Source organism: Epinephelus fuscoguttatus, linkage group LG9 (assembly GCF_011397635.1).
Source record: "Epinephelus fuscoguttatus linkage group LG9, E.fuscoguttatus.final_Chr_v1".
Classification (NCBI taxonomy): Eukaryota; Metazoa; Chordata; class Actinopteri; order Perciformes; family Serranidae; genus Epinephelus; species Epinephelus fuscoguttatus.
In genome coordinates this window covers 22549051-22610830 of record NC_064760.1, presented here as the reverse complement: position 1 = coordinate 22610830, position 61780 = coordinate 22549051, and the positions used below count along the sequence as shown (strand labels likewise).

At 40.8% G+C, this 61780-nt stretch overlaps 6 protein-coding genes across 9 annotated transcripts; 4 read left to right on the top strand and 2 right to left on the bottom strand.

Moving 5' to 3' along the window:
- Positions 1-8746: 8746 nt before the first annotated feature.
- On the top strand, positions 8747-23232 carry p2rx3a (purinergic receptor P2X, ligand-gated ion channel, 3a). The gene is made up of 12 exons (XM_049585807.1): positions 8747-8967; positions 11031-11166; positions 11465-11536; positions 13641-13710; positions 16328-16424; positions 16541-16618; positions 16781-16922; positions 19143-19279; positions 19365-19458; positions 21066-21131; positions 21228-21305; positions 21419-23232. The coding sequence occupies exons 1-12, from the start codon at positions 8834-8836 to the stop codon at positions 21560-21562; spliced, it is 1248 nt and encodes a 415-aa protein (XP_049441764.1). The 5' UTR covers positions 8747-8833; the 3' UTR covers positions 21563-23232.
- Positions 23233-24230: 998 nt separating this feature from the next.
- Positions 24231-33922, bottom strand: zgc:113229 (uncharacterized protein LOC550612 homolog). 2 transcript variants are annotated; one of them, XM_049585602.1, is made up of 8 exons: positions 33799-33922; positions 31812-32134; positions 30654-31511; positions 30422-30567; positions 27432-27831; positions 27156-27270; positions 26819-27033; positions 24231-25132 (listed from the first exon to the last, which is right to left on the bottom strand). In XM_049585602.1, exons 3-8 carry the CDS (start codon positions 31509-31511, stop codon positions 24881-24883), a joined length of 1986 nt encoding a protein of 661 aa, XP_049441559.1. In that variant the 5' UTR covers positions 31812-32134; positions 33799-33922; the 3' UTR covers positions 24231-24880. The 2 variants fall into 2 exon arrangements, with proteins under 2 accessions (XP_049441559.1, XP_049441558.1); XM_049585601.1 differs by having other exon boundaries at positions 30654-32134.
- On the top strand, positions 33356-39721 carry rad9a (RAD9 checkpoint clamp component A). The gene is made up of 12 exons (XM_049585603.1): positions 33356-33689; positions 33806-33876; positions 34006-34079; positions 34200-34248; positions 35562-35676; positions 35857-35956; positions 36348-36451; positions 37027-37133; positions 37381-37445; positions 37539-37637; positions 38460-38715; positions 39254-39721. Exons 1-12 carry the CDS (start codon positions 33656-33658, stop codon positions 39362-39364), a joined length of 1185 nt encoding a protein of 394 aa, XP_049441560.1. The 5' UTR covers positions 33356-33655; the 3' UTR covers positions 39365-39721.
- Positions 39722-39742: 21 nt separating this feature from the next.
- Positions 39743-49768, bottom strand: tbc1d10c (TBC1 domain family, member 10C). Of its 2 annotated transcripts, none has more exons than XM_049585598.1 (10): positions 49612-49768; positions 49129-49269; positions 46243-46342; positions 45770-45877; positions 44625-44731; positions 44205-44319; positions 43850-43915; positions 43376-43565; positions 42930-43087; positions 39743-42592 (listed from the first exon to the last, which is right to left on the bottom strand). In XM_049585598.1, the coding sequence occupies exons 2-10, from the start codon at positions 49263-49265 to the stop codon at positions 39908-39910; spliced, it is 3666 nt and encodes a 1221-aa protein (XP_049441555.1). In that variant the 5' UTR covers positions 49266-49269; positions 49612-49768; the 3' UTR covers positions 39743-39907. The 2 variants fall into 2 exon arrangements, with proteins under 2 accessions (XP_049441555.1, XP_049441556.1); XM_049585599.1 differs by having other exon boundaries at positions 49129-49265; positions 49612-49652.
- Positions 49769-50105: 337 nt separating this feature from the next.
- ndufs8b (NADH:ubiquinone oxidoreductase core subunit S8b) lies at positions 50106-56515 on the top strand. The gene is made up of 7 exons (XM_049586645.1): positions 50106-50226; positions 51237-51285; positions 51984-52043; positions 52154-52243; positions 54450-54622; positions 55156-55284; positions 56024-56515. The coding sequence occupies exons 1-7, from the start codon at positions 50194-50196 to the stop codon at positions 56153-56155; spliced, it is 666 nt and encodes a 221-aa protein (XP_049442602.1). The 5' UTR covers positions 50106-50193; the 3' UTR covers positions 56156-56515.
- A 1268-nt stretch (positions 56516-57783) lies between these two features.
- On the top strand, positions 57784-61302 carry ran (RAN, member RAS oncogene family). Of its 2 annotated transcripts, none has more exons than XM_049586252.1 (7): positions 57784-57875; positions 58823-58880; positions 59038-59122; positions 60069-60194; positions 60310-60497; positions 60625-60795; positions 60912-61302. In XM_049586252.1, the coding sequence occupies exons 2-7, from the start codon at positions 58848-58850 to the stop codon at positions 60954-60956; spliced, it is 648 nt and encodes a 215-aa protein (XP_049442209.1). In that variant the 5' UTR covers positions 57784-57875; positions 58823-58847; the 3' UTR covers positions 60957-61302. The 2 variants fall into 2 exon arrangements, with proteins under 2 accessions (XP_049442209.1, XP_049442210.1); XM_049586253.1 differs by lacking the exon at positions 57784-57875 and adding an exon at positions 58438-58703.
- Positions 61303-61780: the final 478 nt, after the last annotated feature.

Below are 61780 nucleotides of genomic sequence, written 5' to 3'. Positions count from 1 at the left end.
TCTGTGCGCAATAAAGCAGATGCAATCAAATAGCAGTGAAAGAAAAAGACATGGCTATATCAGTTAACCTTTTGAAACCTGGATCAACATCACTTTTTTGTGCTGCATTCAGGCGCCTTTACCCAGAATTTAAACCTTTGAAACGTCAACAAATTGGTTTTAATGTCTTTCGAAAACATGGGGTAAAAAGCAATGAGCAACTTGGCAAGAAATGTTCTTCAAATTGTGATAAATTATAGTATAGAAAAATCATTTCGAAAATGAAAAAAGCAAGGGAAAATCGCTAGAAAATTATTCATGATTAACATAATTAAATATTTAAAATTATGTCACAGAATTGTTATAATTTTTTAAGCACTTTTTTCTAGCCTTTACCCTGTTTCTTTTTGTTTTATTTTTTAAATTGTTGATTTTTTAAGTAATTTTCTTGTTCATTTTACCGATCTCTTGCTAATTTTGGTGTCATTTCTTCCTAAGTTGCTTATGGCCTTTTCCATGTTTTGAAATAAATAAGTAAAGCCTATTTACTCAGGTTTTAAAGGGTTAAATACAGGAAATTAAAAGTAGTGACGGTTACAATCAATTAGATTAGCAATTAAACCACTGAATCATCTCAGTGGATTTAATAAGATCAACTTAAAGTTCTGTTTAAGTATGCTACAACAACTTTTTTCATGGTGGTCTGGTCTAAGGGCTACTTTCATCACTTCAGTGCATGCGTGTTATGGAAACATTTGCGTGAAGAAATAAGAGCCAATTTTGGCCATCTAATAAAAAAGAATATTCCAGAATGATCACATAGCACAGACGGCCCCAAACAATAAACTTTGAACTTCAACTATTCAGTCAACATGAAGAAGAAGACCTTAAATTGCTCAGGAAAAAGTGGAAACTTTTTTGGTTTCTTTGTCATTTGTTAATGTCAAGGTCAAGAACGGACTTTGAACCTCACCTCAGGCCCTTGGGTTGGCCATATTTCTAATCATGCCATGTTAAAACACTTCTTGTGAATAAAATGAGCACGCAGGACAAAAATCTTGGCCGTTCTCTATATTCTTCTGAACGCACTGCACAAGCACTCATTTATACATTTTACTGTTATTTTTCACAACATGAAAACATCCACCCTTCATCTATAGGAATGATGCTGCGGTTCAGAGAGATCTCAGCTCTTACTGCACTCTTACTCAGGAAATCCCATGGAGATGTCTTTTCTCTGTGGTGTTGTTCATCAGTCCCATTTAACCAGGCAGGGCGGTTTGGGAGTGTGTGTTACCATGGGGAGTTAGATGGCGACCAAGTGAACGTTGGAGAGACAGTGGTTTCAAACGGGAGGCCGAGGTCTAAGTACACAGCGGTTTGTAAAAGGGCGGCTAAATTAGGGTCGAAGTTGGTGGTTTTTAAGAGGCAAACACTCCCGGATGTGTGGTTCACTTTAACTTGGACAGTGTTGGATTAATGATAAGATACTCTTCCTGCACATCCTGCTGCACTAACACTGACTGGATGTCCTCGGAATGACCCCTCGTGTTTGTTGTCAGTTACATGTTGGGGCATTTTCTACATTAATTCCTCATACACTGATTTTTGCTTAAAGATCTCCATGTATTTTCAGTTTGAACCACTTCAGGCAGCCCCCTGGGGAGTGTGTTGGGCTTTTAAGCCAATTTCTATGGTGTTCTAACACTGGAATTGAAACTTCCAAGCCCATCATGTGATGCCATCGGGCTCCAAAAGACTTCTTCCTATAAACTTAACATTATGAAAGACATCACCCCTGTCCTTCAGAACCTCCACTGGCTCCCTGTCCCACAACGCATCCAATTCAAAGTCCTTCTCCTCACTCATAACCATAGGCGTTTCTAGCCCATTTTTGGGGGTGCTGAAGCATCCCTAAATTGAATCCCAGCACCCCTAAAATTTGAGAGATTTTTATTTATTTATTTTTTTTACTGTATGTACCTTTTAACAAGCTTGAACAGTGTCAAAACCATACAGTACTTGGCTGAAACGTAATATTTTAACAACAAAAATACAGCCCCCCCTTCCCTCAAAAATGGTTTGATCCACCCCATCCCTCCCACCTTTCCCCGACTCGGGCTCTGAGCGCTCTATCTGCACAGAGCAATGCGCTGCCTTCCAGAGTGGGTGATATGCAGTAGTGGTTTAAGTACCTGGCTGAAACCAGGATATGTGGCACATTTCTTAACTTCTACCACTCAATACCAACACATTATTATCATTACCAGTCCTCATTTTTGCTGCATTTAATCGTAGGCCACTGTTTATGTTGTTAGGTAGGAGTTAGCTGACGTTTTTTCTAGCTAGGAAATGTTACAGGTGGTCAGTACCACTGTCCTCTGAATTGGAATGAGAGAAGCAAGCTGTTGTGTCATGTGCATGTGTTAATATTAAAGCCAAGGTGCTACTGACTAGCTAACTGACTGGATGTCCATTAACATTATAACTCCTGTTGTGTGTAGGCTATTTATTATTATTATTTTGTAGATTTCAAGCACTTTTCTTTTTTGAAGTGTATTTTTATTTATGTATTTGTATTATATAATACAGACAAGAAGGAAAAAGGCAGAGACAAACATTGAAAAAGTCAGTTACTGTTAATGTGTTAATGTTACATGTTGTGCATTGCATTTCAAATAAAAGTCCAAAAATAAGTCCAAGGTCCATTTTTGGTATTTTGGTACTCACAATAGGGGGCTCGTTTTCTCCAGAAACATACATACTGTGAATGTGTGTGTTGAGGAGCTGCTGTATCAAAATGAGTTATCCTCCCCCAGAAATTAGGGTTACGATATGTTTCGTTTATGATTCCAATCCATTCCTCTTTTGCTGTGGCTCAGCAATTAAATAACCTTTATCAGATTTGATGGTTTAGTCACAGACTTTCCCAAAAAGTGTTTTCTTTTTTCTTTTTTTTTTTCTTTCACAAATGTGGGAATGAAATTGAGTTAAAATGTACAAAACAGTCAAATTTATCTTGCCTGGCCGGGCAGCTCTCTGGGTGCTCAGCACCCCTAAACCTCTGATCCTAGAACCGCCCCTGCTCATAACTAGGTCCCCTCCTACCTCACTGACCCGCTCCACCGCCACATTCCTTCCCGCAATCTCCGCTCCTCTGTTGCCAACCTCCATGCTCCACCACTCAGGACCAAGCATTGGACAGCTTTTAATGTGTGAATGATGTTGTGTTTATTTTACTGTAGTCTATTTTATGATAATTTTTAACTAATCTAAAGCGTCTCTGAGTACCATGAAATGCACTCTGTAAATACAATTTATTATTAATACTATTAATAAGAGACGTCTATAAATAATTAGATACATTTTCCATTTAGTTTGGTAACATTTGGAAAGTCTAAGTCATTGTGGCCCAATGATGTGGAAGCAGTGCCAATCATTAGGGTAATTTCATATGCAGCAGGTGAACTTTTGTTTTTTTGACTCCCATTTTAACACAAAAAATATACACATAAAGTCAGGGAGTAGATGTAATGATGCTACAACACAATGAGATACAACGAAGAACAATAAAGGTAAAACTAATACTGAAAATCAAGAGAGAAAAGGCATTTTTAAATGAGCAGGCAGCAAAAACAAGAAGAAACAATCAGGTAAATAAAAAAAAGAGCACAGTTGAACTATTTTGCATCAGTTCGGCAGTTCTGGCTCTGGAGCATTCTCACAGGCCGTATCCTCTTATTGTCTTTGGTATTTTTTGTTATCTACAGATATGCAATGATGATGCTGGGTAATATGAATGTTGATGTGATCCAATGTCAAGTCTCTGATCATGTGACGAGACAATATGTGCACGATAGCGTGCACTGGGGCCCATCATAACTCCCTCACGCCACTGCATTTCTCCAGCTGTATACTCTGACTCGACTAAATACGGCTGAATATCCAAGTCAGCCAAAACAAATGTATCCTGGTCTGTTACATCCTCTGTACTCATATTTTGGGATGCAATTTTTTTACTGTTCTGTTTTTAGGGGCTTCTATAGTGCGTCCCCTGGCTACCCAATCCAAGCTGAAGTAGCCTGTAGGTCTTCGGCCTCCAGATACATCGCTGTCACGTCACATGACGGTGCTGGATGCAGGAAGAGCAACAGATATTTGCAGTTGCAAAATCAGTTTTCTTCGTCAGTATAGCATGCACTGAGGAATTTATTACTTCAGTTGATTACAATTACCTTCAACACTGATGAGATATCCATATAAAAGGTGGCAAACCTTCCCTTGAATTTACCGTCAGCATGCTAACACTTGCTAATTAGCCTGAGTCTGATGTCAGTGGCATGATTTTGCAGGTATTTGATTTAAGAGAAAGAAGTATTGGACAAATGAAAATGTTGACCTGATTACGGTGCTCAATGAAAAGTCAGTGGATAAGCAAAGTGAGTGAGACTGATCCTCTGGGGAACATGAATATTTGTACAAAGTTTCATGGTTGTTGAGATATTTTGGAGCAAACTAGTGGAGTCATTGCCATCCCAGAGCCAGAAATAAGTCATGTCACAGTTTATGTGTGAGATTACGTTCATGTGATGTCGGGATGTGTGTGTGCCGGCATGTTGTAAATGTAGTGGTCAAAGATAGATCGAATGAGAATGTGTTTACATACATCCCTTCCTGCTGAGGGATGATCACTTTTACAGTGGTTTCCCCTTTCATGAAGACATCCATCCAACAATCCTCCACTCCCGCCTCATGTGTGCCCGCAACTACAAATGGTGTCTCGTATTTGTAGATGTATATGTTTCACAGTATCATTCCCTGTTACAGGAATGCTCACAGCCTTATTGATGAACGTCGCAGTCGCATGAGCCTGAAAGCTTGTGCATGTGTGTTTATCCTATCCTATATTAGGTTACCATTAATTGACCACAAACATAATGGACCCACTTAAGAAATGACAGAGTCTCTCGGCACATACATCTACACACACACACACACACGCACACACACAGACACGTGCACACACACACTGTCATTGCATCATTACATTATCTTCCTGACGTGAGAGCCAGTAATGCTGTTGGTGCTCGTGAGTGTATTGAGAAGTGGTCGTATCATGTGTCGCAATTATTGCACAGTTGTCAATAACGCCAAAGTCTGTGATTTATAACAGTGCGTCAGGCCTCCTATAGGACCCTGTAAGTATAGAATCAGATTTCTGTTTTCTATACTGTTGATGTTCAGAGAGGAACAAAATGACATGTAATGCAGACATATTGAACATTTGGATCGGTCTGAGTGGTTACATTGAAAGTTGTGACATTTTTAGATTTTTTCACAGCTGCTTTTAAGAATGAGTCTCAGATGACCTTCGTCCTGATTGGCTAACAACCTGTCCTGTTTGTAGTGTTTAAAACAGTAAAATAGATATTTAAATGTATTTGTCATGAGCCAGAATAAACATGTATGAATCATATATGGATAAATATGGAAACACAACCAGTCGGCAATGCACAGAGACATTTTCTCATCCCGGATGACACAGAAGTTTTTAGGGCGACACCTGTGACATATCTGTGACACATATTCTTTTTTTTTAATGCAGCAAAGTTTTTGATAAGAGTGCCTCGAACTGTGACATATATGCACTAAGTGGGACATTTTACAGTTTACATTAACTTGTCAGCACTTCCTGGTGGTCAGACTATGTAATTAAGACACCACATCTACATTTTTAATAATATTTAATCATCATGGTTCCCATGGGTCTTTGAAATTCTTGAAAGTTTGTAAATTTGGGGGGGAAGATCGAGGATTTTAAAGTTTTTGAAGGTAGACGAGGGTTATTTAAGGTGTTTGATTACATTTATATACATGTTTGTACACACTTTGTGCATTAGAATAGAAACTGAAATTCTGTTGATTATTTTATTTAACGTTAATAGGCTCTGTTTAGTTGTCTGTGAACCTCTGTAAAGCCTGCTGGTTGTTGTAACGGTAATTAACCCTGATTAATGTCTCAAACTATGCTGTGTTTGGTCCTTGAATTTGTGGGAATTTGGCCTTAAAAGTTCTGTTAAAGTCCTTGAATTTGATGTTTTAGAAGTCATATTTGATATTATGATTTTATGTCACTTATCAGTTGTCTTTTACAGAGTTACCAATATGACAATAATGCACAACTATTGGGGCGGCACGGTGGTATAGTGGTTAGCACTGTCACCTCATAGCACCATGTCAGCGTGGGTTTTCTAGAGGAACTGGTTTCCTCCCACAGTCCAAAGACATGCAGGTTAATTGGTGACTCTAAATTGTCTGTAGGTGTGAGTGTGAATATTTGTCTGTCTCTATGTGTCAGCCCTGTGATAGTCTGGTGAACTGTCCAGGATGTACCCCGCCTCTCACCCAATGTTATGCTGGGATAGGCTCCAGCCCGCCTGCAACCCCCAAGAGGATAAGCGGTTACAGAAATGAATGAATGAACTAATATTGGCTGATCTACAGGGTATTGGCTCGGCTGATTTTTTTGTCAGGCTATAATCTGATCTGTTTATATGTGCAGGCCTTCTGACGTGTCACAGCTTAACTGTAGAATAGATATATGATATATCTAGAGCAGACTTAAAGAGCAGCCATTTTGGGTATTTTGAAACTGATGAAAATAAAATGGCCATTAAGGCAAAACTGTACAAAAATAATACTATTTAAAATAATCAAAAATACAACTCCGTTCTGGAATCCTGCCTCTGCATCTTGAGACAGGACGTTATCGGGGGGTCTCAGAAGAAGAGAGGTTTTGTTCATATTGTGATATTAATGATATTGAAAATGAGTTCCATTTTGTTTTTTATTGTCCTCTGTATCATGAGTTGCGTAGCTTGGGATAAACGAAGAACAGTAACATATATGTGAAAATATCTATTTTGGTTTTGTTGTGGAGAAAGAACTATTATTTACTTTTATTTGATTTATTTATTTGTTTTTTTGTTTTTGTTTTGTTTTTCTGGTATAAATTGTATAGCCCCCAAATTAAGTGAATGTGATTTTGTAAACTGATGATTTTCTTTTCCTGGTGTCTTATAATCCTGTAAGGGATGGGTCTTTGGACATGACACGAAAATAAAACTCATTCATTCATTCATTCATTCATACAATTTCACTTATTTGTTAAAAAATAGCGCAGATTTTTTAAAGACTTTAACATTCATTTATTCATCTTCTAACCGCTTCATCCTCTTGAGGGTCGCGGGGGGGCTGGAGCCTATCCCAGCTGACATTGGGCGAGAGGCAGGGTACTATCGCAGGGCTGACACATAGAGACAAACAACCATTCACGCCTACAGACAATTTAGAGTTATCAAGTCTAGTCCCCCTAGTCCCCAATCTGCATGTCTTTGGACTGTGGGGGGAAGCCGGAGTGCCCGGAGAGAACCCACGCTGACACGGGGAGAACATGCAAACTCCGCACAGAAGGGCTCCCACGCCCGGGATCGAACCGGCAACTCTCTTGCTGTGAGGCGAGAGTGCTAACCACCACACCACCGTGCCAACAACATCATGAACCATTAAACAGCTTGAAATATGAAATTTCATGTGTAGCAGATATGTTAAAACTTCCCATTTCGTTATGTTTCAGTTTTCAGTTTTATGTTGTGACAGTGCTGTGATTAATATGGTTAGCAAACCAGTCAGTAACATCCTGTTTTAGCTTAAAATATCCAGTTTGGTTGCTACAAACATGACTGGACATGCTGCTGGTCCTTATCAGTGGTCTGTAGCTTAGCAGCCGTTTCACCTCGGTGTCATGCTATCCATCATCCCCTCCTTCTACTGATGAGAAACTCAGATTATACACGTGATCTGAATTGTGTCACTTTAGAGTTGTTGATATGATACGAATGAAACGTACAAATGTGATGTATTCATGTTTTTTTTAAACGTATATTGCCAACATTCTGGTGACTTGGCTGAAAATTTCAAGTGGTTCTTCTTCTTTGTATTATTATTATTATTATTATTGTTATCATTATTATCATTATTATTATTATTATTATTATTATTACAATAGTAGTAGTTGTAGTATTAGGGAGTCTGCATAACATTTGACCAGAGTGAAGAAACGAACCTTTTGATTGACTCTGCCCATTTATAGTAGCACCTGTTAAAGAGCCTCGTTGTGAAATAAACTAATTAATTAGTTAATGCATTACACAAACCATTATTATTAATTTTACAGCTTGTTGTTATTAAACAGCTTTAGATGTTGAGTGAAATGTGCAGGTCTGAGGGTTCGATTCCCTCTGAGTCACTTCCTAACACTGAAACATGAATGAAGTGATGGTAGTGTACTTCAGATGAAGGCATCCAAGAAACATTAAAACCCTCTGAAAGGATGTCAGAAATGTGTCTGGAGTACATGAGAATGGATATATGGAATATTGATTAGTGTCCCTGAATACTGCGTGTGTGTGTGGTGAGTTGGTGAGAGAGAAGAGGCATGGGAGATGGGGATTTGTGGTGAAGGAAGAAGGAGAAGGAGGGAGGGACAAAAGAACATTTTCACATTTTCCTCGCGCTGATTTGAGTAAACGAAGGGGAGGTCCAGTTGGAGTCATAAACCAATGAAACAAAGAGGAGAGACAATGAGGTTTAACCATCAAATATGCAATGTAGCAGATGAGCACAGGCCACACCAAGTGAGTGAGAGACAGGAGGATTAAGACCTAACAGTGAGTTGCCGTTTTACCCCCTTCTCTTCTCTGAAGGCACCTGTTGAGGCTGAGCAGGAGCTGCACTTTTCTCTCAGACTCAGGAGGACCCGACCCCGTCGTCCGTCACTCTCTGACAAGCAGCCATGGGTTCCATGGTGTGGGGCTGCGTCACTGACTTCTTCACCTACGAGACCACCAAGTCTGTGGTGGTCAAGAGCTGGTCTGTGGGCATCATCAACCGGATTGTACAGCTGCTCATCATCTCATATTTTGTCGGGTCAGTGATGTTTTCTTGCATCTTGTAATTGTCATTTGTTATCTGTCCATCCCAGGCTAGAATCTTTGTGGCATTAAAAGCTTTAAGATTCCTTTTTTTTCACCTTCAGAGGAAATAGTTATGCAATAAACAACTACACACCATCTGCATTTGGTCTTAAAATATGTCCCTTTGTTGCTTTAATTTTAAACTAAAGAAAAAGTGAAGTGAAGGTGAAACTGAGAAACACCACCACAACTTCCCCTTTATTAAACTTTCAAACAACAGAACCATGACAATTGAAAACTGTACTTAACTAATGGAAAGGCGGCATTATCAGCAAAATGTTATTAAAGTATCGAAAGTAAAAGTACTCATTGTGCAGCAGAACGACCCCTGTTAGTGTTACATTATCATATATCTAATTATTTGAGTATAATTGCTGATGCATTAACATGTAAGAAACATTTTATTGTTTTGTTTACTGGCATAGAGTGAGACCATTTTAACTGATTTATACATTTGGGTAGTTTCAGAGTAACTTTTGCCTGTAGTAGAGTAATAAGTATATACAGTATATAAAAAATGTAGTGGTGTAGAAGTATGAAGTACAGATACCTCAGAATTGTATAGTAAAGTACATACATGAGTAAATGTACTTAGTATTTTAAGTGCTCAGTTTATCTATAGTAGAAATAGACAGGAAACACAGCTGATATCGAACTGGGAATGTTTTAATGAAATTATATTAAACCAAGGACCAATCGGCAACAGGCATTCCCCAAATTTAATTTCAAAGTGATAAAAATCCGCAGGTAGGATCAGACTTTTTTGTGCTTACTTACATTGCAAATAAATTTACTACTGAACTTACTTTTAGCCCCAGTTGCACCTCTCATGTATAGTAATCACATTAAACTTGCATATTAAAATATGAAATACAAAAAAGTGATGTGTTTAACAAGACTGCTGCTCTGAAAGTAGTTCAAGATTCCATAAAGATTTTTTGTTAACAATCTGGATGAAATAAGTGATCAGTTCGCGGCAGGATGAAAATAAGTATACAGTATATTGTCAATGCTTTGATTCTGCTATCAATACTTTTTTACTTATTTTACTTTACTTTACTTTACTTTACTTTACTTTACTGGCATCCTGAATATATTTTCCACCGAGATGGTTAAAAGAAATTTTTGATACATTCAGAGCTGCAGTAAGTGTTGTTAAACAACCCCGCTTGGATTTACAAAGAGTGCTAGGTATTTATTTATTTTAATTCTTTTTGGAAACTGGGATATTAGCTCTGTCACTTGAATGTAATACATGAGAGGCACAAAATGGGGCTACTTTATTGTTGAACGAAAAAAAAAGGTAAAGATATTATTTTATTTGATTTTTCCCTTATTTTTTATCTAGCTTGTCTACGCATATTATCTTCTGTCCTGCTGCCTACTGGTTGAGCATAAAGTATTAAGCTCATACTGAACTAAAATAACAAAACATTAAATGTTATTTTAGATTGAAGGTTAAAACCTTTTTTTATCAAAATAAAATTTGAAGGAGCTGCATATGACATTCAGCGCATATCTATGATTCAGAGTCTCATTCGGTTGTCTGTACATGGTTCCTAACAGTGTGTGAAACCACTAATAACGGCAACAGTGCTGACACAGCTAACAATGTTAACCGGGGGGGGAGAATCAAAGGGCGACGGTACAGGATGTTGTTTCCAGTCATAACTGCTGTATTAGTGCATTGCAGAGCAGCAGCAAATGCATGCAGTTTACAGTGGGATACAGTGGGGTGTAAATACAGGGACTCACATGTACACGCCGGCAGACCATCTACATGAACAACAGAGAAGCTTGAGATCAGAGCGCTGTTACTCCACTATGTCTTTACATAGCAAACAGTTGTTTGCCGCTATACTAGTGTTCTGAATGTCATATGGAGCTGCTTCAAGGCTGAATTTGATATATTCAAAATAAAAAAAAAATGGATAATTGTCTCCACAAACAAGACTCTTAATGTTCTCCACTTGAACTGAACTCTTAACCTGCTGTTAACTCTTTTGTGTCTTATAGCTGGGTCTTCATCCACGAGAAGGCTTATCAGTCGATCGACACCGGCATTGAGTCCTCTGTGATGACCAAAGTAAAAGGCTTTGGTTACCATCACAACCAAGTGATGGATGTGGCCGACTATGTCTTCCCCCAACAGGTGTGTGACCCTGATAACCTCTGACCTTTGACTGCTTTCAAATATCTATCTTGTACTTTGTCTGAAGTTCCCATCAGACAGACTACACACATTTTTAAGGTGCAATGAAAGGTTTGGTGGTGGTTTGGGTGCATGTTAAGCATGTGAGAGTTGATAATGCCATTGTTGGTGGAGATCAGTTTCATGATGAACAAGCTGTGTCTCAGTTTATGAGCTGATCCATTTATCTATGTGCAGCACATTTTGTGAGACAATACACAAACATACAGTATACCACAAATGTTCTGCTGTGTTTCAGGGCGCAGGTGTCTTCTGCATCATGACCAAAGTCATCATCACACAAAATCAGTTTCAAGGAAAATGTCCAGAGGTGAGGACACATTCAAATCCATTTCACTGCTTTGTAACACTTCCCTTTATCTACATTAATGACCAAATGTGGCTTTTGTAGCCAGGACGCTCCATGAAGATGTAAGGCCTGGCAACTCAGGACCGTATTTATAATTTTCTTTTTTTGCGAGGCTTTTCCTGATTTTTATTTTTCCAGTTCATGTTTTAACTTTTATGATTATTTTATTCTTCTATATGTATTGTATTTTATTGGTGCACCTGATTTTAGTTGTCTAACGTCAAAGAACTCCAATGCAACCAAGACTGACATAACAGCAAACTGCATCTAACAGTCACCTGGCCGACGTTTACAGTTGACAAGGGCAGGTGTTTTAAATCAGGGCAATCGTAGAAATAAGGCTCTTTTCATTTCTCTGTTTTTGCCTCCTCGTCTCCTCCTTCCTCGATCCTCAATCTCAGCACCCGTTCTTGAAGGATGTCTCACTTAACCAATCCTAAGTCCTGCCTCCCTCAGTTACTGTTGCTAAGTCGGACAAGCTTGACAAAAAGAAACATGGTGATGGCGATTCCGTTTAGCTGGGTGCTGCAGTGTTTATTAGGCGCCAGGCAGTATAGCTTCAAGAAGCAGTCAGCAAGGACTCATAATGTGGTATATTCACAATGTAAACTTTTATAAAGAAGGCATAACGACACAAAGTGTGGCGTCTGGTCTCAACAATAAAGAGAAGGTTAAACTGAGGATGACGAGTAAACATTGCCTATGCACTGTTGGGTATGTGTCCCCTTTTCCCCATCTTGGCATCAGTAATGTGTTCTATGTATTTATCACAGACCATGGTGCTAACTTAATGTTAGTTTCTGTTTACTGTAGAAAGTTACGTTACTTTGGGGCGGCACATATCTGTTATGTTATTGTAAAAATATGCCAGCAACCAACCTGTCTGTCATTTTCCAAATCTCATTAACGTTACCACAGAAAAAAGGAGGAAGCAAACATACGCTGGTTATCTGATAAAGTGGCTTTCTAATAAGTCACTACATTGTTGCATGTCAATGAGACCTGATTTACACGTACAGAAGGCAACAACTTTTCAGTTCATTCATTAACTCCACACATTTCTCTGGATTTTCTTTCTTTCATTACTTACATTCAATACAGCTTGTATCGAGAGACCACCAAGCAGAGTTGGGTAGCTTAATTGCATTGGTTATCGTTTCACTATCTTCTTCCCTGATGCCATGACCAACGTCAAAAATAGTGTGCTTCCCAGGCACGCAACACACCTGGCTGCATTTCCCTGCCGATCTAAATGAGGCCCTGTTTCTATGCGACTGAGGCACGTTAGCTATCTAGTTAGCTAGCGTTTTGCCAACATTAGCTTAAGATGTGACTAAATATATAACGTCCCAGTCCCCCACAAGCCTAGCACGAAGGACATCGAAGTGTAACAGAAAAGGGGAAAGTTGACCGAGCGTCTGCCGAGTTCAAACTTGCTCAACTGTTACTGGAGCACAGAGTGAAAAGGGGCGGGACTTCGGATAGGCTAGTTCCTAAAATGCGTCTCAATGAGAGAGGCGTGACGAGTGAGTTTTGAGGACAGAGGAGGCTTGCCAGAGCGAGGAGGCACAGGTGTATCCTTTGCGGAAATCTCTTCGGCGCCAGATGATGCAGCTTTGCCTGGCATCATGTTTAAGTGATGTTGCTTTAAAATGGCGGCTCTGAAGCACGGATGTCTCATTTTGTTTAACGCCTGTTGCCTCGACTCTTCTCTTCTCGTGTCTCTTCCTTGCCTCTCCCCCTTGCACACGGGAGAGACTTAGACGCGACGAGAAACTGAGAAATGAAAAGAGGGAATAAGTTCTTAGAAAGGCCAGTTCAAGGAAGTTTGTGCAACCAAAACATGGTCACATATGATATTTTATAACTTATTTGCTTCTTCATCTCATTACTATCATGTGTGCTATTGAGATGTTTAATCATTTTGTCGAAAAAAGCTGCACACTTAATCCACATTTACTGAACCAGTAAAAAGGGAGAGTTTAAATAAGGGTTAAGTGTATGTATGAGGTCACACTTTAAGTTTCTGTGTGTGTGTGTGCGTGTGTGTGTGTGTGTATTTCAGAATGGACACAGGTTTAATTGTACCATAGATGAAGATTGCCACAGTCATTTTGGCAGCATCCAATCCAACGGTGAGTCAAACTCCTTACAATGAATGTATGAATGACTTAATTTTAAGCAAAATAAAAACTATAGAAAGACTATAGAATGAAACTTACACATAATTTTTAAAAGATGTTAAGATGTTACCCAAACATGTAGATGCAAACTGTTTTCAGGTACACTTAATATCATCCTCCTCCAAACACGAAAAGACTGCAGAGTGTTTGATTAGTTAAACATGCAGAATACCCTCAGAACTCCTCAAGAGTTTGATCATGCCAATAAAACTTTAAAGTTAATAATTGTAGGGATTTGCTAGCGTGGGATTTTGTTCGTAAAAGAATGAGGTGATCCCGGTGAACATTTTTGTAATTCTCAAATCCTATACATAGTGGCTGAAAAAATAACAAAACCAATGAGTTTTGTTCTGTTTTAAACCAAAGATAATCCACTGGAGCAGGATTTATACTTATGCGTCAAATCGACGCCATAGCTACGGCGTGGCCTGACGTGCACCTTCCCAGTAATGTAATTACACGTCGGCGACATAGTCCTGACTATTTTTGTAAGCTGAAACCATTTCCCTCAGTGGAAATGAAGCCGTTATTTACTTTAATTTCACAGATAAGTAAAGTCATACGGATCATTGTTGATTCTAATGACCAGTATGAGTTTGTTGGGTCAGTCAGTGGTGGTGAAGGTGGGTGGGAATATGAGCTAAAAACCACATTCACACACTCTGCAAGTGGTGCACAAAGGACTGATATTTTTTATGGCTGCCACTGTTACTGACCCACCAAAGAAAAAAAGAAGACTGTGTCTAGACTTGGGGGTATCTATCTTTTCATACCTTAATACCCTCCTGACATTTTATATGGTATATGATGGTATTATTTTGTGGCGCAACCCCTCCCCCACTCCTACGTTCCACAGGCCCTATAAGCTTATTCAGTCTAATAAATAAATGATACAAACTCATAAAATGTCAAGAACAGTTTTATTTGTTACAACTATACACCTTCTGAATTCAAGATTCTAGTCTAGCCTAATTGCCTTGTTAACTCAATGTAAAACACTGCTTTATTTAGACATGACAGAAACAAAATATAACTGACCAGATCATCTTGGTTAGTCTTGTTAGTCATCTAGATAGTTGGGCCACTGTTCCAACAATCACCAACTCGCAATTAATCCGTAGTTCACAGAGTTAAGCGAGATTTATATGTGTGCAGCAGAGCCTACGCCGTTGTGAGCATTTATATTTGTGCAGTGGTGTGTCTGTGTCACCACCTCCAAAAAACTAGTCAGCGGCGGGGTTTCTGTGAAGTGCTGTAAAGTGTAGTTGATTCAAAAGGCACCCAAAATACACATTAAACATGGCTTAATAGAGACAATTTTAAACACAAGTACACATATGAAACCAGGATAAATCACACACAAGACTTAAAATGCTATTTTCAATTTTCAATCAATCAACCAATTTTATTTATAAAGCCCAATATCACAAATTACAATTTGCCTCAGGGGGATTTAGAGCATACTGGTAACGCCACCCAAGTTGGTTTATTAAATTTACCAAAAGGACATTTGTGAGTGCTGGCTTCTTTTCTTTTTTCGGCTTTAGAGCATACGACATCCCTCTGTCCTTGTCCAAAGGACAGAGGGATAAGGAAAAACTCCCCCCAAAAAAACCCTTTAACAGGGAAAACGGTAGAAACCTCAGGAAGAGCAACTGAGGAGGGATCCCTCTTCCAGGACGACAGACGTGCAATAGTTCGTACAGAACAGATCAACATGATAAATTAACAGTAATCTGTATGACACAATGAGACAGAAAGAGAGACAGAGAGAGAGAGATGCAGGACAGACGGTATTGACAGTAGCTTACAACAATAATCATATGTGTATAATAACAGTAGAAGTATGACTAATGATCACAGCAGCATCAGGAGGCATCTGGCAGGACCACGGCAGCAGCACAACCACACACGTCACACTATCCAGGCACTGCTGCAATAGAAGTTAACCTGCGAGACAGTGGAGCACAAAGGCTCTGGAGAAGAAGCTGAGTTAGTGACATGCGATACAGTAGGGACTTTATTGTCTCCACAATTTATTGTTTCTTACCTGTGAAATTAAAGTAAATAAAAGCTTCATTTCCACTAAGGGAAATGGTTTCAGCTTACAAAAATAGACAGGAAGTCTGCATTGCCGCAACATGTAGTTACCTTTCTGGGGAGGTGCACATTAGGTTACGCTGTACGTTATGGCGTAAGTTCTACGTCGACGCAGAGCCTACGCTGTAGCTGCGGTGTCGATTCAATGCAGAAGTATAAATTCCACCTTAGATGTGAAAATATACTGTTTTCCCTTACGGTCTCTCTGCCGTTGTTGGCTGGCTGTTTACAATCCTGTAACGTTATCCCCACCACCTGCAGCCGTTTCTCAGCTGCCTGTTCCTGTGCTGTGCACTACGTCCAATACAGCGTCAGTACAGCCTCTCAGTATGAGTTTAATAGAAAGATGAGCGTCTATATTTTTGACCGGATTAAAATTCAAACCGTCGGGATTTCTAAATACTCTGTTATACTTAATTGTGTCTCCCCGTAACAGACATCTTTCCTCTCCTTCTGGTTTGCACAACAGGGATAATAACAGGTGTTTGCATTAAATCCTTTAATGAGACTGTGGGTAAGTGCGAGATTAACGGATGGTGTCCAGCCGAGAACGACCAAGTTAAGATGTAAGATTCACACACACACATACACACACACACACACACACAAACACACAGACATGTATGCTTGAAAGCTTCAACTGTTGTCCTCACCTCTCCTTCTCTGTCCACACCCTGTACAGCAAACCAATGCTAGATGTGAACAACTTCACCATCTTTATCAAAAACAGTATTCGGTTTCCCCTCTTCGATGTCACTAGGTATGTCACACACACGTACACATGCACACACTCTCAAATCTTAGCAGCTGAAAACAAATGTGTGGAAAATATATAATTATCACACATAACCTGGTACATGCCCCTTTGAGAACTACACAGAAGTTTTTTTCTAATCATAAACATGAAATTGTTTTCTCTCAGAGGGAACTTTCCCTCCACAATGACGGCCGCACAGATCAAGAACTGTACCTACCATCCGGACATCAGCCCCTCCTGCCCCATCTTTCGTGTGGGGGACATTCTGAACTACACCGGGCAGAACGTGGCTGGCCTGGCAGACAAGGTGGTTATTGCATCCTCTGTCTCCTCATTCCTCCTTTTTCCTCTAAAAATTTCCATAACTCTTCATCCTCTCGGCTAAAATGTTGCAACTGCATAGGACACACACAAAGAGACTGTTTCACTGACATGCAGGGAAATAGGAGGATAAACCCAATTTCTTTTGACTTTTGTAAGATGACAGATGCTGAATATATACTCCCTATCTGATGCTGTGGCTGTTTGTGGTTGGCTGAGAGCAGCTGTGTTAATCAAATCAGGTTGGGTTTCCATTACGCGGGCCAAACATGCCAAACGGTGCCAATCTTCTTTGATCTGACATCAGATGTGACAGGACAGTCGATATAGAGATAGATTTATGTGCTGATTGCAGATAGTTTCATTGAATAGTGGTTTTTGGGGTATTTATTGCATCGTTAATGTGCCTGATATTCTGGTTTTGGTGACGTGTGTGCACTGTCCGCTGGTCAGCCAAACTTCGGCTTACACCAGCTGCGCTTCCCCTGCGCTGACAGTAGACGTGGTTTCAGCTGGCGAGCTTTTAGCGCACCTTCGGCGAAGCCTTTTGGCACGAAACTGTCACTGCTGCGCTGCCACACCCATCTCAGCGCACCTCGGTCTGCCAAACTACCAAACTGAGCGTGCCTCGGGTTGCGCTGCGCGGGGTTCGCCACCCTGCGCTGCACAGGGAAACTAGAGCCCAGGGTTTCATATGTCACATATGTAAGGAAGCAATCCCGTCAACTTGCACCTTCACTTCATCTTGTCAGAACTGGTGATCTGGAGCCAAGTTTATCTAGGATTAGCAACACATTATTCCCTGTTTTGACAACGTAGTCAAGCTTAAGGCTCTTGTTTTACTCTATAATGACGAAAACTCTGTGTGTGGGTGTGTCTGTGTGTCTGTTCCATGTTTTTCTCCTCACTGACTTGGTCAATCAATGAAATTTGGCACAGTGGTAGAGGGTCATGGGAGGATGCGAATGAAGCAATATTACATCAATTGGCCAAAGGGGGGCGCTATGTAAACTTTGAATGGGCATATCTCATGCCCCGTATGTCGTAGAGACATGAAACTTTGCTCAGAGATGCCTCTCCTTGTGAGGAACAAATTTGCCTCAAGAACCCATAACTTCCGGTTATACAGATTTTCCGCCATTTTGAATTTTTTGAAAAACACTTAAAATTGATCTCTTCCTAGGAAGTTTAACCGATCTTCATGAAACTTGGTGAACATAATCTAGGGTCCAATATCTAAAGTTCCCTCTTGGCAAAAGTTGGAAAACTTACTAAAACTGAGCTTCTATAAGGCAATGAATATTGCGGAGGGCATGGTTCATAACATAAAGGTGTATAACATCTCAAGGGTTTCACCACGCAACTTTGTAGGCATATGACCACACATACTCTGAGGGGACCCCTCCATTATTGACCCCATCAAACAAAATGGGGGCGCTAGAGAGCTAATTTCTTATCTAGGCCTAACCACCATATCAATTTTTACTAAACTTGGTAGATATGTAGAACAGGACACCTCAAGGTGACTGGAGAAATTTAACTCTAATTGGCAACTGGGTGGCGCTGTAACAACAGAAAAATGCTTAAAAATGGCTAAAATGCGACCGATTGCTGTGGCTCCCCCTATGGCTGGCTAATTTGCACAAAAGGCTTTCTCTTTTGTGACGCCTCACAGAGAGATAATGTTTTCTGTTTTCTGTCTGCACGTCACTCTGGAAGGGGTTATACAAAATGTGAACGAAAGGCCGTAACACATAATAAAAGACCACATTTTAAAAGTTACCCGTGTACATGTGGACTAGGCCTAAAATGCTTCACAAAAGACAATTTGGAGCTAAGCTAACAAGCTAACATGTTTGCTGACTGCCTATAAGTAAGCTTGTTAACTTTATTTTTCCTCTTCAGTAACTTTTTATCGAGCAGAATGGTGTCTAATGGTGCACAAAATGACAGGGCTGGCTGTTTAGAGGTTAGCTCAGCAGCGACATAAGTTTACCAACTTGAGTAGTCATTACATCACTGAGCTTCTAGAGCCAAATATTTTGCAAAGATGCCCAGAAAACCTTTCACTTCACCACCTTCAGATATCAGCCGAACGCTGATTATTACAAGTTGAGCAAATAAAAGCTAAATTCTGAACTCTAGAGGTTTCCTTCGTATTTACCACATACTTACATGTGTCTCCTTTTTCTTCCTTCTCTTTCAGGGTGGAGAAATAGGAATTAACATTCAGTGGAAGTGTAACCTGGACCTGCACATTGAAAATTGTGTACCCAAGTACTCGTTCACACGACTGGACGCACCGTTTGCCAAGAACGCCGTGTCCAAAGGCTACAACTTCAGGTAGTGAGGCTGATATTTCCTCTCAGTGGTCTTTTTATTTGATTTCAGTCTTCACTCACTTTTCTTTCCTTCTCTTTGAATGCAGATTTGCCAAATATTTCAAGACAGAGAACGGGACTGAGTTTCGGACACTTCACAAAGCATATGCAATCCGCTTTGACGTCATGGTCACTGGCAATGTGAGTTGTGTGAAACTGTGGTAACTTGGGAATATGTGTGTGCATGTTTGTGTAAATATTTCTAAACCTAATGTTTTGGAGATTGCACTTAACATTTATTGTAATGATGTTCAACACATTTAATAAGTCCTTTGATGTTTTATAATGCTATAAATTGTTTCAAACATAAAGGATTACTCTCCGTGATTGTCAGTTTGGCAGCAACATGGTTGCCACTAAAATCTTGGATAGTGTTGATGGTGTTGCTGAGAGAATTAGCCACATCCCTGAAGGAATATATGTGTTTACTTTCTTGCAGATAGTTAGATGAAAGCGTCAATACCATTCTTGTGTCTGTACGCGAAATATGAAGCCGCAGCCAGTAGCAGGTTAGCTTAGCTTAACACAAAGACTGGAGACAGGTTGAATCAGCGAGCTTGTGTTTTTGGTATTTGGCTTTTGTTAGGAATAAAAAAATCAAAATGTAATGCTAAGCTAAATGGTTGCTGGCAGTTATAGGGCTGTAGTAAACCAAATAAACTCTAGGCTGACTGAAATTCTAATTCCTCTTCTACTAGTTGATTTGCTGGTGGGGAAACAAAGTTGACGTTATCTCCTGGTTAACTAAGTCGGCACTGAGTGTGCTCTACCTGGTTGCTGTGTGTGTCCACCAAAGCATTTTTTTCCCAGACATTAACACTTACATAGGGCAAGAAACCTAAACTCTATGTTCAGACAAGTGAAATGTCACATGCAGTTGTCGGATTGGGCAACTGAAAAATGAATGTGATCTCTGACTTTCATGTAGCGTTATCTGAATAATAACTGCATACTATGTCACTGAGGTGGAGCTTCTCCAGCTGAGCTGCATGTGTGTGCCTGTCTCACCACTAAGTGTTGAACAGGACTGATGAGAAAAATCACACATACCGAACACACAAAATAGAAGTTAACACTGGAGTCAACAATGTTGCATTCACCATAGTGTTACTAGCATTAAATATCTCTGGAACACTGGAACGCTTTTTACCCAGGTGCGATTGAATCCCTTTCAGAGGCTGTGAAACAAGCCTTGTACCTTGGTGTCTTTTTGGAGACTTTGCAATAAATCCATAACATCTTCTGTGATTATTTATCCCTCTTCCAATAGAAAAATAAGAGTTGAAAAATGTTCAACCTTGGGTATAACACTGCGCTTGGCACTGTCACTTTTTACCCAGCCTTCCCCTCACAGTGGAGCAGAGGCTGGACAAATACCACAAAGACCAACTGGCACACAAGTACAAGGGCTGAACAGCAGCTTGCATTTTCAGCTGTGAAAAAAACGCTTTGGTGAACACACAGCCTTGTGATATTAACACCAGGGATTGTCCATCTACTGAAAATTTGGTCCGACAAGAGCATATCAGCCAACCGACCAGGTGTCAGTCCTTCTGGCAATAGCTTCATTTTTAACATAAGTGTGAAAGTGGTAACTTCATCAGCTGTAAGAATTTATGCACTATAACAAACAAGTTGTGCAGAATACTGTTTTAAAAAGTTGAATATAATTATTACTTAATTTACTTAATGTAAATTTTGGGACTGTTTGTACATCATGTTACTCAGACTGACTCCACCTTTTCCAGGCAGGAAAGTTTGACACAATCCCAACACTGATCAACTTGGTAGCTGCCTTCACCTCTGTTGGACTGGTAAGAATTTCTAATCAGACTAAAGATGATAAAAAAATATTTTTCTTATTGCTGTCAGCTTTGATTTCACCTTTTTTTTTAAATGTGTGTCTGAAGGGTACGGTCCTCTGTGACGTTATCTTACTGAACTTCTTGAAAGGGGCCGATCAGTACAAAGCCAAGAAGTTTGAAGAGGTGATGCAGTTTTTTTTATAAAGCAGTTGCATGCATTTTGTCTGGCAATACATAAAGAGTCTACATTAGCTTTTAGAGCTTCATCACAGACTGTCTTTATTTTGTCCATGCAGGTGTCGGAGGCTCAGATTGAAGCCTCTCTTGCTCAGAGCCCAGGCAGCCAGCTGTCACTCAAACCTGGCATCAAGAGCTCTTACGACTCTGGAGCCATTTCCCTCGAAACGTGTGACCAACCTGACCTGTCAACAACAATTTGAACAAACGGTCACCCTCCATTATCTCTCTCTTTCTCTTACTGCCTTAACTGAAGTGAAGACAATGTCTGCACACTGTCCTGTTACTTGCAATACACTCAAACTGATGAAGGACTGAGGATCAAAATGCTGTTTGCTGAATAAAGTTTATTGCAACTAAAAGGATAGCGTGCAGGAATCGTCTTTTCTTCACCTATGGACAATTTCCTCCTACGCACCTGTATACAAGTTTTTTAAGGTGTGCATGAGCCTCCTCATTTTAGTCTTCATGCCCTATTACAAGAGATTCACTACACATTTATTGTCAGGAGCTTGCAGTTTGACTATGGCAAGTTTTTGGAAATGGAAAGTCACTGCCATCTTCACATTTTGCAACAGAAGGTTGGAGCCAGAAGAAAAGAATTATTGTCTTCAGCTCATAATAGTAACTGGATCCTTCTAGCCAACTCTTCACCATTTAGATTAGTTAAAACTAAAGCCTTTTAAACTCATAGGGAAATATACAGTAGTAAAGAATGTTGTTTTATTGTGCGCAGTTTTAATTTACAAGGCATTTTACAGCTACAATAAACTGCAGCGTCCTGTTTTTCAGCCAAAAATATTAAAGCTGAATAATTTTCCTTCTCATTTCCTGTTAGCTTTGCTTGAACAAGCCGAGATTTTAAAAACACATGTTCAAAAAACAGTGCTGAAAATAAACTATTTGCACAATTTGGAGAATTTCTCTTTCTTGTCATGTCCACACACTCACCAACTGGCCTTTCTCTTTGTCCTGCGCAAATAAAAGCACTAAAGAGTCTCCTAATGGTGTAAAGACATGGTCAATGGTTACATGTGTGTGTGCGTTATGAGAGGGGGCTGCAGTGGGATAAATGCGTGTGTGGTTTGAGGTTTACAAATGGACCATTATTAGTCCACTTCTGGGCGATGACGTACAGTGGATGTTACTGTACAGACTAATGGACTAGTGTAATTCATCCTTTTCCAGTCTGAAATGACATTACAATTCTCTTTTTTCTCTCCGCTTATTTCTCATGTTTACTCCCACAGTTTCACATAATTATCTCAATGTCTTGCTCTCTCTGTCACACACATGGTGCACATTTTAGTGCCTCCCCCTCCTCTCCCTTGTTTCACTATAAACTGTGACCGGGGCACTAATAGATCAGCTAAAGAGCCTCTTAATGGCTCTGACAGCGATTTACGAGAGAAGATAGCTGTGAAGGGAGGCCGCAGAGGAATTGACAGCAGTTAGCCACCAAGTTTGATGTACTAATTTAATCATATAAATCTGTATAATGCATGTAATGGAAATGACAGAATATGATACACAGAGCCGTGAAGTACTCTATCTCTCTGAATGATGCCTCTGGTCACTCTGAGGCAGGTCTGTAGCTCGTCTGCGGACAGCATGAACAAACAGTTTTCTGTCTGCTGTAACAGCGCTTGAAGGCCAAGCAAGGCTGAGTATGTGTGCACGCGCACACAGTTCTGCTATTGTAGAACATAACAGAATCTATAAATGTAACCGGGATAATGAGGTGGGGCGACTTGAGTCACATGACTTTACATGATGGCACGTTCGCCTGCTGCAGCAGGTGCTCCGTCCCCACCGAGACCTGTTTCTGTCCTCACAGTGTGCCGGTGTCTCACACACACACACACACACACACACACACACACACACACACACACACACACACACACATTCTCATTGACTTATTAATGCTGCTGCTTATTTATATTATTGTGGCATATTGATTATGAATACAGTCCATCTGATGCTAATCTTGTTTATGTTTTTTGCCGTTTCATCACTACTACAAATGCAGCTGTAGCCAGTATCTCATTATTACTGTCCTCATTCATATCTTAAAAAGCTACAAATTATATTCAGCCACAAAATAAGTCTGAAAAGCTGGAAATCAGAGTACAGAGAGCTGTTGCATAGAGATGATACTCCATCTCATTGCACGGCTCTGTGTATCATATTGCATCTAGTTGCATTGGTGTGAACAGACAGGTTTTTAGAATGTTGCATAACGGTGCGTTGCAAGTAGCTGCCTGTCATGAATCTTTGGTCTGAACTGGGTTTTGGAGCAAGAGTCTGTGCAGTAGCCACCTCCACGATGTCAAGTTCTTGTCCAAACACCCGTCCGACCAATCACAGGCATCGCTATTAATTGTGAGCACAGCGTTTGGCACAGATAGCTGTCAATCATGACATCAAACACACTGTTTACAGCATCAAATAACTAATTGAAACCAAACTTGCGAGAAAAAGGAACAACTGAACACACAGCAGTGTGATAAGAACTACCAAAAATGACATAAACCCTCTTTGGGAAAACTCTATCTGAGGGGTACCTTCGTGTTTTAGTTTGAGAACTGTCGTATGCAAGGACTGCAGCTCAAAAATCAGTTATCTGACCACCACAACACCCAACTTAATTTGTCACCAAAGACCCATAAAGAAAGGTTTGTGAATGTGTCTTTTTAGATGACATCTGGGCCTTACAGCCCATTTAGCTTATTTAATCATCAGTCATTTTTATGACTTGACTTGTGACATGCTTGACTTGCTCAACCCGCTTAGCACTAAGACTGGGAACACAGGACAAACCCTGGCATGACTCTGTCCATATGTAACAACAACCGTTCACTACTTAAATTATTATATCTCAGTTGTTTAATGCATACAAAAATCAAAGTGTTAAAACAACACAGTGAAGTTTTACAGGGGTTTATGTATCAGACTAGCAGCCAGCAAAGACTCTAGATTAAACAAACACTTTCATACAGACATCAAAAAGGCTTTAAAAAAAGGTTTTAACATTTCAACAGCTGAACAGAGAGCAGCAGACGATCGGAAACCACTGACTGTCTGAAACCACTGCTTCAGCTCTGACTCGCTTCACTCCTCTGGGGTTAATTTCCCAGGATGGCCGGACAGGGAGCCATTACCCAGAGACAGTCTGCTGCTGGCCAGAGTGAGAGGAGGTGGAGGAGGAGGAGGAGAAGGGCAACACAACATCTCTGATAAAAGCCGCATAAAGCTGGTGAAAGAATATTTACTCCAGCAACCAAACTGTCTCATTATTTAAGGAGCTGATGCAACACTGGCAGTGTATAATCCAGTCTAAACAGAGAAAGTCTGTGTGTAGTTGCAAAGTCTTGAAATACTCTCAACAGCTGATCAATTACCATTTTGAACAGTGGTGTTGTGGAGAAGGGCGAGGACCAATAAGACACAGGTGTGCTTTAAGTAACCAGAAAGAACTTGTTTTAAGAGAGATGCCCGTTCCTGCAGTTTTACTGTCTCTATCTGAGCTTCCTCCCCGTGTTCTTCCTCTTCAGAGCCCGTATCCACGCAGGGAGAGCGGCTCGACGTGCTGGTGCTGCCACCTCCTCCATCGCTACCTGCCCCTCCTCCTCACTGTCCTGCTCTATCACAGAGTCCTCATCTGCTCCTGAATCCTCCTCCGAGTCTGTACCATCCATCTCCAGCACAGGAGGCTCTATGGTCACCACCTCCTCTGAAAAATGAACCCGCCTGTTCTCCTCGACTCGCCTCTGATCCAGAGTGGGATGAAGGGAACACAAGAGAAGGGAGGATGAACAGAAAGTGGCAAAAAGGAGTAGTTAATAAAATGTCATATTTACTCTAATCATTGATCACAATAATCTCTCAATATTTTGGGAAAACTATTATTTCTGAACAATTTACTAACAGTGTTAGTGTTGAGTGTAGTTTGGTACTAATTCTAAAAAAACATTGTCGCTGGTTCTTTTTCAATCAATCAATTATATTTTGCTCCAAGTTCCAATTTTAGTGAGCTGGACATAACAAAAAACAAATTTGTCTACAGGTAAATGTAAATTCAACATATTTGAAGCTTCTAAAGAATAATAATGAATTACATGGGTTAAAATTAAGAATTTCTCCTATGTACATCTCTATTTTTTCCCTTATAATTAGGTTCAGATTACATCATTCTTTTCTAGACACTTCATTCAGTCACTGAAAATGACTACAAAATTATTCAGGAAACACTAAACTGCAAAATAAGGTGTTGCCAATGCTTAAACAAAAAACAATTTAGTCTAAAATACATGTTATTGTGCAGACAAAGATATCAAAAATGTCTACAAATTAATCTTGTTTTTTTCCTTGTAGCACAAGTATGAAAAATACATTTTGTTAAAATAATCTAAATTGCAAATGAAACTTTAAGATCTACAGTTTATGACCTCTTCAACCTTGTCTTTTTATTAAAATAAAGAAGTTCTAAGAGGCAGTGAGAGAGTGTATACAGGTCACAGTGTTAATACAAATACCTCTAGACCCTAAGCTTTTTATATTATTTTTATTTCCACCTATTTATAACATTAGATGGAGAAAACTTTTTTAAATAGGTCTGTTATTGGTCAAAGGAGTTGTTGCTTTATCGTTGAAAAAGACTGATAAATTGAGTATGGGTTAATACATTTCTTAATTATCTGTCTCTACCCTAAAGAAGAAAAGAAAACATTCAATCGGGGTAATCAATCACTCCTTCACAAAATCTGGGGTCCCCTCATACGTTATCTAAAGATGTCAGACAACGACAGACAGCCCATACATATAGAGCTAGAACAGTGACAGTCATTTTTGCGGTTGAAAATCAAATTTAGCATTGAAAAAAGAAACATTGGTGCGAAAAAAAAAATCCACTGAAAAATAAACACAGACATTAAAATCATTTCTATTTTATTTTGATTTTTTTGTACTCTGATGTGTTTTTTTTTAAATGACAATCTTATTTTTTTTCATTCTTTTTTCAGCGTCAGACTGCAAAAGAATATCAAAATTAAATAACATAAACTTTAATATCCATGTTATTTATTTCAGTGGACCCTTTTCAGTGCCAATAGTTTCTTTTTCAATGCAAAATTTTGTTTTTGACGCCAAAACTGTCACAGTTGTAGCTACATACATACAAAGAAAACAATGGGTATATCATAAATAAACCTCTGTAATGTCCAAACGTCTGCATTAGCATAAGATGTACAAACTGCAGTGTGTCTCCCTAAAAGGATTCTTAAATTTTATATTTTTATTTATTTTATGTGCATATTTTATGTGTGTATATGTATGTCTTTGTTGAATTCCATAAAGACATTGCTGGAATTTAAAAAAAAAAAAAAAAAAAGGAATCAGCGTGTAATATGTGATGTTATGTTTTATACCACAAGGAGGCAGTGTGACACACAACTTACCCTTTTTGTTGCTGTTTCCATTGAGCACTGTGAATCATGGGAAATGGAGTGTTTGAGGACGCCTCGGGGTGCAGGAGCAAAGGGAGCGGATGGAGAGAGAGGAGGAGGAGGAGGAGAGTGTAGGGTGTGTAGAGGCATGAGGTCATCATGTTGTGACTCTCCCGTCTCGTCCATCACGTGGTTGCTTGTTAGCCTCAGTGAAGATGTGGAAGCCTCTGTGAGACAAGAGCAGAGTTTTTAACTCATAAAGATCATAATGTCATTGACAATTGACAACATCTAACATCTGTCAGCTTCTAGGTGCCTGAAACAAGAGACTGTGCAAAGTTGCTCTGACCTCTGTCTGCCCCTTTTCCATCATGTCCACCATCTATGTTGTCAGCTGACTGATGCTGCCTCTTCCTGCTGAGGCTGACTCTCTTCTTCAGTGCTGAGTTCAGAATATCTTCAGGCTGCAAATCAGAACAGTTCACAGGGTGACCAACTGTTAGTGATGGTATATTTCATTAGAGTTAAGGAAAAGTGTTCATGGGTGTTGGGTGTAGAGGAACTTCTTTTAAATTGAATGATTTCTGTTAAAATAGTAGATGATGTATTATTATTGATGTCTAACCTGTACAGATGAAGGAGGTCTACGATTACGTCCATGCTCCATGGGTTCTGTGCGAACTGCCTGAACATCCTGAGCCGCAGCTTGTTTTCCCTCTGACACGTCCATGCTGACAGGTTGGAAAGCATCAGGTGATATTTGTGCCATGCTGAAATCTAAATCTGGTGATGTCCCCTCAGTTCCTCTGAAGCTCCACTGGTTGGTCACACCGCCGTGTTGGTTCAGAATTGAAGATGACTGACCACTATCATAAGGATTTGTTGGAATATTGAATTCTGATGGTCTCTGATTGGCTGTGGTGCCTGATAGGTTGGGGTTTAGGAACTTGCCCCACTCTTGACCCGTGACTATCTCGTCCAGCAAGCTAAAGGAGCCCAGGCCAAACTCAAAGTCACCCATCGACCTGGAACAAGAGAAGAGAGTCAAGTCAGGTAGATTTTAGGATATTTGATTTTAGTCAATCCACACATACGACCTAATGCTGCTGTATAGTGTTGTCACGATGCAGGAATTTCTGACTTTGATACAATACCTTCAAAAATATAATTATTTGATATCATTTTTGATACCATGGGGACACATTTAGAGTGTGGGCCTACAAGTTTAAATTTTTATTAAAATATTAATATGACCCTGTAAAAGGCCATCACGAAGAGATGGTTTAAGGCAGAACCACCAGCACAATATGAATGACTAAACGACAAGATTAGAGACTCAGTGACTGACGATGTTACAGGGATGAATAGCTTTTGAGAATCAGGGCAATCCTGACCTTTTTATATACTTATTTCTGTTTGTTTGTATTCTGTTTTGTATTCCCTTTTTTCCTCTACCTTTTTATAACACTTTGTAAAAACAATAAAAATAAATATTAATATGACAAGGCTATAACATGACAACAACACCTTTTTCTTAACAATAAGAGAGGGAGAGAAAGCACAGCTGGTGTCAGTGTATCAATATTCCGCAAAATAAGTGTTGAAACCATTTTTAATATCAAGAATAAATATGTATTGATGAATCAATAATTTAGTACTGTAAGCTCTCGTGAAAGCACCAAAAGTGTATAAATCAGTCATGCTTCAATTTTATGCGTAACACTTTGTTTTATATATTTATATTGTATTCTGAACAGTAAAACTGGTCCAAACCAATCCGCTGTAAAAAAAAAAAAATAGTCCCAACAAATGCCCTGTTTACTCATGTTAGAGTAACATTTGCCAAAAAACGAGAGTTCCCAAGTTTTATGAAATTACTGAGCCTTTAAAAAAATATTAAAAAAAATTAAACTTTGTATGTGTTACTCGTTTGTATGTGCTGTGAAGCCAAAGTCTGATACAGCTAATTCTTCTGTGCCATAAAGCACAGTTGTTAAAAAACCCTGATTAAAAACACACAATTTAGCATCACTGTCACACTGGGTGACGTGTTCTTATGTTAAGATGAACATGGGCACTGTGGTTTGTTTTGACTCCCACATACACTGCCCTGCTGCTGTAAATACTCACTAGGGCACCACATGTGTATTAATCCACTGCTGAAAACAGTCCCCAAAAATACACTATATACTCATCTTTGAGTCAGGTTTGCAAAAAACTCCAGTGCCCAGCTGTTTGAGGACATTACTGAGACTTTTTTAAAAAACAAAACTACCGTATACATTTGTGACAAAGATTTATGTCTTCAGTTTAGGGATGTATAAAGAGACCTGGATACAGTGTTGGAAGTGGGGCCCCGTTCATTCCTTTCAAAGTTGCTCAGTAGGAATAAAAAACCTGGATCTTCAGCATTGTGGAGTCCACAGAGCAAGCACGCTACAGACTTATATCAACCAAGCCGGCTAACTTCTGGTTTAGCCCTTTGCTAACTTGAATAGGGATACAGTTATTCAATCATGTGGCTCCTCTAGACCTTCGAAATATTATTAGTCCAAATTGATCAAATTCTGATAGTGACACGAGTCATTTCATAGGGATTGTGACACTCAAAAAAATGCATCTTCTGATTTACAGACATCGCTTTCACAATGTAAGCCATTGGGAAAATTTCTTTTTGGGCCAGCTCCCATGGATTGGTCGCTATATCAAATTGGCTTCAAAGCCTGGCGCTGTTCATCGGGCTTGCTTCCTGGCTGGCCACCAACGTCTTTCGATGTTGATATTTGGCTGAATTTAGGTTGTCAGGACATTGTCTAATGCCAGCGTCACTTGATGTAGAATGACCACAGATGATGTTGACATTTTGTTGGTTTTAAGTTTTTTTGTAAAGTAACCGAAATCCAATGTCTTCCTAATTCCAACATCATCTTGACGTAGAATACAGACATTTACTTGTAAGGTATGGAGAACTAAATCCGTCTGCCAAACATCACAATGTAAACACCAACACAACATAAAATTCTAATGTTGTTAGACATTTAAAATATCGTCATTGCATTCCAATGTTTATCTGACGTCATTTTGACGTCTGATGCAAGCAGGGCAGTTGGGTTTGGTGTTGAGAGCCACAGACAGGGTAGGAAAGACAAAAGGTATTAAAAGACCGACTAAGGCAGAGAAATACAGAGTAACTCCAGGCTTAACCTTCATTATATAAGAGTGATAGAAGGTCTCTGTCTATGTAAGCATGTATCTGTTTGATGATGTGTCGTCCTAAGGCATCTATGTTATGCTGTGCAGTAAAAATCTCATGAGACTTAGCGCGCAATGAGAGTGTGACTGTAGATGATTGATGACAGATGCCATCAGTGACAGGGGTGTGTTTGGCACATCAGACCACAAATATTAGGCCAAACTAATATCGCAGCTATGGTTGGAAACGTCTCAGAAATACCTTGCATATCTTAAGCATGTTGTTGTAGGGCTGAGAGACGAATCGACACAACCAGACTGTGAGAACTTTTATAAGAGCCTGTGTCATGTTGACTTCAGTACTGGTGGTTTGATTGTTTGTTTGTTTTTTCTAAATCTTAGGACAATTTGTTGGTAGATTACCTCATAAATCCCTCGTTAGTGCTGCCGTCTGTGTGAGGGGTGTTACTGGGACCACTGATGTCTTGTGATGGGAGGGTCCTTTCTTCTTCCTTATTTGATGTGTTGATGAAAGTTTCCATTGTTGATTGCTGGTTTTGAGGTGAAATCTGTGAAGTAAACAAGTTGCAGTTTCACCTCAACATGTTTATTTTTAAAGTTTTACAATAGAAAATCATCAAAATGCACCACTCACTTCAGTTCCTTCACTCCTCTGGTCCACTCGCCCTTCTTCTTTCCCCTTCTTGCCAAAACTCCCCGGCCTGTCCCTCCATCTCTCCTTGATCATCTGGGTCCATCTTCGTGTTTTATTCTCAGATGGTCGCTGTTTTCTTCTGGCGCTTCCTTTCGCTGGGACAATCTGCATGTCTTTACTTTGTGCCAAAGCTCCAAATCCTCCATTTCCCATGTGCGACACTTCGTTCTCTTGACTTCCCGTGTCTGTGGGCTTCAGAGCCCACGTGTAGACTTTGGGTGTAAAACCCTGGAACTGGTCCTGATTCTGTCCCATGTTCGTGACAGCATCTTTGTCACTGGGGATGTTCCTTGTCGTTGAAGAGCTTCTGCCAAAACTCCCCCTCTCCCCATTAGTCCTGTCAAAGGAAGTGATATCACCATCCTTAAGTGATTTCGCAGGAAACAGCTGCCCTGTTCCTGTTGGGGTGATCCCAGGCTGCGTGACCTGTCCCAACACCCTGTCCTCACCCGTGCCACCATCAGTGTTGTCTTTTTGGGAGGGAAAGGAAACGACAACCCCGTCCACTACAGAGCCACGACCTGGTTGCTGGATTTCCCCACCTTTTAGGCCTAACTTACTGTCCGCAGCGGAGAACCCAAACTCTTTAGAGGGGATACCATTAGCTCCAAACTCAAAGCCATTCACAGGAGAGCTGGAGGCTCCTTTCTCTCCACCTTGCCTCCATGTGGAAGCAGCTGTGCTGGGTACAGGTGTGTGCAGGTATGGCTGGCCCTCTCTTCCTGGCTGGAGCTTTAGTCTCTGCAGCATGGACTGCAGCAAGGCCTGAGAGTCTTTTGGATCACGTGACTGAGACATCTAGGAACAGAAGTGCTGTGTATCAAGTCCAGTGGTCACAGAAAAGCATGTCAGCAATGACTGCATGTAAACACAACAATATAGTCCATTAATCAGGGATGGATTCCACACTGTCTTGTGTCATGTGTTGCTTTCAAAACAAAACTGGAGACCATGACAGAAGACAAGAGCTGCGTGTAAATCACGTCACCCTCTAAGCCTCCTGTGATGGTTGTGTCCCTCTGTTTTCATATTCCAGTCTATTCCATTACTGTCTTAACTGTTTCTTAAGGAAAATATAAAGACAGATCCATCTCTTACAGTTTGACTTCCTCAGTTAGGATAGGAGTTCTTCTTTCTCTCTGTGCAGGCTGCTTCTTGTCATGGACGTTTCGCTGTCACACTCCTCCATAATCCACAAAAGTTTTAGCAGCACTCTCTCTTTCTGTGTAGTTTTGGCACAGAGCTGAGCCAGACACTCAACTCTTCCTGCCTGTCGTCCTCTCACGTCTATTCAAAGTCTCTGTCTTTCGTGGTTTCAGCACACAAATGTTGTTTTAGTCACACCTCTTCAGCAACGGCCATTTACATCAGCGGTGATGGGAGGAGAGCAGTGCACGGTAGCGTTCCTCAGATAGTACAAACTGAAGCAGACCAACGAGAAAGACCAGTGAGGTGAGATAATTGTGCATTGACAGTGACGCTCCCTCCCTCTTTCTCTCTGTCTCTGCCCATCTTCTGTTTGCCCTTCCTTCCTTTCCATTTCTGCCCCTGGCTCCCTCGCTCACACATGTGCACACACCCTCTTTCTTCCCACCGTGACCCCTGAGTTGTAATTACAGGGCATTTTTAGTCAGCAGCTGCTATTCATGTGTCTTCAGAATGAAAGAAATAAAAAAATGGCAGCATGAACTTTGGAATAACCCCTTTTACAGGAACTCGATGAACTCTGTGCCTTTTTTTTGTGAAGTAAAAGTGAAAAAAACAGCTCTTTTCTGTTGTTGCAGGAATAAAAAGCAAATAATAAAAAGTAGAAAAGAATAGTAAAAAAGGGATTTAATCAGTAAAGTTCCAATGAACTACCATACTGACAAAGAGCAGATTAAAAAATCAGATAAAATAAAATAAGATAAGATAAAATAAAATAAAATAAAATAAAATATATAGAATAAAATAAAACAAAATAATAATGCAGCTATAAACGCATGAAAATAAAAGATAAAAATAAATCCCAAATGATATATACAAAATAAAATATTAAGTTTTTGAGTTTGGGTTTGTTTTCTGGTCAAAGGTGGATAATTTGTCTAATTTATAGCTGTGTACAAGGCAGTGGTGGAAAAGGTACTCAGATTCTTTACTTAAGTGAAAGTAACAATGCCACAATGAAAAACAAAAAAGAAAAAAACTGCATTACAAGTAATAACACAAGTTAAATTATTGTGAAATTATTATCATCAAAAACTTAAAAAAGTGTGCATGCAGAATGGCCCCTTCCAGATTGGTATATTATTATTAGAATATTATATAACTGGATTATCATTACTGATGAATTCATGTGAAAGCAACAGGCTGTATTGATGTTGCTGGCTGAGGTGGAGCTAGTTCAATGTGTAAAAATGCATCAAATTATTTTTTAACATAATCAAGTGTATTTAATTATTTTCCTATACTTACAAAAAGCATTTCAATATAATCATTTAATTATAATTATTAATAATAATAGTCATAACATGTATTGCGTAATAAATATTTCATACACTGTCTTGTGTGTACAACGAGGCCGACTGTAAATATTTCACCACGTTTGTGACAGACATGCAGCTGCAAGCAAGATATCTATCAGAAGCCCAATGCGCATGCGTTTGGTCAAACCACGCCTCTTTCAGTTTCAGCCTCTCTGATTAGTCAACTGCGAGGAAGCGGGTAATGGCGGCGTAAACAACGCAAATATGTCCCAAAGTCGAGTCGCTGTAGAAAATAAACCGTAGACATACAGCTGCTACTGAACGGAATATGTTTTCGGCACTAGAGGGATTTCTGCTCTCCGTACAAACTGTTCAAACCCCACTGGTTCACTTCTCGGTGGTGTTTAGCCGCTAGCTTTAGCTAACTTTTAGCCGAGTTCGCTAACTTAACGGAAAAGTCGTATGTAGTTTGTAGAGATGGACTGCGTCGTGACGGGAGGAAACGTGAAAGGTAGCAAACATTTCCTGCTGTTTCACGCCTAATTGTTTAACCAAAACATTAGTATACGACAGTAACAAGCACCTAATAGTAATGATGTTGTGTATGTGTGTGTGTGTACCGTCCAGTGCTGGCCAAAGCCATCCACTCTCTGTCCAGGATCGGTGATGAGCTGTATGTGGAGCCTCAGCAGGATGGGGTGAGCTGCTCTCATACCGTCAAAAAACAACACTTCCTCCTGCCATACATATAGCTTTGTTGCTTCCTGTTGGTGCACACTTTGCGTCAATGAATGGTACTGATTTGGGTGTTTTTTTCTCTCTTGTAGCTGGCCCTGCGGTCTGTAAACTCTTCTCGGTCGGCATATGCTTGCTTCCTGTTCGCACCACTCTTCTTCAGCAGGTGCAGACTGAATGCGTGTGTTAAATATACTGAGTGTGTGAGAGAGTCAGTGAACATCACATTTTTGGTGTGTCATTTGGAGGAGCTTTATGCCAGCTTCCCATCCCATTTCTTGTGCAGGTACACCATTCCCAGTGGGCACGCCTTCCGCTGCAAGATGGCAATAAAGGTGTGGTGAGAGAAAGAGATTAACTATGGTTCATCTAATTCTTTATACAGTCAAATACCTTTACAAGGACTGTAATCATCTATATCAGTGGTTCCCAACTTTCTTTTGTGTACGATACACACCCAAAGCCCTGTCAAGTACTCCTTCATCAACCACCTGTCCTTTGATATTAATATTTTTTCCTACAAGACATAGTGATCCAAGAGCTGTCCATGTTTAGTGTTGGTCTAGGTTTGGTCAAGCCTGTATTCCTTACCACTTTGTGAGGCAGAAGTTGGATGTTTCAATCATTTATCTATTTCTTACTGCTATCTATTTCGACTTCTCTGCTTGTGTACTCACTAGTTTTCTCTTGATCACACTATATAATGTTAAGGTGTGAGGCATGTCCTGTTTGGCTGGTAGTTATTGTCATATTAAATGTTTTGAAAATCAATATCACACCAATTTGTAATCCTATTTGTGTGTTTTTCTTCTGAAATACACACACACACACACACACATGTATTTTACATCACAATTTAATTAGTCATTTCTAATTTATGCCCTTGCAACTGCAGTACCGGCACCGCCCATGGTTGGGAATCACTGATGCCATTTACATGAGTCAGAGTCAAGCTGGCTTAAGGAATTAATCTGAGTGTCCTTTCAGTGCTCAACTTCAAACGCTGTTTGAAATTTTGCAAAACATCTGTACTTCCTTATTTTAACAGTTGCACGTGGCAGTTATTCAGAGCATGTGCCACCAAGAAATTGCAGTATCACAGAAAGCAAAAGCAAAGTTATAGAGTGCCGCAGGGATGACTTTTTTGTTGTTGTTGTTGTTGTTGTAGGTCGACTCAGAAGTTGGCATCATCCTGGTTCCCTCAGCAAAAACCCAGTGGGATTTTTCCCACTAGATTTTGTGTGGTTGCAGAAAATAAGCTCTGTGGCAAACAAACGTTTGTGATACTGACACGTTTTTTTGTTCAGCAAGATAACTTTCACAAATGAACACCACTTTTGTAATTTTTGAAGTGGCCATGAGATTACCAAACTGCTGACTTTGTGACAAGGGAATCGGGAGTGGTAAAATGCCTACTTACTCTGGGTGTTTAGACTTATTCCCTCACCCCTCCATAGTTTTAGAGAGTAATTTAAGGTGCATACATGTCTAAGATGTCCTAATATGTGACTGAAATGTTACTGTCATGGCAGCTTCAGTGTAGAGTATCAGCTTAATTGGGTTAATACCAGAATATTTCAGTGCATGTTGTCATGTTGTCCCTTGTGTTTTTTTTCCCCCTCGTTATGTTCCTCTGTGTGTGAGTCAGAGTGTGCAGGCCGTGTTCAGGTCTATAGCGACTCTGGAGAAGACTGTGGAAAAGTGTCACATCGAGCTGGACGAGCAGAAGAACCGACTCACCTTCACCTTGCACTGCAAACACGGTATCGGTGCTTCACTTCCTGCTCAAATTGTTCACAATCCTTGGCAAAGATGATTTCAAAAGGATTACGTCTTATTTATAGTGGCACATATTTTAGCAAGTGTAGCACATTGTGCATTCATTGCATTGTATTCTTAGTACGTGTGAATTCATAGTACTGGTGTTGGTATTTTCTCTGCAGGCCTCACGAAGACACATAACCTGTCTTTCCAGGATAGTGAAAGCTTACAGGCAGTGTTTGATAAAGACAGCTATGCCAATGTATTCAGGTCCAATCCCAGGTCTGTGAAATCATTCTACATTTTTTGTTATAAGACTAAAAGAGATCTGACAGTCTTTCTTTCTCTTTCTGCCTTAAATCCTCTGCCCCCCTCTGTGATGTTAATATGTGGTTTTCATATTGCTTTGTGGTCAGTGTTGGAAAAATATGTGATGTTTAAAGCTGATACAGATACTTTTAGACTAAAGTTGGTCATTTGAGTTAATAAATATCATTTACAAATTAAGGGAAATTGTGTATCTGTTGTCAAAAAGAGGAACTTGCGTTGAGGCAAATGTCAACTCGCCACATTAGTAATCGTGGTCCAACCCCACAAGTAGTGTGTTTTTTTGCTTTACTTTTTCCTGTCGTTCCTCACTCACAGCTCACTTTTTGTCTTCCCTTGCTTTCAGGCTGCTGGTGGACACTGTCGTGCACTTTCCTCCATCTCTGGAAGAAATAACCGTGTCAGTGAGTGATGAACGGATGTGGGTCAGGAACCATGTGGAGGAAGAAGGTGGTGGCTCTGTTTTTTTTTTTTTTTTAACACCCAGAAGTTACAAACTTACTAAACAAAATTAGACAAACTTGTGAACTGTATATTCAAGTTATCTAAAATTAAGGAGATTAACATTTTAGTGGAAATGAAGCTTGTTTTTGTACCAAAGTTTCAAATAGTGTTTTCAGTAAAAACATTAATAAACCAGAGTTAGTATACCTTTGTCATAGAAGACAAGACAAAACAAAATAGCAAAATCAGCATAGCAGGAGTGTTTTTATTAATATTTACTAATCCCACAGCTCTAACAAGCCAAGGAGCTTTGTATTGCAAATAAATAAGTGGCTGTTATGTTGTGAATATTAAACATGCAGAAAATGGGTTTAAACCCAGTGGTGCCACCGTGTGGTAGAAATGCAGAACAACAGAATTGCACTGTGTAGTCTTGGCTGTTATCAGCCAATAGAGGAGGTCTTTGGGACTCTGCAAGTAAAAAAAAAAGTTATTTTTTACAGTACTTTTTAAAAACTTGTCTCTGCTTTTGTCCCGTATTCACTTTTTTCTGTTTCTCTTGCCAACTGTTTTCTTCTCAGACCAGTCGAAGGCCATGCTGACAGAGCTGTGTCTGGCTTCAGATGAGTTTGACCATTTCGCCGTCCAAGCTCACAACAGCGTCACCTTTTGTCTGAAGGAGTTACGGGTGAGACAGAGGACAAAGGGAGGGAGCGACAGAATAGAAGGATTAGGCCACGGGGAGAAGATTGGGAAATTTACCAGAGAGGGAGAGGACAAGACAGTTTCACATTACATTAATTTAGCTGATGCTTTTATCCAGAGTGACTTACAATAGACGCATTTAACCATGTGGATACAACTCAAACAAAATATGCTCTGATTGACCTTTTGTTTATTTACTCGTTGTCACCATAATGTCATCTCTCCTCCAGGGTTTGTTGGTGTTTGCAGAGTCTACAGGTCTCCCTATTTCTATGTACTTTGATGAACCAGGCAGGTAAGCATACTCACATCACATACAGATGATAATTGATGCCTTGTGTAACTATGATGTACTGATGTTTACATTGTGTGTGTTTGTGTGTTTCAGCCCTGTCGTGCTTTCAGTGACAGACAGTGTCCTGGAGGGGAACTTTGTGCTGGCCACGCTGTCTGATGACCCCAGCCACCGTAAAAACAACAGTAGACGGTAACTCACAAACAAATGTGAATGCATAAAATGATGTGGGGAAGAAATAGGCTGTAATTGTCAGCCAGTATTAGACAAGACCGGTGGCAGAACACCGTGAAAGTAAAACCTCTGCTATTCAGGTGTTCTACACTTCTGTCCAGTTGTAGCAAATTTGGTTTGTGGCTCAGTCTAGTTTAAGTTTGGCAGTGAAGTCTCACTGAATTGACACAAACAGCAGTGTAGTTCCCAAAAATGTGTAATAGGACAAAATCTTACACTGTAAAGGTGTCATAAATGTAGCATGTGTGATGCATAGGATATGAGTGAGGTTGAAATTTCAGCACTTCCTCTATCGTCACTTGTCAGAAGTGCAGCACAGGTTAGGTAACAGACATCTCGGTTTTTGATTGCTGTTCACAGTCAGGATTTCTTTAACTTGGTATTTGTAAATCCTCCTTTAAACTATCTGTGACCTCCGTCAAAAATGTGTACAGCACTAATTTCTCCAACTTGCCCGCCAGCCCCGTCCGGGTAAACGGGACGTCACTTGTTGAAGATATGTCACACTTTTGAAAAAGTGTCTGTCTGTGTCTTCATCACAATCAAAATCTGGTTTATTGCAAAAAAGTTTTCACATACAAATAAACAATAAATGCTCAAAATTTCGTGCCTTATATCAGAACTGAAGATACTGTTCAGATGAACAGTGAAATCTGTTCTGTACATTCTATTCAGACGTAACTACCTGCGCTGTCACTGTCACTGAAGCTAAATATGGAGCCAGAGAGACATTTCTACCTCTCCCTCTCATTCATGTCATATTTGTCTTTGTGTTCTCAGAGCACACTCATCCCCTCCGCCCCCTCCTGATGACTTTATGAATGACGACATAGACTCCTACCTCATTGCCATGGATACCAGTATTGCGCCAGGCCCCTCAGCCGCAGGTCCGCCCACACCCCCGTCAGCTGCTTCCACGTGTTTAAAACAGACTGCCGCTGCAGCCAATTACAGAACAAGGCTACACAGTGAGGAGGAGGAGGAGGAGGAAGAGGAAGATGAAAGAGATGATTTAAGTGGACCGCCTAGTAAGAAGGTATGGTTTAGTTGTCACATTCATAAATTAATTGATTAAAAGGGTCAAAATGGAAAAAAGCTGGTGGATCAATGTTTAATGGAAGGAGATGAAATACTGTAGCTGTCCATTTGTGTATGTGCTTTTATGGTAACTGATCAATCAATCAAACTATGAAAACAATTAATTACAAATGGTGTCATCTAGTCCAGGTCCTTAAACGCACCATAACACTGACAGCTAGATGAGAATGCCTTGAGTTTCCATGCAAAACAATTACCGAAGCCTGCTGCAGCCTCCAAGACGTTTTCTTCCTGACTGTTGTCATGTCATGTCCGTTGACGTAGGATTTTACAAAGTATACAGCTGATCTCAGACAAGGTGTACAAGATTATTCCAGTTAGAGACATCTATGACTGGAGCAAATGATTGCGATATTCATCCAGGTAACATCAGGATTAGGCTTTAAGTAACAATCGACTGGCTTGCAGATCAGTTGTGTTTCCATTCAAAATAAAACATATCCTCATAATACTCCTCTCTATTTTTCCTCTCACAGTTCTGCAACTTGTTCTTTGGATCGGTGCTTCCCCCGTCCTCTCAGATGACCACTCAACCAGTGACAACTCAGGAAGTGTTGGCAAGTGACAGTGATGATGACGCACAGTGAAGCGTGGCAGTGTGCTGATGGATGAGAGCAGGGAGATGGACTGGACCTTAAAGTGTGCATTACAACACTTTTAAACACATGCCACCTGCAGGACTAGAAAAGAAATGGACACCTTGAATGATCTTACCAGCCTGTACCAGTGTTGTACACAGGTTATTTTTTTTACGTGGTCAAAAATATGCAAAGACGGTGTACAGCATGGCCACTGCTAATGTTTCATTTTATTGAGCTATAATGGTGGACTTCAAAATATGGGATTATGTGAAACTGGACATGAAGCACTTCCTGTTTACTTTGGTTCAAAGTCTGTTTGGTTTGTGATCGAGGTGCAACAAAAAAGCTCCTCTAAATAAAGGAAACACATTTCACAAACACAAGTATGTAAACATTATTTAATATTTATGTACAAATCAAAAGGTTCAAGTATGACAGAGATTTAGATGAGGTCTTTAGATGAAGACCAATGAGACAGGATGTAGAGGACTTCGTAAAACACCTCCTCATTTTTCCAGATCCAGTCCGATAGATTTATTTATTTATTTGTCAGAAGTAAGATTCAGTAAAGGAAGCAGAATATCTAAGCGTCTGTGATGCAGTCTTTGCAGGTTTAGGCTCATCACTGCTCCCTTTCTCTCTTTGCACCTGGAAACTCTTCCCCCTCGTCTGCGGTTTCCTCCTCTCTCGCTCCCTCTCCTTCTCCAGCTCCTTCTCTTTCTTCTTCCTCAACTTTTCCTCCTCTTTCTCCTTTCTCTCTCGCTCCCTCCGCCTCCTCCTCCTTTCCCTGGAGCTTAATTTCTCCTCTACCGCCTCCTCCTCAACTGGTTTCCCCATCCCCGTCCCGTCACTGAAGTCCTGGATCAAGATTTTGGGGACTTGCATTTTGGATGCCTTCTTGGGCTGCTCTCCTCTCAGTCTGCGGAAGAGACCAAAACGTTTACGGGGGTCAGGCAGCGGCTGCTCCTGCTGCGCTGCCGTCGTCTCGGTCACTGCTGCAGACGGTGACGGGCTGACATCTGAAGGAGTTTGGGTTGGATTTACAACTCCAGGATTGGACTGTGATTCCCCGTGTTCAACCTCTGGGTGATTCGGGATAGATTGTGATTTCCTCTCTGGCATGATGAAGAGATCTTCAGAGAGCCGGCGTGCTAACCTGGCCCCACGGGAGCTGGACGGCTTGCGGATGCAGACATCCCCAGAGGACCGACTGCTGCATAAAGCGGAGGCTTGTGTCAAACTGCTGTCATTCGGTTCTTCCTGGTCTTTCACAAGGGGAGAATTGTTTTCTTGGACTTGTGGGATGCTGTCAGTGTTGGGAGAGTCTGTTGGTGCTGTGGGAATAAAGACGTCGTCCTCTTCTACAGTGTTTTCTTGAACAGTTTCTGTGCTTTCTTCCTCCTCCACAGCACCCACAGTGACCTGGCTCGTTGGTTGTTCAGGTGCAGGTTCCTCAGAGATACTCATTTCCACTGAACTGGTCTCTCCATCAGGCTCAGTGGTGAGAGTCACAGCTTCAGCCTGTGTTGAAGTCACATCCTTCAGTGGAGATGCTATCGAGTCAGTCGTCTCTGTTTCTGTTGTTTCCTCTGTTTGCTTATCAACCTGGGCCTCTGAGGGTGCAGTCAAACTTCCTCCTTCTTCCTCCTGTGTAGGTTCACATGCAGCTGCATCACACTCTTTCTCCAATGCTTCACTTGACTCTGTCACTATGTCACTTGAAGCTGGTGTTTCTGCTTCAGCCTCTGTATCACCTATTAAGTCAGTATCTTCTTGTTGTTCGATGCATTCAGGTGAACTCCGTATTAATGTTTCTGCGTCTGTGTGTGAATCTGTGTGATGTTGTGAATCTATTAGTTCTATTTCAGCCTCCAGTTCATCCTGTGTGGCTGCATTGTTCTGGACTGTTTCTTGTGTCTGTGCCAGTGCATCACTTTCTGTCTCTGATTGGGTGTGGGGCTCTTCTGTCATGTCTATTTCTGCTAATGACTCATGACTCTGGTATTTTCCTTCAAACGCATCTCCCTGTGAGCTTTGGTCTGTCTCTGTGATCACGTCTTGCTGTTGTGTCTCTGTCTCTACTGGAGGATCTGTGATAGTTGGAGCTTCGATTTTACCCTCTGTCTCTGTGATCACGTCTTGCTGTTGTGTCTCTGTCTCTACTGGAGGATCTTTTACAGTTGCAGCTTCTGTTTTACCGTCTGTCTCTGAGCCCGGGCTTGTCTCAGCTGTGACTGCGGCCACCTGCGTCTGTTGCACATTTTCAGTTTCTGTGCTCTCCTCTGGTTTCACGTCCTGTTCCTCACTTGAGGCAACACTCTCTTGCATCTCCATCTCTGTGCTTTTATCTGCATCTTCCTGTATCTCAGTCTGATTCTCCTCCACAGCAGCTGTGTGTCCACTTTGTTCTTCTGTCTCTTTATTTGTGTCTTTCACCTCAGTTTCCAGGTGCTTGCTCTCTGGACTCTGCTGTTCCAAGACTTGTGATGGGCTGCTGGAGTCCAGCTCCTCTCCCTGTTTGTGTTCAGGCTGAAGAATATTTTCAGAAGTCTGATCTTCAGCTGGATTGTTGGTTTGTTCTGTCCCCACGTTTGTTTTTTCCGTCTCTTCTGAAAGCATTTTAGTTTCCACCGTCTCTTTGAGTGGGCTTTCCCCCTTTTCAGTTGTTCTTGTTTCCATTTGTACAATCTCGTCTTTTATGACTGTTTCTTCTACATGCTCTGTTGGCACATTTTGGATCTCCATCTTTTTGGGTTCTTCTAAGAGTTCTTTCTGATCAATTTCTCCTGTTAGTTTTTTCTCACTCTGTTTTTTATGTTCCTCGAACACTACGTCCTCCTCCTCCTGAACGCCCTGCACCTTCTTAAAATTCAACTCTGTCCAGCTCCTGAAGTCCTCTTTTGCTCCCATCGAGAGATGCCTCACAACTTTGCCGCCGCCCTCCCATTCACGTGCGCTCGCCTTTCCCCCTTTCTTCCACCTCTTTTGAAGGAGGGAGGGAGACAGCGATAGAGTGGAGGCCGAGCGGGTAAGAGGCACAGACAGGTTCCCTTTCTCTCTTGCTTCCCTGTCCCGCGCCTCCTCACTCTGTCGTGCCCTCGCCCACGCCATCCGGTATCCCTGGCAGCGACCTCTGGGGTCAAAGGTGGATGAGGGTCTGTCTTTCCTCCACTTTTCTAACTCCTTCTCCGTGTGCTTCTCCAGATCTCTGGCTGACAGCTGCACCGAGCACACCTGAGAGAGGAAGAAAAACTTTAATCTCTCTTTTGTTTAAGTGCTACTTTCAAAATTTTTAAATAATTGTTCCCTCATTTGGCGTTTTAATCTCTAACATGTCAGCACAAAATTCTCAACAGGTGTTCAGCTGGGGTGATATCAGGTTACCATTACATGTGATTCACGCCATTTTTGTCTGAATCAAACCAGTCAGTGATCCAGTGTGCATTGTCATTCCTGAGGAGACCACTTCCATCATGATAGAAATGTTTTGGAATTATGGAATAATGGTGTTTACAGAGAATAGCAATTGGACCCAAAAGATGCCTGAAAATTGCACTCCACTCATTCTTACCTCTGCTATGAAGGTGTCGTCTTCCTCGTGGACCTCCTCCCTGACGCCCCTCAGCCTCTCCAGAGTCTCCATCTGGCCCTGACACTGCTTCCTCTGCTCAGCCCGGCCCAGCACCCGACGCACCAGGACCACCGCCACCTGGAGCAGCACCCTCACTCCTGCACAGAGAAGAGGAGAGGTGAGAGTGGGTAAATGATTTCTGAACTAATCATTACTCTACAGTTAAATCTGTAAATGACTGTTAAGTTTCTCATGCATTTTATCTCAATATAAATCATAGTACAACAAATAAATCAGTATAGAAGTACTTATATTTTTGACCACATGCATGTAATTCTAATCAGGTGCAAAATACTACACAACATAATACGATACAGAGATTTTTTGCCTCCCTTTTAGGATATAATTTAGTTTTTATGACACAGCAGTCTATCTGGAGGATGTACCATAGCAGAAAAAGAGATCCCAGACTCGGAGCAACGTGTTGAAAGGCAGGTGACGTGTGAAGAGACACATTAGCCAGTCTGTGGCGAACATGAGGGGTTCCACTCCGTGGTGCTGCAAGTGTTTGTGTGCAGCTGGACACGTTCTTTTCAAGACCCAGGTCAGCATGGCTGCATCAAACAGGACTCCCTCCTACAGAGGCACACACATACAACAGAGGTCCAGGTCATCATTTGCATCATGGGTTTGTAATTTCATAATTAGATGTGTACTACATAAAATTATGCACAATAATCTGGCACTAATTATTGGGGAAAACAGGCTTTTCCTTAAAAGAACAGGTCTTAATTTGTTGTTAATCTGCTTTCAAATTCAGTTTACTGGCCCACATGTAAATTATTCATGTATAATATAAACAAGTGCAGTGTGAGGTACAGTATGTGTGCGTGCGTGTGTGTATGTGTGCAGGTCCTCACCAGCAGAGGGCTGTAGTATCCAGGCAGGTACTGCTCACTAATCTGCACCAGACACCAGAAGGCCTCCTGTCAGGGGGTTACATGAGGGGAAATGGCATATAACAAGACTATAAGTCACCATCAGATGCCACAATAGCTCCTTCATGCTTTGGACAATTGTAAGTATGCAGAAGTTTGTCAGTTATCCCTATTATTGTGTGATTATGAGACAAAATGCAAAAAAAAAATATAACCAGATAGATGAGACAAGAATTGATCCAGATTTAATGTCTGATAAGGGATATTGTTCTCCACTGAATTCTAGATTAATGAAATGTTTCTGAGATGCATTTGCAGGCTTTTTATTGATGGCTACCTCAGCAGGCATGTTCATCAGCAGCACTGCAGCAACAGGCCCCTGTGCCTGGCAGTAACCCTCCTCTGGTTGGTACTGAGTGTACGCTTTCAACACCCGGAACAAACCACGCTGCCTACACACAAACACACCACAGGAATCAGTCACACAAACCACATGTTCAGTTCACATGATTGTCTTTTAATAAACATCACCTTTGAATAGAGAGGTGAATTTATAAAGTAAAGATGTGGATGACATCACTACCTTGCCTTATTGTTGTAATAACTTTTATTGTGTAAAATACAGACACAAACTCGGCAGGACTTATAGAGATGGAGTGGTAACAACCAAGGCACACTGACGACTAAGGGAACTGTAGGACTGTTTTGTAGCTCTCAGTATGACAACAGAAACAAGAGAAGTAGAAGTGTTTCTCACCCGTGTCCGTCCTTGGAGAGGAACATCTCATGGAAAGGAAACTGTCGGTCCAGATCTCTCTCGATGACATCCACCCAGCTCTGCAGAGCGGGCTGCGAGTCCAGAGACTAACACAGAGATGAGAGATAGTTTAAGTCAACAATTTACAAACTGTTGGTCTTTGAGATCAGTCAAAAAACATGGACCTCCATTGTCTGCTGCAAGCTGTAAAGTAGTTCACATATTGCACTGGGATGAGCCTAATTTAAATTTTGTGAGGCAAATAACTGATTTATTGATTAGTTTGTGGAAAGAAAATTTGTTTGAAAAGTTCCTGCACCCCAATATAATGTGTTTAAACATCCTAAAACCCAATGATTTTCCATTTGTAGTGATGTAAATCAGATTATAGCAACTTAAACAAGTATTCAATTTGTTTATAGAGCCCAAAGTGTTAAAGGCACAGTCCACCCCAAAATCAGAAATACATATTTTCCCTCTTACCTGTAGTGCTATTTATCAATCTAGATCTTTTTTTGGTGTGAGTGTTGGAGATATCAGCCACAGAGATGTCTGCCTTCTCTCAAATATAATGGAACTAGATGGCATTCGGCTTGTGGTGCTCAAAGCGCCAAAGAAATACATTTGAAGAACTCAATAGCAATGTCTCTCACCAGAAATCATGACTCAGTTACTCAAGATAATACACAGACCTTGTTGTGAGCAGTATCATGTAGGATATATTTTCTTTCAATAGAGCCACACCCACCAACCGAATCACTGCACAGAAGGAAGCGTGCATTTACTCACGGACACCCGTCTGCATGGCGATACAGATACTGGGTGTAGTCTGGTAGAAAGAAAGCAGTTCCTACATGAAACCGCTCACAACAATGTCTAGGTCTAGAGAAGGCAGACATCTCTACAGCTGATATCACCAACACTCAACTCACACCAAAACAAGCTAGACTGATGAATAGCACTACAGATGAGAGGGAAAATATGTAGCTTTGATTTTGGGGATGAACTGTCCCTTTAAGCTGCTAAATTTTCTGCCAAGCAACTTATCAATCAAACACTGTGATTCAGATGCTGTAACGATTAGTTGTTGCTGCTGATATCATAGCACACATTTAGCACACAGTGAGAGCGTTTGGTTTTCGTACCTGGTAGAGGTTTTCATTCTGTTTCATCTTGTCAGTAGCTCCACACAGCAGAGGCCAGCACTTGGCTCTGAGTGAGGCTGGGATGCCTTTCTGACACTGCACTTTGACCTGATGGTACGTTGGTAACAGACACAGGATCAGCTTGGTGTAGTCGGCAAAAATGACTGTTGTTAGTGTGAATAATAACAGGCTTTTTTCACAGCGGACATTTTGACTCATAGCAGGAAAATTGCAGGCGTTACTTATCATATTAACACCAACTCTGTTCCAGTCAAGTGTCCCAATACGCCATGACAGTGAGCAAGCATGCACAATACCAGGACCCTGAAATTGAAGCGGCTAAAGCAACTCAGCCAACATTGATTTTATTAATTACTGTGCTTTTTCCTGCTGTGACTGCATGTCTGTCATGAAAAAGGCCTCTCACTCTTCATTCAGTTTGAAAGATTTTAGGTGTCTAAGACAGGACACACCTTACTGGTCTTCTTCAACAACATGCGATCCCATTGGCTAATGATGTTTATCCACTTGGTCTCCCTCTGCCTGACCAGCTCAGGCGGTGGGCCCACACTCCTGTGACCAAACAGCAGGTGAATATTTTAAACATGAAATATTCAGCACCAGAATCATAACCTTTTTTTGTGTCTCATCTAATGTAGCATATTAAAGCTCTCCAGACACAAGTCATTAAACTGGAGACCTTTAACTCAGTGTGCAGAGCTGCTGCGTGCACTTTTTGTGTGTTGTCATCATAGAAAGACAGCACACCAAAAAACAAGACAGGAAACAGGAAAACCACACGGTAGCACTGTGATGTCTCCATGGCAACAGGTCAGGATGTTATCAATGGGGAAAGTGTGAAGACGGCAGGTAGCAGTTTGTTCAACTGGTCTTATCCTGAATTTACACTGCTTCAATCTGGTCTGCCGCCAAGATTTGTTGTTTCATTGCTGAATAAATGATATGTAAATATGTTGCTAACTGACTCTGAAGGGGTTTTGTTGGTAGCTGAAAGTAAAAATGCTCAGTTTTTTAGTTTGGATTCTCTTGTAATGTTACAATAGGTTTTGTCTCTTTCTGTCTTGCACTGTTTCCCATCATGTACATTCAGGTTGAGGTCTGACAGCTGTTTGCACTTCAAACAGGCCTGACACTGCTTTGCGGTAAAGGTCTCTGTCCTGCTTCAACATTAAGCCCTTTCAATACAATACCCAATCTGAAGAGGCTGTAGAGTTCCTAAAATAAATCTGCTCGTCTGGCACTCGGCTGCTCATACAGGACAAGTGTCAACTGTATGCATATCTAGCTAGGCTGATGGTTGAAAAGAAAATGTCTCTGTGTCTCCTAATGTTAGTGCAAAGCATCATTCGTAGCATCAACCCATCCAGACTGGCTTAGCAGATACACATGACCTCCGGACACGGTTAGAGAAGACGTGCAACCGTGCAAAAATCTAACTGTAAACTTGAACGCCTTGACTTTTCAAAACTACACAAATAATCTAGACATTAAATCCTATTTCCAGATCCTAAACAGCAACTCCAATCCTACACTTCCTGCTCTACTTCCAAGTCACAACACAAGACAGCAACACATCACCTATTCCTGTACCACCTTACAAAAACAATTACGGTCCGAGATCATTTTGTCACACTTACACTAAGATCTGTAACGAGATCCCACACTACATTAGAGCAATAACCTCTATTACACATTTCAAACACACATATAAACACTATCTGGTGGAAGGACATACCTGCAACCAGCGGTTTGTATCTCATGTCCCATTTTGCTCACTCCACTTCAGTCCTCTACTCTGCGGTGTCTATGTCGCTGCCTGTGTTTTGTTGTGTTGCCTCTGTTTATTTTGTATTGTAATGTGTTTTTGTTGCATAACAGGAACCTGCTGAAACCAGTCTTTAACGAGTCGGGCCAATTTAAACTGTAACACACAAGGCTACTTTTAATTCCTTTCCTGTATAAATAAATAAATGAAATGAAAATGACAAGATATAATAGCTACTGTTAAAGACAAAATTACCTCTAAAAGGAATTACAAAGAAATATCTTGCCACATCCAAAGATAAGCGCAGCGCTATTTGTATGTATACATGTTCTTTGCTGTGTCTTATGTTATATCCTCATATTCTTTCATAAGTTTATCTGCTTAGTCTGCTTGCCTTAGTGTCACTTTATGTATGTCAGGCATACTGACTGTTATTATATCTTAAATTGTCTGTACTATTATTGTAAGGCTGTAATGTACTTCAATGTGCAGGACCCCAGGAAGACTAGAGGCAAATTCATGTGTTTCTAATGGGAATCCTTGAATAAGCAATAAACAGCAACTTAAAGCTCAGGCCGGGTGATGTGGAGATATTCAAATATCACATTATTTTTGACCATATACCTCAATGTTGATATTGCGAAGATACTGTAGAGTTGACAGTTGCTGGTTTCACAAACTGTTTACCCAGTGAGATTTTTGATAAACTATGATAACAGCTAGAACAGTCTGCTAAGTTCATAGAAGCAAATCACTTGAGTTAAGCTGCATTTAAAACCAGGAAAAGACAACGCTAATATTATGATATCCAAAATCTCAGAAGAGTCTCACGAAACCAATATATTTCCCAGCCTTCCTTAAAGCCATCGCTGATGGACATGGATGCCTCTGCAGAACTGAGTAGTACTTTTGTAGATGAACCTTTAGACATAACCACTCATGAGTATTTCTGCCAACATGTTTAACTGCACGTTTATGTGCACTGGTTTATTGACCTGTCATGGAGCTCACTGTAAACTCCAAACTTTACCTTCTGTGCGAACAAAGCTTTCTTTCACTCTTTAGCAGAAACATTTCGCCCATGTTTGGCTTGTGCTGTGAATTTATTGTCAAATATATAATGTTTTGGAAGCTGCAGCTTTCTTATTACGACCTGTTTATTGTCTTTTGACTGCATTGTACTAATTGGAGCAGCATGTTGTTGTCCAGTTGGCTCTGTGTCATGGATGTAGACGTTGTTTTGTCTCATAAAAATACTGTATTAACATTCCAGTCGTCAGATAATGTGGTCTCAGTAGAAATATGTGGTCTTACTTTGGGAGAAAATGACTTCAGGGCACATTGTACAGCCTCCTAGAAACTTTCAGTTAGCCTGTGATCTACTGAGATAGTTTACCAGCATTCAGGGGAACAATTCATTTTGAACTGTCTCTTCTGACAATGACAAAACAACTGTAAAATATTCTAACCCTTAATATAAAGGACTATATGAAAAGAGAATTAAAACAGATAACAGTGCAGAGCTCGATGACAGTACAGTAACAGTACACAACACTAATGTAGAGCTGCTCACCCAGCTGTGGATCCATTTGTCACAATGAAGCCAAACCGGTCTGTCTCAGGTTCAAGACCAACCTCGGACCCCACATCAGATCCAGAGCTGTCCTCTTCACTGAGGTTCTTCTGAGCCGGACCTGTTTGACTTGACATCTTACTGACAGAGAAGAGGAGGCTTTCATTATTCTGCATATTACCGTGTCGTCTATCATCATGATTATGTAAGGCTGATGCCTCCAACATGTAGATATATCAAACATGGTCATTACCTTAACAACATCCAAAAACACTGCTCTGACTGGAGTACGTTTAGGCAGTATGCTGAGTACATGCTTTACTACACCCCTTAAAATCAAGCTTATGACATCTGCTGGCCCAGTTTTGTTAAAATTAGTATAAAGTAGTTTACACCAGCTTCCTTCCATCCAACCATAAACACAACCACAGCAAGAGGACAGCCGTTAAATATCCTGATAAATATTAATTTAAGCAAAATTACCTTTCACATTTCCGTCATGTTTGATCACTCGGCTGTTGAAGTGGTGAAGTGTGAGACTCCAGTGATGAGGAAGACAAACTTCCTCTCTCTCTCTCTCTCTCTCTCTCTCTCTCTCTCTCTCTCTCACACACACACACACACACACACACACACACCCTTCAATTAAATTCAATAGGTTTTATTGGCCTGACATTTAAGATGTGTTGTCAAAGCACAATTAAAGGACAGTAAATCAACAGCTGATCTGACACTACATGATGCACCATAAATCAACTTCCTGTTGACTTTTACAGCAGTAAAATTGACTATTTGCGGACTATATTCTGTATTTTTAGCTGACATGGGAGTGACACTGAGTTCCACAAACATGATTCATCAAACATGACATCAGCTGAGTGATGATAAATGTATAATACACTCAGATCATTTATGTCCTTAAAAGTGCTTCCTCTTGTATGAACAATATGTATGCTGCTTTACTTGCTGTAGGAAATACCGTCTCGAAGGCATGAATGGGAAGTTAACGAGGAGCACCTGAATGCAACATTAATACAATTGCGCAGTTCACGGACCGCTGTCTGCATGCCTGTTGCTCATCACAAACTTGTGACAGAGGTAAGTCTCGTAAAATAATATTATAAAGGCGAACAGGTTTATGTTGACGATTGGTTTGGGCTTCCGGAATAGAAATGACATTGAATTTATTGAGCTGTTACTCGTAGTCTACAAAATTAGCCTAATTTAACCAGATAATATGACAGTTAAGTTGGTGAGCGACGTTGTTATAGTATATTTTAATGTCCGGTTCCACAATGTGGTGCTACTGAACATTTAACGTCTGAATAATTAACGTTAAAACCAAATAAAGGTTTTTGAGAAAACTGCGTCGTCATGTAATCACGGCTTAATTTGCTAACGTAATATAATGTGTAACGGCGCGTTCAAGTCATATCGTATAGACCATAAACACGGTTTGCTAAGTTCACTGTGTAGCGGAAATGATGCCTACAAATCATGCTACAATCTAGTTATGAAACGTCGACAAAAAACGCATTGTCAGCAGAAACGTTACATTTCTATATAAGCATTTTTACAGTTAAACCAGCTAAATAAACTGGGCAATGCATGCTGCCATTTGTTTATAATTAATTTCACCTAAAATCATGATAAAACAAATATCTAGTTACGTTTATATGACGTGTCTCCGGGGTAACAATTTAAGTAATCATGAATGCTTTCAAACCGTGTAAAACTACAAACTGGACATGTTCCCATTCTTCCTATTCTGCCGGCATGCCGTGAATGTGGCACACCGCTGATGTAACGGAAGGGATTTGGGGCGCAAGATTAGAGGCTGTGTTGTGCACTAGTGTGCCTGACGTAGTATGCACTTGTTTTTTCTTTTGCTAAGTACGTTTAGTGTAATACTACTGATAATAATGAACTAGAGGATTCGCGTGCCTAGTTAGCCATAGTCTCCCTTCCTTCCACACCCCTCCCTTGGTTTCAGTGAGGAGTTTTAGTCTATGTTGCATTAATGAAGGTTTCTTGTATCCACAATATATATTAATCCTGTTGCTAGTTTAAACTGTTTCACTATGCTTTACACTGTTTTCTCTGCTCAGATGTCTACCACACTGAGTCTGCGTCTCCTCCACTGCTACTCAAAGCCAGGTACTACTGAAGCAGGTGTTGTAAAACAAAGGTTCAGGGAATAACATTGATCATCTTGTTACAATGCACGTTTCTGCTGGGAAACTTTTGACCTACCACAAAACTGCTCAGAAATGGCCTGAAGAATGTGACAAAGAGTTCAAGATTTCATCTTGACTTCCAGATTCCCCAGATGTCAGTCTGACTGAGTAGTGTCAGAAGCCCCACGGTGGATCGTACTCAGCTCTGTCCTGTTGAGCCATGGACACAGGACCACAAGAGGTGTCCTGCAGTGTCTGGCACTAGTGCATTGGCAGCAGATCCTTTGAGTCCTCTGGGCTGTGAGGTAGGGTACTGGCATATCCCATGGATGCTAAATCAGATCGGGATCTGGGGAATTTGAAGGCCAAGTTGAAACCTCAAGCTTTTTGTCACATTCCTCAGGCCATTCTTGAGAGGTTTATGCAGTGTATCATCCTGCTGTCAAGGAGTGCTTTTTCCATAGGGTGGCATGCTTGGTCTGAAACAGTATTTAGGTGGTGCGTGTTGAGTGACATCCACATGAGTGCCAGGCCCTAGGGTTTCCCAGAAAATCATTGTGTTGTAACAAGATGATCAATGTTGTTCACTTAACCTGTCATTGATTTTGATGTTTTGGCTGATCAGGTATACGCACAACATGATATGCATCATCTGATTACGTTTGTATGTCTCTCCAGGCACATTTGGTCCAGGGGTCATTCGTCCATTCAGTCTCAGTGTGCAGAGAGAAGGCTACAGTAAGTACTGCTACAATCCAAGCTGTTCATGTATGTCATTCTTAGTGAGTGACCTCATGTGTTTGAAATGATCTAACCATTCACTCTGATCTCTTTTTATTCTCCTGCAGAGTATGTTAATGCTCAGGAGCCGGCAACAGACCTGAGGTCCATCACCGACCGGGCGGCCACAACCCTCCTTTGGACCGAACTTTTTAGAGGTTGCACATACTTTTTGTTACCGTGAACCAACAATTGATTTATCCTACAAAGATGTATTTTCTGTGTAGTCAAAGCCTGATGGAGCTACTAGATCTCCAAAAACTATTAAAAACATATAGATGAGTCAAACCACTGGATGACTTGATCCTTCACTACAGTGAACACAGCCACTGTAGCGTGAGTCAATCCTACATACACCACCTTTCTTTTGCTATAAATACTCGCTAGCACACCAAATATGTAATAATATAAGGGTGAAAATAGTCTTTTTGGTTTATTATTTGATTTGACTTTGGCATAAAATCAACTACAACTACAAAATGTTTTTTTTATAAGTCCATAACAACCATACCATTTCCTCCAGTTTGTGTGACATTTGCTGAAAACTGTACTGCCCAGCTGTTTTAGGAAATAACTGTCCCTTTTTATAAAAAAAAAAACCATACAGTGGTGGAAAAAAGTTTTCGGACACCCCACGCATTTGTGAAATATTGCATTAAGAATCACTCTTAGGTCTTCAAGTGCAATTTCTTTTAGTACAGTCACAGCCAAAATACTAAATAAATCCTAAAAAAGCCATTAAAAACTTAAAATTGATTGGTTCCATAAAAATACATAAGAAATTTTGAGTATTGCATCATTTTGGTACCAGTGATGAAGGTCGTTCTTTTTATTAAAAGACACAATTTTTGTTGCCAAGCTTTGTGTCTACGTAAAGCCAGCACATTTGAAAGTTCTTCAGACACAAAAATGGCTAAAACAAGGAACCTAACGTAGGAAACATGCCTGAAGATAAAGATTCTCAGCCAGGAAGGATACAGCTGCCACCAGATAGCCAGGAAGTGCAGATGCAGTCCTTCAGCAGTTGGATACACTCTGCAGAAATACAGACGAACCAACAGCTTGGAAGACAAACCAAGATCTGGGCGTCCAAGGGTTTCTTCAGCAAGAAATGACCGCATCCTGATCCGCATGTGCAGGCAAAACCTCCGAATGACATCACAGGAGCTTCAGCAGCAGTGGTCAAACCAAACTGGTGTCCAGTGTTCCACCCGCACTGTACGTGGCCGACTTTTAGATCATGGCTTAAGGTCCTACAAGGCTATCAAGAAGCCCCTGATCAATGAGAGACAGAGGTTAGCCCGGCGTTGGGCCCAGGCACACAAGAACTGGACAGCCAGGAATTGGAAGAAGATTTTGTGGTCAGATGAGTCCAGTTTCCAGCTTTATCTTCCTCCTACTAATGTGAGGGTGCAGAAGGCCAGGCGAAGCATTATCTCCAGCATGTACAGTACCTACTGTCAAACATGGTGGAGGCAGTATCATGGTTTGGGGATGCATGAGTGCTGCTGGTGTTGGTCATCTCACTGTCTGTGATGGCACATTGAACTCTACCAAGTATTCTACCATTCTCGAAACCCACATGCTCCCTTCTGCGCGTGCACTGTTCCGTCGAGGTAAAAACTGGATGTTTCAACAAGATAATGCCCCTTGCCACACATCCAAGGCCAGTAGAACTTGGCTGCAGGAGCACAGTATCCAGGTCTTAGAGTGGCCAGCTCAATCCCCAGACATGAGCCCCATTGAAAATCTGTGGTGGATTATCAAAAGGTCTGTTTCAAAGCATAAACCAAAGAATTTAGTAGAATTAAAAGCAGTAATTCAAGAAGAATGGGACAAGATTACCCCTCAACAGTGTGAAAGGCTCGTGGGGAACATGCCAGCCAGGATTAGAGCTCTACTAGGTGCCAATGGCAGGACTACTAAATATTAATTTGATGATGTGATGGTTTATTTATTTTTTGTTCAGTTTTGAACACATTCTCTGTTATTTGTTGACTTTGATACCGACAATGTTGAGAACTGACATATTGAAACTGTCAAGAATTTAGTTTTGTTAGTTTTTCTTGTAAACAATAAACAAAAAAATATCATTTGTATTTGTTTGTATCTGTCTAATGCAGCCACACCTTTTGAAACACAAAAAAGATTTTTCCACAAATATTTCATGATAATATTTGAGATTGTGTAAAATTTTGAGGATGTCCGAAAACTTTTTTCCACCACTGTATATTAAACATGACCTATGAGCTCGGGGCCTTATGCCACAGACAGGATGGGGAAGTCACAGAATTACAGAATTTCTTGACCATAAAAAATAGCAATAATTAAGTGAGTTATTACTCTTTGAACACCTTCCTGCAGGTTTGGCGATGACCATGAGTTACCTGTTCCGTGAGCCTGCCACCATCAACTACCCCTTTGAGAAGGGCCCTCTGTCACCCCGCTTCCGCGGAGAGCACGCGCTTCGCCGCTACCCTAATGGAGAGGAGCGCTGCATTGCCTGTAAGCTGTGTGAGGCCATCTGCCCTGCTCAGGTGAACACAAACACACAGTCATTTCCTCTTATAAAGATAAAGCAGTATTACTGTAGTGTACTTTTAGGCCAGTCAGTCATTATCAGCAGCTCTTTGATGCTTCTCTCTACATTTTTGTCCTCACTCTCTTTTAGTGGACACATATTCCAAGCTGTCCTATAGGATGACCTTCTTTACTATAAAGTGTCCTGCAGTGTCCTTAGGCAGCAGCAAACACAACTAATGTGGGATGCTTGGAGACGTAGTATTTAGGGAACAATCATCTAAAACATCTGGGTATTTTCTGAGTGACAATTGCTCAGAAGTTATGAAAGTCTTCTTAAGTGTGTGGTCAAATTCATGATGCTAATATTTGAACACACTTTTCACATCATACCTACAGTACATCCTCTATTCTGTTAATGCTATAATTTGATTTCAACAGAGTAGTACGTTTCTCCACCTGTGCTCAGTTAATTTCACAATACCTGCTGTGTCTGTCTCGTCTGACTTTGTTATTTGTCTCTTCCCTTTTCTCTCTGTGTGGAACCCAGGCCATTACCATTGAAGCTGAGACTCGAGCTGACGGCAGCAGGAGAACTACACGCTATGACATTGATATGACCAAATGTATCTACTGTGGCTTCTGCCAGGAAGCCTGTCCTGTTGACGCCATTGTTGAGGTAAGAATGAGCTTATCCTGTTCACTGAATGTTAGATTCTATGGAGCTGGCTGTTAGCACTGGCTGAATGTATTTCTGTTACTTAAAATACGTATTTAAAGAAGTATTTCACAGCTGGAATGATGATCTTTTCATAAAACTAGGCTGTCTATGCAGGAGGAAGACACAAATGCTTTTGAAATCGGTGCTACATGACCAAGGAAAAATACTGGAGACAGCATGGTGCCTACTTCCTGTTCATAACTTCTCATATTACAGCTAAACAGTGCACTAAAATATGTTTCTGGAGACATTCTAGGCAAGAAAGAGGCAATGCAGTAACAGAATCTTGTTTGATCAGCGCTGCCTAGTTTCAGCATTTGATCTGAGTTTGAGAGAGACAAAGGGAGACTGCTCTTTCTCTCCATCTGCTTCTATACTCGTGTCTGTCTGGCAAATATCAGATCAGAATCAGTTTCACATTTACATGCCCAGTATTTATTTGCTGTGCGTGCCAGCATCTACAGTAAGTATGTGACACTAGGCTTCAGTATGCTTCAAACGAAGTACTTGTCAAATCCGGACATTAAACAGCATCTGACCTACAAAGGGAAAAAATGTATTTAATGATTAATGGGGAATTATGAACTCAGCCCACCATTAAACAATAAATGTAAAACATTGAAACTACATATCATCTGTGTGTGGATTTAAACCTATACATGCTTAATGTGAATTTTTTCCTCTGTGTCGCCCTCAGGGTCCAAACTTTGAGTTCTCCACAGAGACCCACGAGGAGCTCCTGTACAACAAAGAGAAGCTGCTCAACAATGGAGACCGATGGGAGGCTGAGATAGCGGCCAACATAAAGGCAGACTACTTGTACAGATAAATCTGTACACTGCCAGCGGAGATGTGTCATACATCATAAAAATTATATATCTTATTGTCCTCCTATGCATTAAAGAGATTATTTGTAGCTTTAAAGATATTCCAGTGAGTTACAAATGAGCAGTGAAGCCTTGCAGCCTCAGGACTGAGAAAAATACAAACACGCACAAATCAAATGTCTTGTGGTGTAAAGACTGATGATACTGTACTTTATGAGGTTGAGTTATTAGTGTGTAGTTTATGCACAGTCTGTGATGCACTTTTTCTTCTGCTGCACTTTATAAAAGCACATTCTATCTGACGTAATAGTGTGGACATTTCTGAAAGAGTATGTTTATGTAATTTTGCTCAGGCAACTTAAGATACTGAAATAAATCATGTTTTAAAACTATAACTGTTTGTTTGCCTGCTACATTAAAGCTGATGCTTAAACAATTACTTCATTAATTGATTAGACGGTTTAGTTTAGAGGTCAGCCTTGAGATAGGGTGAGGAGCTCAGACATCCGGAGGGAGCTCGGAGTAGAGCTGCTGATCCTTTGCATCGAAAGGGGTCAGTTGAGGTGGTTTGGGCATTTGATCAGGATGTCTCCTGGGCGCCTACCGTTAGAGGTGTTCCAGGCATGTCTCACTGGTAGGAGGCCCCTGTGCAGACCCAGAATACACTGGAGGGATTACATATTTCTTCTTGCCAGGGAACACCTTGGTGTCCCCCAGGAGGAGCTGGAAAGCAATGTTGGAGAGAGGGACGTCTGGGGTGCTGCCCCTGCGACCTGGCTCCAGATAAGCAGATGAAACTGGATGGAAGGATGAATGGTTAGCGTCCCCTTACGTCCAACTGGTGGGAGGCCCCAGGGCAGACCCAGAACATGCTGGAAGGATTGTACATCTAGTCTGAGCGGGGAACGCCTCAGGATCCCCCAGGAGGAGCTGGAAAGTGTTGCTGAGGAGAGAGGCGTTTGGAGTACCTTGCTTAGCCTGCTGGCTCCGCAACCCAGTTTTGGATTAAGTGGTTGAAAATGGATGGATGAAAGGATGGATGGGTGGATGGATGGATTTAGTTCAGTCATTTATCAAGCCAAAATGCCAGACAGTCTGGATCCAGCTGTAAAAATGTGGGAATTTGCAGCTTTAAATATCAAAGTAAATAACTAATGTTACATGCTGGCACATAAAAGAAGGTCATTCGTTCTGTATTGTATTTCTCTGTCATATGATAGAACAGTTTGGGATGTTGGGCTCTGGAAACTTGGGATGAGCATTTTATATTGTTTTCTGATAGCTGTGCCAAACAATTAGGCTATTGATTTATCGAGAAAAAAGAAAGCAGCAGGTTGATCAGTGACTAAAATGATCATTACAGTCCTTAAAATGACTCGTTTTTTAAAATTAAATTACCATGGTAATGACTGGCAGTTTCATTTGCTTTAAATTCGTCACAGAGGTATATGTGTATATATGTACAGTTTATGCTACGAAACGATACGTTATTAGCATTAATGCTGGGCGAAAAGAGGCTGGATTTCAACATATATTCGTCTTTATACGGCCAGCAGACGTGCTGAATCATGATCTGTGCATACTATGGTGCATGCTCTCAAACCAAATGCGTTTTTACCGCTGCGCTGGTCACATGATATGGGCGGAAACTGACTCATAGTCCACGCTGAATCTCCCGCGAACGCAGCCATTTACCTCTTTTCTCTCTAAGCAGTGACACCGGTGAGTCTCTATATTCTTCTCTCATAACGAGCCAGCCTGTATTTCAAGTTTGTGTTTATCGGGAAAGTCAGTTAAAAGAAGGGCAAAGTTAAAGGTAGGATTTGGGATCATGCGGCTTTGCGAGTGCAACCATGTGAGGCCAGGGGAACTCCATTACGCCATTGATTTTCTTGTGCTAACGCTAGCCGTTAGCTCGGTGAAAAGAATGGCTTCCATGCTGTGCTAGCTAACAGGTTAGCATGCACAGCTTTCCCCTCATTTCACTGCTTTGTTCTTGAGACCCGCTAATATAACTCTAATTGGGTGTATTTGCTAATGTCGAATGAACAAATACTGAATGTGTAAAGTCAGCTTGATGCGAGGTTTCTGTTTAAGTTGGGATATTAACCGCAACATGGAACACATTAGCTGCTCTCAGTCAGATTGTTCCAGTCGAACAAGAAAAAGTGCGGTCTCGCGACGTATGGCGCACTCAAACTAACGTTACTAGCTTTAGCTAGCAACCGCCTGCGTTGAAATACGGATCCATACGTTAGCTTGTCGTGGTTTCATTCAAAAAAATCCGCGTGCTGTCTTCCATGTATTTATTTCACAGACGTTGAGATTTCAACGTTTTCAGACGTTTACATAACGGTTACGTTAGCTACACGTTATTGTGTTGAACGTTAGCTTGTAACGTTATAGAAAGCGCTAGAATCGGGCAACGTTATCGCAGGGTAACAGGCAGTGCAGTAAAACTGTAGACTAAACCAAACTGCGTCAAAATAAGTAACTGTAAGAAACCGTGACTGTAGCCACACAACGTTAGTTAATTTAACGTCAAATTGGGTAAGTGCTAACAAGTGCTAACAACGCTGTGTTAGCGTAACCAATGACTGTGTTAAGTTAGCAGGCAGGAGGATAACGGGAAACGTGCTAACCATCCCGCCTTGTTTTGTTTAACTTAGAAAAATCGCAACCACGGCGGACTCAATGGCACAGTGTGTTCCGGTGGTAACCTTCAAGGTAAGCGTTTTCTCTTTAATATCACTTAGCTGCTATTTGTCATCTGTCTTGCAAGCACAGAAAATGGTATTTGTGAAACGAAGGCTAGCTGTGCTAACGGTTAGTGTGTCGAACCAGTACCAACCAGTCTAAACTAACTGCTGTCTCTTGCTTACAGTTGGTGTTGGTAGGAGATGGAGGCACCGGAAAAACAACTTTTGTGAAGAGGCACATTACAGGAGAGTTTGAGAAGAAATATGTTGGTGAGTAGCTGTTAGCTCCATGTTGTCAGGTGAATGACACATCAGTATATTAGAGATAATGAGCTAAAAACGTTGTACTGGCTTGAAATCCCAACTCTGGTGCTTCAGCAGCAGCAGCAAACCATGAGGCTAACTTACACATCCATTAGCAGGGCCAGATTAAACGTGTGCTGTGAGCCCCTTTAGACCTCCCCCCTGTAGTCTGAAATATCTGTAGTGAAGTAATGTTACATATCAGATCATAAGTAGTAACTTTTTGTACAGAAATAACAAACTAGGTTTTAGGGCATGTAGAAACAGTGTCACCTTTACACAGTTTGTCCACCAGAGAGCACTGACAAGTCAGCTTTTCAGTTTTTTCAAGCATGTGTCCTGATTGACAACAAGAAGGAAGAAAATATAGTTTGGAGAGATCAGCATCTTGTTTGTTTACAAAGTTGTTGTGGTGACAAATCCTTATCATTTTTTGAAACTCCAAAATACCTATATTATTTGGGTTATCGCCACTTCAAAGTTTTGTCTTCTAGTGATTCTCAACCAGGATTCCTTGAGGGAGTTTCAGGGGGGAAAATGCGGTATAGTACACTCATAAGTATTTATATACGCCATGTAATTCACAATGGAAGTTATCCCCAACATGAGTAAGAGTCACAAGTGTTGACTATTAACACAGGTTTTTTGTCCACCGCAGTTACCACCTCAACTGTAGTTGACAACTGTAGAATTCAGGGCTTAAACATTGAATCTCCAAAATCTTTATAGAGCATCCCACAAGCGCAATTTTTATCAAATAGGGGTCTGTGACCTAATGTTTATGTTTAGCTCCTATTTTGGAGGTGGATATCAAATCCAGGAAGTCAGTGTAGAGGATCATGTACTTTCTTCAGACTGTAATTTTAATGGTGCATGTGCTAATAATACATCTCGTCTTTGCTTGTGATTCTAGCCACCCTGGGAGTAGAGGTGCACCCGCTGATGTTCCACACCAACAGAGGACCTATCAGGTACAATGTGTGGGACACAGCTGGTCAGGAGAAGTTTGGAGGCCTGAGAGACGGCTACTATATTCAAGGTGCTCTTCACAAACCTTATCATGGTGTTCTGTTATTAAAGCTGGACCAGTCAGCTCAATCATTGAACTGTCCCATGTTGAACTGTGTGTTAAAACTTCCCTTCTGCCTCCACAGCTCAGTGTGCTATCATCATGTTTGATGTTACCTCTCGAGTCACCTATAAGAACGTGCCCAACTGGCATCGTGACCTGGTCCGTGTCTGTGAGAACATTCCCATTGTCCTCTGCGGCAACAAGGTGGACATCAAAGACAGGAAAGTCAAAGCCAAGAGCATTGTGTTTCACCGCAAGAAGAACCTGCAGGTAATAACTGTGCTCACAAGATGATCGTGTGTCACAGCAGTCTCATTTGTGAATAATAAAAAGCATTGGTTTGAGTTGTTTGGTCTGAACTATCTTTTCTAACTGCCATAAACTGTTCTGTCCTCAGTACTACGACATTTCTGCCAAGAGTAACTACAACTTTGAGAAACCTTTCCTGTGGCTAGCAAGGAAGTTGATCGGTGATCCCAACCTGGAATTTGTGGCAATGCCTGCTCTCGCTCCCCCAGAGGTCCAGATGGACCCCACCCTTGCTGCGAAGTACGAGGAAGAGCTTCAAGTAAGTATGACCATACAGGTGCAATGTTTGGTTTTTGGTGACTGTGTAGTTGTACCTGAGCTAAAAGTCTACATTGGGAGACTGAAAATGCATCCATCTTGTCTCCTTCCGTCCAGGTTGCATCACAAACAGCACTCCCAGATGAAGAAGATGACCTCTAACCTGTTACCTGGATTTTCCCCTCTCTCTCTCACCCCAAAACGTGGACAGGAAGTTGTTGGAGTTTTGCCCCCCCTTTACTGTAAAATCCCTTTTCAGATTTTTTATTTTCGAATTTTTTTGTTTGTTTTAAAACTAAAGAAAAAAAAAAACTTGGTGGAAAAAGTTGTGGTTCTAATTTCACTGTATGAGACACACCCGCCCTAGTGTTGTTGTTGGCATGGCAACATGCTACTCTTCATCATCGAGCACCCTCCACTGCACTTGCCCAGCTCACATAATGCTGTTGTACGGTGTACTGGAAACACTAAGGGGAGTTAACTTTGAATAAAAACATTCTCAATATAACGTGTCTGTTTTTTTATTATACTGGTAATAAATGTAAAGATGACTGTTGTATTCAATTGTCTCATTAAGCTATGACAGTGAGCTAGCAAGCACAATACCAGAACCCTGAAACTGAAGCAGTTAAATTAAGGACTATTATATTTACATCTGTGATTTTCCTGCTGTATGCTTATGTAAAAGTTTGCCATGCAGTGTGCATTGATTTGCAACATTGCCTAAAGTGGGATACAGTCCAATTGTAATAAAGGTGAGGGTAATATACCTGTGCAAACAGTGGAGAAAGTTACTGATGGTACATATCACATCACCAAACCCTTACACAAATTGTAGTCAGCTCTTATTTTGGGCCAAATCTGATGTTTTAAAGCCATGGCAAATTACACCCTGCAAGGACAATGTGGTTCTTAAATTTTGTTGAACTCACCCTTAAACATAAGATTGTTGTATTATGCGTCACTGGGGCACAAAAATGTCCGAT

Excerpts from the sequence above, each read along its gene's own strand:
- p2rx3a (XM_049585807.1), top strand. The coding sequence starts at position 8,834 with ATGGGTTCCATGGTGTGGGGCTGCGTCACTGACTTCTTCACCTACGAG. Across the intron at positions 11,167-11,464 it reads ACTATGTCTTCCCCCAACAG|GGCGCAGGTGTCTTCTGCAT; the intron begins GTGTGTGACCCT and ends GCTGTGTTTCAG. Across the intron at positions 19,280-19,364 it reads TCCAAAGGCTACAACTTCAG|ATTTGCCAAATATTTCAAGA; the intron begins GTAGTGAGGCTG and ends CTTTGAATGCAG.
- zgc:113229 (XM_049585601.1), bottom strand. The coding sequence starts at position 31,511 with ATGTCTCAGTCACGTGATCCAAAAGACTCTCAGGCCTTGCTGCAGTCC. Across the intron at positions 30,568-30,653 it reads AGAGGAGTGAAGGAACTGAA|ATTTCACCTCAAAACCAGCA; the intron begins GTGAGTGGTGCA and ends TTTACTTCACAG. Across the intron at positions 27,832-30,421 it reads ACTAACGAGGGATTTATGAG|GTCGATGGGTGACTTTGAGT; the intron begins GTAATCTACCAA and ends CTCTTGTTCCAG.
- rad9a (XM_049585603.1), top strand. The coding sequence starts at position 33,656 with ATGGACTGCGTCGTGACGGGAGGAAACGTGAAAG. Across the intron at positions 33,877-34,005 it reads TGGAGCCTCAGCAGGATGGG|CTGGCCCTGCGGTCTGTAAA; the intron begins GTGAGCTGCTCT and ends TCTCTCTTGTAG. Across the intron at positions 37,638-38,459 it reads CGTAAAAACAACAGTAGACG|AGCACACTCATCCCCTCCGC; the intron begins GTAACTCACAAA and ends TTGTGTTCTCAG.
- tbc1d10c (XM_049585598.1), bottom strand. The coding sequence starts at position 49,265 with ATGTCAAGTCAAACAGGTCCGGCTCAGAAGAACCTCAGTGAAGAGGAC. Across the intron at positions 43,916-44,204 it reads TGATGAACATGCCTGCTGAG|GAGGCCTTCTGGTGTCTGGT; the intron begins GTAGCCATCAAT and ends ACCCCCTGACAG. Across the intron at positions 42,593-42,929 it reads ACGACACCTTCATAGCAGAG|GTGTGCTCGGTGCAGCTGTC; the intron begins GTAAGAATGAGT and ends TTCCTCTCTCAG.
- ndufs8b (XM_049586645.1), top strand. The coding sequence starts at position 50,194 with ATGCCTGTTGCTCATCACAAACTTGTGACAGAG. Across the intron at positions 50,227-51,236 it reads ATCACAAACTTGTGACAGAG|ATGTCTACCACACTGAGTCT; the intron begins GTAAGTCTCGTA and ends TTCTCTGCTCAG. Across the intron at positions 52,244-54,449 it reads TTGGACCGAACTTTTTAGAG|GTTTGGCGATGACCATGAGT; the intron begins GTTGCACATACT and ends ACCTTCCTGCAG.
- ran (XM_049586252.1), top strand. The coding sequence starts at position 58,848 with ATGGCACAGTGTGTTCCGGTGGTAACCTTCAAG. Across the intron at positions 60,195-60,309 it reads AGACGGCTACTATATTCAAG|CTCAGTGTGCTATCATCATG; the intron begins GTGCTCTTCACA and ends CTGCCTCCACAG. Across the intron at positions 60,796-60,911 it reads AGTACGAGGAAGAGCTTCAA|GTTGCATCACAAACAGCACT; the intron begins GTAAGTATGACC and ends CCTTCCGTCCAG.